At 40.0% G+C, this 72,089-nt stretch overlaps 2 protein-coding genes and 1 pseudogene across 2 annotated transcripts; 2 read left to right on the forward strand and 1 right to left on the reverse strand.

Annotated features, from left to right (window-relative positions):
• Positions 1–14,071: 14,071 nt before the first annotated feature.
• LOC114296259 (UDP-glycosyltransferase 92A1) lies at positions 14,072–15,904 on the forward strand. The gene has a single exon (XM_028240545.2). The coding sequence runs from the start codon at positions 14,148–14,150 to the stop codon at positions 15,702–15,704; it is 1,557 nt and encodes a 518-aa protein (XP_028096346.1). The 5' UTR covers positions 14,072–14,147; the 3' UTR covers positions 15,705–15,904.
• A 10,844-nt stretch (positions 15,905–26,748) lies between these two features.
• On the forward strand, positions 26,749–28,424 carry LOC114296250 (UDP-glycosyltransferase 92A1-like; annotated as a pseudogene).
• A 158-nt stretch (positions 28,425–28,582) lies between these two features.
• LOC114296241 (zinc knuckle (CCHC-type) family protein) lies at positions 28,583–35,837 on the reverse strand. Its single transcript, XM_028240531.2, has 5 exons — positions 35,309–35,837; positions 33,137–33,259; positions 32,079–32,178; positions 30,837–30,952; positions 28,583–28,998 (listed from the first exon to the last, which is right to left on the reverse strand). The coding sequence occupies exons 1-5, from the start codon at positions 35,642–35,644 to the stop codon at positions 28,774–28,776; spliced, it is 900 nt and encodes a 299-aa protein (XP_028096332.2). The 5' UTR covers positions 35,645–35,837; the 3' UTR covers positions 28,583–28,773.
• Positions 35,838–72,089: the final 36,252 nt, after the last annotated feature.

Consider the following 72,089-nt stretch of genomic DNA (forward strand, 5'->3'; position numbering starts at 1 on the left):
AACATATTGAATATTTTTATAAATTATCTACTCTAGAAATCTAAAAAAATAAATTAAATGAATCATCTGGAGGCTGTGTCGGCCAAATGAGACAAGACTTTGGTTCAGTCCACATGAACTGTAGCGAATCCACATGGTTACGAAAAAGACTTTGATCAAATTGTCAGTACATTAATGCACCTTTTTGTACTTTTTATTGAGGCCTAGTTTGGCAAGACTAAATAAGTGTATTTTTTAACTTTTTATGAAATATGGATTGAGTTTGGGTTGGGTTTGAAGTGATGTGTTAGAGAGGTGATGTGACTTAAATAAGGTGATGTGACCTAAATAGGATAGTGACTTTTTGACTTTTTATCTTTTTTCAATCATGCCAAACTTGACCTAAATGTTAAAAAAAAAAATAAACAAACAAACAAAAAACAGTTTGTTTTGTTTCGTTTTTTTCAAAATAATTTTCAGAAATTTTTCGTATTTTTTTTTATTTTTATTGATTTTTTTTAATATTTTAAGTAATTTTTTTAATTTTTAGACACATTTAACATAAATATACATAAAAATATATTTTTTGTGAAATTTTTTTTTTAAAAATTCAATAAATACCAAAAATACAAAAAAATACCAAAATTTAGTATATTTTTCGTATTTTTATGTATTTGTTAATTTTTTAAAATATTTTTTCATAATTTTTTTACTTTTTAGATACGTCTAAGTAAGGTGCATTTCAAAAAGTAAAAAGAAATCCTTAAAATTTTAAAAACATTCATTAAAAATAAAAAAACACAAAAAATAAAAAATTTAATCTAAAAAACTCAAACCAAACACATTGAAAAGTGTTCAAGAAACATATACTCACACAGTCAAGCCTTTTGTTAAGCAATGTCCACAATTGCTCACTCCATTGACGTTGGTTGGATGATAATCATTTTTCTTCTGAACAGTTTCACTCACTTATCAATATTATGTGACTTTTTTAGTTAAAAAGTCAAAAAGTTATTAAAAAGTTAAAAAGTCAACAACTTATACAAAAAAGTCAAAGATTTTCCTTTCTCTCTACTTTTTGCACATCTTTTCGTAAAAAGTTAAAAAGTCATCCCAAACATACTAATTTTTTTTAGATTTGTGGGGGCCGAGAAGAGGGAGTCGTAGAGATTCCGGATAGCCGAATCTCGGAGAGTTGAGATTCGAAGCACTTGGCAATTGGCTCGCAAGCTCAAATCCAACCCTATTCGGCCAAATAACCGATTAGGCAAGGGGCCGAGTGAAGGTCGATCTATTGTAAAATGATCCGAATATGAGTTGGAAATGGATTGAATCTCGAGGCCCATGAAAGAAAATATATAAATAGAAGAACATCAGCTAGAAAGAGGTATGTGAGAATTATTGTGCTTAACTTAGAATATAAGCATTCTTGAGTGTGGATTCTGACTCGTCCATCGGAGTGCTAATTTCGGCACCCCCGACCGGAGTGTTTATTCCTTTTCAGGTGACCAGAAGAGGATCACTAGCGTTCTCCAGGATCAGAAGAGTATTTCCAAACCACTTCTCCACAATTGGCGCCGTCTATGGGAATACTCAAGCACATCCATGGCGAGCGTGACGGAAGATCTTCCGACAGTCACTGTTGACCCTATACCGCAAGATGAAACCACTCCAACAAACATGCTTGGAATAGAGACTATCGGCGTAAGACGTGCCTTGAATTTCGCCTCACCCTCGACTTCGGAGCACGAAGCAATGCAAGCGATCCTGCAACAAGCAAAGCAAAACGAACAAAGATTGGCGAACATGATCGCAAAGAACGGACATCTCTGTCAGGATTTGGCCTTGGCGGTGGCGAAGTCCAAACAATCTGCATACCAAGGCCCGGGACGACCCGTGAGGGCAGCTGCTCGACGTTCTCGAGCCTGACAACAAGATACTGATAAAAACTCTGACTCCTTATCCTCGGAGCCCAAGAAGAATGGACGATCTGAAATTTTCAGTTCTTCTGAAGAGAGTCCCCGTATAAGGCATAAGCGAAGAAGGAACAGCTCGGATGACGATCAACACGATCCTTTTGTACGACGGATTGCAAAGACAGTGCTACCCAAGAAATTCAAAGCACCGTCATTCACCTTGTACGACAGTAAATTGGCACAAGATGTCCGGCTACAATGGTACGCCCGAAAAGGCAACACAAGCAAAGCAATAGCCTTGACACAGGATTCACATGCGCCCCGCGTGATCCACATGATATATAGCCTCCCAATGTCATTAGCGGTGCACGCGATTCAGTCGAGGTCTAACCCTCAAGAGCAACTCACTCCGGCTAAACAGCCCCATGTTGTCACTTTTGATGATTCGGATTTGGCCGAAGTAACACTGCCCCACGTTGATCCCTTGGTAATTGAGTTACGCGTAAACCAATTCACAGTTTAACGCGTACTCATTGATCCGGGGAGCACATCGGAGATTATGTACTACAAGACATTCATCAAACTCGGTTTCTCCGAATCGGATCTCCCTCCGACCCCTTATCCACTATTCAGCTTCAATGCCAATCCAGAGTACCTGTTGGGGAAAATCAGACTTCCCGTTGGAGCAGGCTCCCGAATAGTGGATGTGGAATTCTTGGTCGTCAAGCTGCCATCGCCGTATAATCTCATCATGGGGCAATCCTGGTTGCATACTATGCGAGCCGTACCCAACGCCTATCATTAGCTGCTTTGTTTCCCTACAGAATGCGGTATTAAGCAAATCCGTGGCTCCCAAAAATCGGCACAAACATGTTATCTCCTCGTTGAGAAAACGCCAAAGGAACTACAGGTGAATTCCATTGAGTTGTCGGATCGAGAAAGCCTCGACGATGTCGGGCGGCTCCCAAATGAAAAGACAACGGAAGACTTGGAACGAGTTCAAATCGATGGAAACTCAAACAAGTTCTTCATGGTCGGCGCCTCCTTGAATCAGGCTGACAGACAGCAACTAGTATCTTTCCTGCTCAGCAACCTCGATGTCTTTGTATGGACTCCGTACGAGATGCCGGGTATAGATCCGTTAGTTTCACAGCACCATTTGAATGTCGATCCTAAGTGCAAGCCGATCATCTAGGAAAGCCGGCGGTCAGCCGCAGAGCGCACTGCCGTTACTGTTGAGGAGGTTGACAGGCTGCTTGACGCCGGAGCAGTTAGGGAGGTGACCTACCCACATGGCTCTCTAATACAGTGGTGGTGAAAAAAAAAAATAGGACTTGGCGAGTGTGCGTCAACTTCATAGACCTAAACAAAGCCTGCTCAAAGGATTGTTTTCCTCTTCCTAGAATAGACCAGCTTGTAGATGCTACGGCGCGCCATCAGCGTATGAGCTTCCTTGATGCCTATAGAGGTTATCATCAAATCACTATGCATCCGGAGGATTAAGAGAAAACTGCATTTCTTACCCCCAAGAGGAACCTATTGCTATAAGGTAATGCCTTTTGGGTTGAAGAATGCAGGGGCAACCTACCAGAGACTGGTCACCACCACGTTCAAAGAGAAACTCGGCAAAACTATGGAAGTGTACATTGACGATATGGTGGTTAAATCCAAAGAAGAACAGAATCATATAGCCGCTCTGGAAGAGACATTTCGGCATTCTAAGCAAATATGGAATAAAGTTGAATGCTTCAAAATGTGCGTTTGGTATCGGCGGGCAAATTCTTGGGCTACATTGTCAACCACAGAGGAATCGAAGTCAACCCAAGACAAATCACAGCAATCCTGGAGCTCGGCTCCCCTCGTTCAGTAAAGGAGGTTCAAAAGTTGATGGGGATGGCTGCCGCACTCAACAGGTTTATCAGCCAGTCCACAGATTGCTGCCGATAATTCTTTCATACGCTACAGCAGGGCAAGGCCTTTGAATGGTCCGCTGAGTGCGAAGCCGCTTTCAACGGTCTGAAGACCTACCTCCGCTCAGTACCACTCCTGACAACACCCTCTGCTGGTGACCCGCTCATTTTGTACCTGGCAGTTTCTGACTGAGCCGTCAGCGCCGTATTGATAAAGGAAGAGATAAGGGAGCAGTGTCCAGTGTATTATGTGAGCAAGGCGATAGTTGACACCGAAACACGCTACCTTCCACTGGAAAAACTCATCCTAGCCTTAGTTATGGCGGCAAGGAAGCTCATGCATTACTTCCAGGGGCATAACATTGGGGTGCTAACAGATTATCCCCTCCGATCAGTACTACGCAGTGTGGAAACATCTGGACGTGTTTCAAAGTGGGCTTTGGAACTTGGCCAGTACGATATTTAATTTCTACCCAGAAACTCAATCAAGGGACAGGTGTTTGCTGACTTTATCGCCGAATTCATAGGGGGCCTTGCCGACTTCAAATCTGATGTCGCCGACTTCAAGTCAGATGAAGTTCGACCGAAGCCGAACTGGAGGATTTATGTTGGGGACATCTGGCAGTTGTATTATGATGGATCGTCCAATCAGCGAGGCAGTGGAGCTGGAGTTGTAATCATGACCCTCGACGGTACAATAATTGAGCAGGCCGTCAAGCTCGACTTCGAAGCATCGAATAACGAAGCCGAATACGAAGCCCTTTTAGCCGGTTTACGGAATGCGCATATGCTGGGTGCTCGGCGTCTGCTTGTGTTTTGCGACTCAAAGCTGGTGATCAATCAGCTAAAGGGGGAGTACGCGGCAAGAAACGATCGTATGACGGCCTACATGAAAACGGACAATTCCCTGTTGGCAAAATTTGACCATCATAAGTTGAACCAGATAACGCATGATCAGAACACCCATGCAGATGCCTTGGCTTGCCTAGCCTTCGCAATCAACTCAAAGACTAAACGGACCATTAAAGTAGGATTCATCCCAGAACCAAGCATTGGCCCTCCGGAGGAAGTCCAAATCAACGTTATAGAATCTGCACCAAGTTGGATGGATCCCATTGTTGCATTCCTATCTTCTAAACAACTCCCAGAAGACAAGAAAGGAGCACATAAGCTGCGAAACAAAGCCATGCAATACTACTTGCACCCAAAAAGAAGGCTTTATAAAAAGTCACTCTCTGGCTCATATTTGGAATGTGTGCACACGGATAAAGTCGGGGAGCTTTTGGCTGAGATACACGGAGGCAGTTACGGAGCCCATTTTGGCGGACGCTCTTTGGCCCATCGAGGTATAACGCAGGGGTATTATTGGCCGACAATGAGAGCGGACGCCGAATGTTATGCAAAAAAGTGTGAACAATGCTAGAAATTTTCCCCGTTAAACCATCTGCCTGCTGAAGAGTTGAACTCAATCACCAGCCCTTGGCCATTCGCCCAGTGGGGGCTTGATATCGTAGGACTATTGTCGAGGGTCCCAGGGAACAAACGATACCTGATCGTCGCGACAGATTACTTCACGAAATAGGTCGAAGCAGAGGCATTAACACACATCCGAGATGCTGACGTTAAGTGCTTTGTGTGGAGGAACATCATAACACGATTCGGCATTCCCAGAGCTCTTATCTCAGACAACGGCACCCAGTTCGATTGTGGCATATACCGAGAGCTGTGCAGCAAATATGGTATTCGCCCTTACTTTTCTACGCCGGCTTATCCGCAAAGTAATGGCCAAGCCGAAGCCTCTAATAAATCCATCTTGGATGGCATCAAGAAGAGGCTGGAGAAAGCCAAAGGCAGATAGGTCAAGGAATTGCCGAGTGTACTGTGGGCTCATCGAACTAAACCGAGAAGATTGACTGGAGAAACGCCGCTTGCCCTATGCTTTAGAACCCAGGCAATCTTACCCCTGGAGATTGGCCACTCGACACTCAAGTCGCAAGTCTTCGATACGGGCTGAAACGACATGATGCTGGCTTTGGATCTGATCCTAATCGAAGAATGAAGAGACCGAGCCTTTGTATCAATGGCGTAATACCAGCAGCAGCTGGCAAAGTCGTATAATCAATGGGTTCAACTGCGTCGCTACACACCAGGAGAATTGGTCCTGAAGAAGGTGCTTCCAGCTGACAGGAAACCAGCCGATGGAAAATTGGCTCTTAACTGGGACGGCCCATACCAGATTGATTCGATCGCCGGAGTAGGGGCATATCGGCTCAAAAACATGTCAGGAAGGAGTCTGTAACGGCCCTGGAATTCCACGCATTTACGCAAATTTTATCATTAACCCGACTTGTGGGACATGATGCTTGCTCCGACTTGTTCGTTATGTACATCTCTTTTTCTGTAATACAAAGATTCCCATTCACCTACTACAGAATCTAATTCAAAGATGTTCAAATCAAGCCTCTAGATTCGGAACACCCTTCGTGGATATCACGATTGGCCAAATTAAAGTCTCCGGATTTGGAGCCGCATCGGCGAATGACGTCTTTGGGCAAATCAAGCCTCCGGATTCGAAACGCTCTTCGTGGATATCACGATTGGCCAAATTAAAGTCTCCGGATTCGGAGCCCCGTCGGCGAATGACGTCTTTGGGCCGATCAAGCCTCCAGATTCGGAGTGCCCTTCGTGGACATCACAATTGGCCAAATTAAAGTCTCCGGATTCGGAGCCCCATCGGCGAATGACGTCCTTGGGCTAATCAAGCCTCCGGATTCGGAGCGCCCTTCGTGGATATCACGATTGGCCAAATTAAAGTCTCCGGATTCGGAGCCCCATCGGCGAATGACATCCTTGGGCCGATCAAGCCTCCGGATTCGGAGCGCCCTTCGTGGATATCACGATTGGCCAAATTAAAGTTTCCGGATTCGGAGCGCCCTTTGTGGATATCACGATTGGCCAATTTAAAGTCTCCGGATTCGGAGCCCCATCGGCGAATGACGTCTTTGGGTATCACGATTAACGTTTTTGGGCCGGTGAACCCTTCCTTTTGTGCGTAACAGTCAATTAAATTAGGCCGAACAATGTCCATACAATCGTCTGAAATACGTTTATTCAAACATTTATATAATAAAACACATGCAATCACGTGTGTGCCAAACACAACTTATAACAAAACATTGAAAATAAGATGCTTTTTCATTCGACCAACCAATAATTACATAATCTTAGACGCAATTCGTGTTCGAACATTTATAACGAGTATTTTTATTCTTGGACGCCCTCATCATCGCTCTTTTCAACTTCAAAGGCGGAAAAGGGCAAATGATCACGATGATCCAGGCCACATAAGTTGAAATCGACACCCTTCGCTAGGAAAGCCTCCGCGGCCTGAAGAGCCGCGATCCAACCATGCTTAAAACCGCGATTCTCGCATCGACAGACTTCCTCAGCAAGTGTCTCTTTCGTTTTGTCGATCCCAACCTTCCAGCCATCGTGGAAACCCTGCTCGTAACCCTTGGCCCTCGCATTTGCTACGGCAAACATGCCTACCGTATCCCGATCGGCGATGGCATGACTCAATAGCCGTTGGGTCACCCTCTCGTCCATAATCGGGTTAGACTGACCCGCCGTATGCGGATCGGCGACTTTAACCTTCCTAAGCTCTCTAAGCTCACCCTCGGCCTTTTTTCGCACGAACCTGCGAATTGCGGACCCGTTCGCCCATTTTCTCCATCTCTCACCGAGCGGCACGCAAACGCATGCCGACTTCATAGGTGTTGTACAACCCCTTCACTACCCTATGAATACCTTCTCGAAACACTTCGAAATCTCGTCGTCCAACCATCGATTGTTGGACTTCCGGTGGAAAGATCTGTCGGGTGAACTCAACCGTTACACCCGGATCATTGACGATGGAATCCGCCTCAGTCATCGGTTTATTCCCCACGAACACCGCAAAACTCAATGGTCGTGGCGTCGCGTCTGCCTCATTCCTCAGTCGTGGTCGTGGGGAGCTTCTCCATTAATGCTTCTCTCTTCAAGGTGACCCGCTTCGACGGCTTGAAGGTTGACATTTTTCGCCTGCCTTGGACGTCCTTCTTCTCGTACGCGTAGGCTCGCTGCTGCGATTCATCGCAGTACCTAGCTCAGCCAACGTTCGTCCCTCTCCTCTACTGTTAAAAAACAGTCTGTTCAACATTCACCCTCGCCCCAAGCTGGTAGTTCAAATCGAGTCTGAATAAGAATGAGTGGACCCACTGGCGCGAACTCACCTCATTTATTCATAGGCATGTAGCAACCCCGAGGCAATTTCATTAACGCTTTTGGTAGTCTCTAAACGACGGATGCATATTGGCCGCATGCCGATTGATATGTGCCACAACCACTTCATGTACTGATTTTTGGCTTGTTAAAACGGCCTAATTATCTAAACGGCAATTAGGGGTGAATGCCTTGAAGTCCATGCACTGGCTGGCGCAAGGGCAGATTTATTAATCTAACCGGCCGAGCATCTTGGCCACATGTCGATTGATATGTGCCACAGCCACTTCATGTACTGATTTTTGGCTTGTTAAAACGGCCTAATTATCTAAACGACAATTAGGGGCGAATGCCTTGAAGTCCATGCACTGGCTGGGGCAAGGGCAGATTTATTAATCTAACCGACCGAGCATCTTGGCCACATGCCGATTGATATGTGCCACAACCACTTCATGTACTGATTTTTGGCTTGTTAAAACGGCCTAATTATCTAAACGACAATTAGGGGCGAATGCCTTGAAGTCCATTCACTGACTGGGGCAAGGGCAGATTTATTAATCTAATCGACCGAGCATCTTGGCCACATGCCGATTGATATGTGCCACAGCCACCATATACTGATTTTTGGCTTTTTAAACGGCCTAATCATCTAGTCGGCAAGTATACAAAACGTTTTATCGAAAACGGCAACCAAACAATTCCGTTCATTAGTAACAGCAAAGTTTAAAATGAATAAATTGGGCACAAGTTGTAACCATTTTACATATGAAAATTACTAGACAAAAAGCTGTACAAAGCTGAAAATTACATGCAAATCCTAATACAAAAACAAGAGCCGCCCAAATTAGCCCTCGGAGTCAGACTCCAGCGGCTCAACATCGGCTTGCTCGTATGGAATCGGCGTAGCCAATGTCACATCAGCAGCAGCAAGGGCTTTGAGCCAGCCGTGTTTAAATCCCCGATTTTCAAATTTGGGGAGTTCGTCAACATATTCATCAAAAGCAGACTTCTTCCCAGCATCGAATGCGCTGGCAGCCTTCAAGTCGGCTGCTTCCGTCGCCACCTTCATCTCTTCCAACCCAGCCTCTAATTTAGAGATTGCCTCCTGGGCCAACTTAAGCGCGTCGTCGCTTGCATTTGCCCTCTTCTCGGCGACTGATCTCAATTCTTCAGCACTGCAGGCTCTCTCCATCTCGGCCTCGGCACGGGCACCCTTCGTCTGCACCCTACTCCTTTGGCCCTCAACCTCGGCTTGTAAACGGCCAATTAGCTCGACGGCATCGTGATAGCGACGGCCCATGTCGGCTATCCTCCCGACAGCCTGCAAAACAGGAAGTCAAGAACAAAGTAATATTTGCATAAAGAGAAAGAGACAGTCCAGATATATACCAAAAGAGCCGATTGTGCGGCCAACCCAATTGCAACCAGATCAGGCTCTGCCCGAAAAGCCGCTTTGTCGGCAGGCAATGAAACGGATGTCGCCAAGCTGAGTGCAACTGCTGGATCTTTGATTACCGAAGCATCAAAGGAGATTGGCGTATTTTTTATCTTGGGCTGAATAACAAAAGGTACAATCACAGCCGACTCCTCCACACGAGGTCGTTTGTTGGCATGGTCTTCTTTTGAGCCGGCCTCGGTATCGGCAGGGCGTTTCTCCACCTTTTGCTCAGCTTCTACACTTGCTTGCACAAAAGGTTCTGCCTTGGAACTTCCGTTCTTTGCTGTCTCCTCAATAACAGGCAAGGAGGTCTAGGACTGAGATTCGGCAGCCCGAATCTCCTCCGCCCTTCGCCGCGCGGCCATCCTTTCCGTGTTTGCCTTCTTGGCAAGTTTTGTGAGGCTCAACCCAGCCATATCTTCTGGGAACACACCGGGAAGGTCTTTCAGACCGTGAAAAGTATCGTCGAGCGGACAGTCCTCTCGACCCGAAGTGGACGGAGGATCAGCCGAATTGAGACCGGCTTCTTCAAATGCTAACTTCAAAGCCTCGTCAACCTCAGTTTCGGATTGGCCTGACTCGGCGGCCTCAGCTACTTACGGTCGCTCCAAATCTGATCCCTCGCAACCGACTTGTCTCAAATTTCTGAAATCAGTCAAGATAAGGGCGATAAGAGACTCTTCACCCTCCGAAATTGGGATGTTTTCCGCCGTCGAAAAAGTCGTATAAGTCGACTCGTAGCGGAGCAGAACGTGGGCCGCTTTCCCCTACTTCTGAAAACTCGGTCGGTCGAAATACTTGAGCGCAATCCTGATTTTCGAAAGGACGGCCTCGTCGGTCGAGATCAAGACTTTCTTCAAATCGTTTCCTACAAAAGCAAAATTATGAGGTTCCAAAAATAAAGTTTTATAAATATAACAAGTAAATAATTAAAAGAAGATACTCGGCCACCTGGTTCGCTCCTCCGTCTAGGAATACGATCAACGCGGTCCTCGCCTTCGCTGAATTCCCAGTTTCCTTGGACGACGACCATAACATCATCGACTCGCTTCCAGAGCTGGAAAGCATAGTCACTAGTTGATGGTCGGTGTCTTTGGCCCTAAGGAAATAACGCCCGTGCCGACTAGAAGACTTGGCCAAGGCGTAGCAATGCCGAATAGCGAGAATGCCAAGGTTAAGCCTAAGGCGGCGATTTAGTGTGACAATTCCCATCACGATCCTATAGAAGTTGACGTTGGGTTGGGAAGGGATTAACCCCCAACGGCAAAACACGGCCCTCAGGAGTGGGTGAAGGGGAAAGCGGACCCCACCATCTGCGATTGATAGAAGAAGGAAGACGATCGTGGTTTCATCAACCCTCTCTATATCGAGGGTGCCGTTTACCACCAATGACAGACGGACATCATCAAGAATGGAAAAATGGCGTTGGAAGCCAGAAATTTGATCCGGTGACAGGAGATCTTTTAAATGTTTCGCCATTCCCCCAGCCAATAAGATTATGCTAAGCCAAAAAACAAAGCAGAGAATGAGAGAACTTACAAGAGGCGAAGGAGATAGAGAAAAGTAGGAGGTTGCAGAGGTAGTTTGGAAGGCAATCCAGCGACGGGCGTCTAAAAGCATGTATGCATTTGAAAAGACGTCGAAATTTTAAATCACAATAAATAGAAATGTACGAAAAGGCAGGAAGTTGAAGTGACAATCGGAACGCGTGTACAGACATTTGCGTTGGGATACGGTCAGCTGCCGAATTTCGGCTTTGACTCTTCAAGTTCGAAGCCAAACATTCCAGCTAACTGTCGTTAGTGGAGTGCTTGGGGGACAATTGTGGGGGCCGAGAAGAAAGAGTCGTGGAGATTCCGGATAGCCGAATCTCGGAGAGTCAAGATTCGAAGCACTCGGCAATTGGCTCGCAAGCTCAAATCCAACCCTATTCGGCCAAATGACCGATTAGGCAAGAGGCCGAGTGAAGGTCGATCTATTGTAAAATGCGCCGAATATGAGTTGGAAATGGATCGAATCACGAGGCCCATGGAAGAAAAGATATAAATAGAAGAACATCAGTCAGAAAGAGGTATGTGAGAATTATTGTGCTTAACTTAGAATACAAGCATTCTTGAGTGTGGATTCTGACTCGTCCGTCGGAGTACTAATTCCGGCACCCCCGATCGGAGTGTTTATTCCTTTTCAGGTAACCAGAAGAGGATCACTAGCGTTCTCTAAGATCAGAAGAGCATTTCCAAACCACTTCTCCACAAGATTATATTTTAGCCAAAAAGCCAAAAAGTTATTATAAAAGCCTGTTCCCAAACGCCTCATTTGGAACAGGTTATTTTAATAACTTTTTAACTTTTTAGTTAAAATATAAGGCAAAAAAAATTAGTATGTTTGGGATGACTTTTTGACTTTTTACGAAAAGATATACAAAAAGTAGAGAGAAAATAAAATCTTTGATTTTTTAGTATATGTTATAAACTTTTTAACTTTTTAATAACTTTTTAATTAAAATGTTAACTTGACAAACGAGACCTAATTAATAGATATTTTAACCCATTCCACTTATCACATTATGGCTTGAATCACGATGTATTTATCTAATTTTTTATTCACATAGATCTAATTCCATATTTAAAGGGGTGACTAATTGGAATTTCAAATGATTTATCTCAAGAAATACTCTAAAAATAAAATGCATGGAAGAGATTTAAAATTGTGATGTAAATTACATTTAAAAATATTAGAATTTATAGATATATTATTTTTTAAATAACTTTTATAAGTTTGTAATATAATATTTGATTGAGAAAACTGGTAAGACTAGTGAAACCTTTTTTTTCCCTCCAAGGGGGCTTTATTAGTTCCAAGCCCAACCACACGTCATGTGAATCGCGTGCATCTGAACCTTTCACGTTGAACCATTTATAGTAATAATAACAAGACAGGGTTGTTGCCCCCACCCAAAAAGTGACCCAAAAAAAAAAACAAAGAAAAAAAAACAGAAGGTTGTTGCAAACATTAATGTCAGTTTAAATTCCCACCAAACGAAATTAAGCAAATTGTAAATACATAGTACAACCACAAAATATAATTGTATTATATATGAGAGTATTTTTAGTATGATTTTGACACATAGTAAGGACTTGTATTAATCATACATTAGACTTATACTATACATAATAGAAACTTATACCATCATGAAAATATAATTATTTTCTCATTGCTTCACTGAATTATAATTTTTCCGAAGAAATTGTACAAATGGAATGGGGTTGCATTTCATTCATGATTTGGACTGAATGGTGTTTTTAGGTTCGTAAGATTTGTCACACATCTCTTTTTAATAATTTGAATAATTTATTTTGTAGTACTCTTCATGTATATTGCCCATGAAAAGATTAAGTTGATCCAATAATCATAATATTTTTATTTTATTATATTTATCTAAAAATAAATGAATGATCTATTTTAAAAAATATGTATTCATTTTTTTTCAAAGCCATGCATTAAAATGAACAAGTTACAATTATTAGATTGACTTAATTTTTTTTTTGGATGATATATATACTAATAATTTTATAAAATGAACGATTCAGATCACTAAAACGAGACCTATAAACCTTATGAACCCAAATAGCATCGTCCAGTTCAGATAAAAACAGGAGGCAAGTAGAATCCAAATAAGATGTGATTTAGATTTTAATTTCTACATATCAAGTTCTCACTTGGAATGAATTTGGATCACAAAATGTTTTAGAAACTTTTTTTTGTACATGTATTTATATAATTGTTTTGATACAAATACCATATATTCAGAATTTGTACCTTAAATCATCCCAAAACTAGATATGTGATGTAAATTTAAAATTAATGTGATGTTGATCCTTTCCATTATATTATCTAACGATTATCAAATTAATGTTTTTTTTTTTATAAAAAAATTTGAAATAATGATAAATGTAATGGAGAGATGGTGTATTTATATAGGAGGATCCCTTCCGGTCTGCTATTTGGGTCTGTAGAGCTCATCACAGGTCTTTTTTTGATAATTCGAATAATTCATTTTATCAGGTACCTTGTGTGTTTTATCCACACAAAAAATTAAGTCGGTATGATAATTATAACTTATTCAATTTATCGCGTTTTTAACCAAAAAATTATATGGTTTATTTTTAAAAACATAAATTTTTTTTGGTTAAAAATGCGATAAATTAAAGTTATAGTTATTGAATCGACCTACTTTTTTTATGGATGAAATACACAAAGTGCTTGACAAAATGAACAATTCAAATCATTAAAACGAGACCCGTGAAATGTCGCACATGTTCAAACAGTGCCCTCCAGTCCAAAATCTGGACCGGAGAGGATCCTCCATTTATATACAGTAGTTTTTAAAATATTTAAAACAATAATGTTAGAAATCCACATTTTGTATCGATAAATACATCCATAATGATATGGTAAGGGAATCATTGAGTATTTAATCAATCAAAAATTAACACTTATCAAATTGCATCATTATAAATTAAATTATAAAAGATTTATGAGGGTCTCAAATATTTCCCTATTTAAAAGTACTCAGCAAAGTAAAGAATGCCATTGAGCTAAACTTGATTGTGCGTGGCCTTCCTTGTCTCATAACACACATCCATGGCTGACGCACAACAACAAGAACACATAGTGATGTTGCCTTTCATGGCACATGGTCATCTCATACCTTTCTTAGCACTAGCAACTCAAATCCATCAAACTACTGGTTTCACCATCACTATTGCCACCACTCCTCTCAACATTCACTACCTCCGCCGCTCCTCCACCACCGCCAACCACCGCCAAATCCGCCTTGTTGCACTTCCCTTCAACAGCTCTGACCATGGCTTACCGCCCAACACCGAGAACACTGAGGCCGTGCCTTTGAGCCAACTCATAACTCTGCTTTATGCTTCAACTACCCTCGAAGCACCTTGCCATCAACTACTAGCGGATATCACTGCCAAAGATGGCCGCCCTCCAATCTGCATAATCTCTGACGTTGTCCATGGATGGGCTACACGTGTCGCTCAGAAGGTCCAAACCGTCAATGTCAGTTTCACCACTTGTGGTGCTTATGGTACTGCAACATACATATCGTTATGGAAAAACCTCCCTCACCGTCGGTCTCCAGAAACCGATGAATATTTTTCTGTACCGGGTTTTCCTAATTCATGCCGCTTTCATCGTTCTCGGATTCATCAGTTTTTGAGAGCAGCCGATGGTAACGATTCGTGGTCTCGGTATTTTCGCCCTCAGATTGTGCTTTCCTTAGAATCTTCATTCGGGTGGCTGTGTAACACGGCGGAGGAAATCGAACCTCTTGGCTTAGAGGCTCTCAGAAAAGTTACCAAACTTCCTGTTTGGACTATTGGGCCTCTTCTCCCTCCAACCATGCTTAAGCTCAACCATTCTTCTTCTTCATCATCTTCTTCTTCTTCTTCCAATCTAAAGTCATTAATATTAGGTCAACACAGTGGGAAAGAATGTGAAATATCTCCAAAAAAATGCCTTGAATGGCTAGACTTGCATCCACAAGGCTCTGTCCTCTACATTTCATTTGGGTCACAGAACACAATCAGTGCTTCCCAAATGATGGAATTAGCCAAAGGCTTGGAAGATAGTGGCAAACCTTTCATTTGGGTTGTAAGGCCTCCAATCGGTTTCGACCTGAAAGGTGAATTTAAAGCAGAATGGTTACCAGATGGTTTTGAGGAAAGAATGGTGGAGAGGAAACAAGGTATGTTAGTGAGGAGTTGGGCACCTCAACTGGAGATTTTGTGCCATAAATCGACCGGGGCGTTTCTCAGTCACTGTGGATGGAATTCGGTTATGGAGAGCTTGAGCCAAGGTGTGCCGATCATAGGGTGGCCATTGGCGGCCGAGCAGGCATATAATGCAAAGATGATGGTGGAGGAGATGGGTGTTTGTGTTGAGATAACTAGAAGGGGAATAGAGACTAGTGTTGGGAGAGAGGAAGTGAAGAGTGTTATTGATTTGGTGATGGAAGAGAATGGGAAAAAGGGACAAGAGATGAAGAAAAATGCAGTTAAGATTGGAGAGTTAATAAAAGCAGCACTGAGAGAGGATGAGAAAGGGCATAAGGGGTCTTCTCTTCAAGCAATAGATGATTTTATTTCTGCCATTGTCTCAGCTGCTGAAAGTAGAAGGCAGTGACTTGGTCTTAGGATGCATGCAATAAATCTAGAACTATGTTACCAAGACTCGGGTACGGGTATCGGATACAGGTGCATATCTAATTTAAGCATCTGACCTTTGGAATATATATTCAAAATAAATGAGTACGGAGACTCGGATATCTATATATTACATTACATATTATATAATAGAACAATTTTATATAATCTTATTTTTTATCTCATGTTCTCTCTTCAAAACATAAGTGAGTGAATCATATATATTTATGAATGTAAATCGCATTGCCTTGTGTTTAGGGGTGAGAAAATGAAGTGATAAATGAAATTATGTATAGTATTACTCTATATAACATTCTTAGATAAGATGTTACAAATTATATATAAATATATTTGAAATTGAATAAGATTTAAGAAGAGAAAAAAATGAATTTTTATCTTTCATCTATGTTAGAAGTAATAAGTGTTTCTTTTTAAGCAAATATGAATTTCTCATTCTTCAGGCATTATAAAAGGTTAAGAATCCAAACATCTAAATTGAGCGCAGATATCAGACACATATTTCATATTTTTATTTTTGTCATATCTGATAGACACAAATATTTAGGAAAAAAAGAAAAACTCATGTAACATAAATCTAGAGACGTATAAATCAATCATAGAAAAAAAAAATATATATATATATATATATATATGTAAAGCAATCTTTTTAATAACAGCCCTTACCATTTTTTTTTTTTTTTTTTGAACCAACATCCCTTACCATTTGATATATGATTATTTCTTGTCTTTATCACTAGACTTATTAGGGTGTATAGTTGATGATATTTTAGATAACAGCAATATTAGGTATCATGAAAATTTTTTCATAAAAATAATTATGAAAGGTTTGTGACTCTTGGATTACACCTAGAATAAAACACCACATTTTAATCAATGTAATCCAAAGATCATAAATCTTTTATGATCATTTTCATAAATTTTTTTTCATAATTCCTAACTTTTCTCAATAGATAAATAATAACCAAGGACTTGCAACTATAAATTCCTTTGTAATCTTTGAGAATGACATTTGTAATATTTTTCAAATCAATGGGAAAATCAATATTATTGATAAAGCTGAAAGGTTTTTTATAATTGGGACTGGATTGTCTCCGGTTGGGCAATCCAACTGGACCATCCAATCCGGTTCATTTAGGCCAATTTTTGGTCCGTATCGATGATTTGAATTGTTTAATAAGTAGAACTCGTCGACTATTTTATTTTTGCAAAAAAAAATATTTTGATCGGATATCAATAGTCACTTGATCATTTCACATTTCTGTTAACAATTTTTTTTTTAAATCATATTTACTGTGGATAGAAATGTGAAATGATCAAATATCTATCGATATCCGCTCAACGTGATTTTTTGTAGAGATGAAGTACTCGACAAATTTTACACATTAAACGGTTTGGATTATCAATTTAGGCTCCGTGATGGGCCCAATAACATGGTCCAACCCGATTAGGACAACCCTCGTCCTCGAGCATGTCCAAGTGGAAAAGGAAAAACAAGATAGTTATCGAGCTCAGCGTTTCCGAGTTGGTTCCCTCTTGGGACTGCCAAGTTATCATCCATCACATTCACAAAGCCGGGGGTAGAAGCAATATTTCTTTCCATTGGACCACTAGGGAAGCTAATCGGGTAGCTCAATGGATAACTGTTAAGAACCTGAAGGGCCTCCTCCCTCTGGACTGGGCTGTCAACCCCCCTGTTGAGCTCTCTGCTCTTTTATTTGTGGATGCTGTGGCGTTTCCTAATTCCAAAAAAAAAATAATAATAAAATAATAAAATAAAATAAAAGTTTCACAATCATGACATTGTCATTGTACTCAACACTTGAAAACACACCAATTGTCCCATTTATGCGCTAGTGAAAGGAAAATTATCGCAAGCTCATGCGGTGTTTCAATTTGATTATTATTGGATGAATCAGTGAGACCCATCACTTTTTACTTTTTTTTAAGGTGACAATAGAACACTTATTTCTTAATAAATGGTGTGAACATTACTCCAAAGTCAATCAATAACTTCTCCTATTGAAATGTGCCTTTTCAACCATAATTTATAAACACAAACATTTTCGTTTGAATAGTTGTCATTGTCAATTCTGCTGAGAATTATGGTAATGATAATTGTTAACATATAATATACATCACACTATAGTGTATTTGTAGCTGTAAAGGGCTCTCACCTACTACCACACACTTTCACTTTCAGCTTTAGCAGTAGCTTTGATATTATCTTAATGTATTGTCTTATGCTTTCGGTGCTCCATTGTCTCCTTCTCCTCTCTATAAAGAGAGAGAGCTCATTCTCTTGTAAACACAGAAATACAATAACATACATTGAATATACCAATCCTTCATTTCAGTCTCTCTCTGTTCTCTCCCTCTTTACCAATCTTTCATGGTATTAGAGCACAGAAATACAATTCTGGCATTCTTCAATTTTGGTGCTTAGTCCCGTACACAGTGGAACTACACCAAACAGCTCGGAATCTCCTTACGATTCCAACGGCACCAAGCTCATCACCAGAAACGCTCTCACGCGCTCTCACGCGCTGCTCTTTTGCTCGGCACGTCTCTGCTTCCGTTGCCACGCTCACACGCGTTTTCCACCCTGCCCTTTCGTGCGCCGCGCCTGCTACCGTGCACCCGCGTGCGCCATTCGTCTACCGTGAGCCGCGCGTGCGCCGTTCCGCTATTGTGCACCTGCATACGCCATTCTGCTACTATACGCCGCACGCCCTCTCTGCTACCGTGCGCCGCACGCCCTCTCTGCTAACGTGCGCCGCTGACATTATTTTCCATCCTGCTGACATCATCTCTACACAACCCACCTTTCCTAGCTATTTTCGACCTTCCGGACTCACTGGTACACTCTGTTTTACCTAATTTTGCTCCTACAGGTCTATCCCTATCAATTTAGCCCTACTCAACTATTATTATGGATCGTCATGATGCCTCCCATCTCATTTCCGTTATTTTGAATGGTTCCAACTATGTTCTATGGGCCCAAGCCATGTCTTCCTTCCTCAAAGGAAAGAAGCTCTGGCGAATTATCACCGGGGACATGACCCAACCGGTAAAAGACACTGCTGAAACCACTGTTTCTCCTGCTACTCCTACATATGAAGGTCGCCTTGAGGAATGGGACAGTAAGAATTACCAAATCATTACCTGGTTTCGAAATACTTCTGTTACCTCTATCAGTCTTCAGTTTGGTCGCTTTCAACTTGACTCTGTCACTACTCCTGCAAAAGACATCTGGGATTTTTTGAAAGAACGATACCAGACTACTGGTCTTGCTCATCAATATCAACTTCAGAGCCAACTTCATCGAATGCGCCAAGAATCTAGTCAGTCCATCAATGACTTCCTTTCTTAAATGTACTCCGTTTGGGACCAGCTTGCTCTTTCCGAACCGGCTTGGCCTCACCGAGAAGATGCTGTTTTATTTACTGTTTATCGTAATCAGCAAAGGTTGGTGCACTTTCTCATGGCTCTCACTTCATCTTTTGAGCCCGTACGTGCCTCTCTTCTTCATCGCCATCCCTTGCCCCACTCTGGAACAAGCTATTTCTGAGTTGCTATCAGAAGAGACTCATCTTGGTACTCTCCAAACTCATCATGTGGACTCTGTTCTTGCCACTCCCCCGTACCGGCCATCATTCACCCAGCGGACCACTGCCTGCCTCTACTGTCAGAATCGGGGCCTTCCTTCAACACATCTCTTGGTCAATTGCCCGGTCAGAGCCTGCCGATACTGCAACAAACTTAGTCCTGGTCATCTGCAACCGGATTGTTTTCGTAATTCATCCCGCTCATCCTCCAACAGCCACTCTTCTCGCGGTGGTTCTCCTCGGGGGAGCTTTCATCGTTCCAGGAATCAGTCTCATTCTAGGAATCAGTCTCCTCACACTGCCACTGCTGCTGCTGCTGCTGCCGCTGAGGGTTTTTCTGAGTCTCTTGCTCCGTCTACCCCTCTCTTTTCTCCAACGGATGTCGAGGCCATGTTCAAACACCTTCTCTCCCCTTCTGGTACACCTCCTCATACTGCTTTGTCTGTAATTCCAGGTAACTCTTCTTGGTATTTTGACTCTGCCTGTTGTAATCATATGACCTCCAGTTCAACTATATTTTCTTCCATCTCTTCATCTCCTCATATTCCCTCAATTCAAACTGCTGATGGTTCTCTCATGACTGTCCATCATATTGGTACTGTTTTCACATCTTCTTTAACTTTACCTCAAGTTTATCATATCCCTACTCTCACTTTAAACCTTATCTCTATTGGTCAATTATGTGAACTTGGTCTAACTGTCACCTTTTTTGCTACTCATTGTTTGGTGCAAGACCTTCAGACGGGGTAGACTATTGGGATCAGCCGTAAGCACGGACGTCTCTATGAGCTCATTCACCTTTATGTTCCTGACTCTCCTCAGATCGCTGCTCCTGCATCTGCTTCCTCATTATCTCCTTTTCATCTTTGGCATTGTCGCTTAGGGCATATTTCTATTAATCGCTTAAAGTCTTTGGTTTCTAGTGGACAATTAGGTCATGTAATTCCAGATACTTTCGATTGTATACCCTGTCAACTTGCCAAACAACCTGCTTTATCATTCAATAAAAGTACTTCTGTTTCCTGTGCACCTTTTGATCTTATACATTCGGATATTTGGGGCCCTTCCCCTACTACTACTATGGGGGGATCTCGTTATTTTGTTGTTTTTATTGATGATTTTTCACGGTTTACTTGGATTTTTCTCATGAAAACTTGGTCTGAACTCAAAACCCTTTATTATCGATTTGCCTAAATGATCCACACCTAATTTTCCAAAACCATCAAACTTTTTCACTCTGGCAATGCTATGGAATATCGAGATTCAGATTTCCTTTCTTTTCTTCAGAGTCATGGTACACTGCCTCATCGTTCCTGTGCTGGCACGTCCTAGCAAAATGGTCGTGCTGAACGGAAACATCGGCATATTCTTGACACTACTCGCGCTCTCCTTCTCTCTTCTTCCTGCCCTGAAAGCTTTTGAGGGGAAGCTGCCCTCACTGCTGTCTACACTATCAATTGTGCTCCTTCCCCTGTCATCCATAATCACACTCCCTTTGAACGTCTGCATGACACTCCCCCTCCCTATACTAATCTTCGGGTTTTTGGCTCTGCCTGCTTTGTTCTCCTTCAATCTCATGAACGCACCAAGCTTGAACCTCGTTCTCGTCTTTGTTGCTTTCTTGGGTATGGAATTGAGCATAAAGGTTTTCGCTGTTGGGACCCTCTCTCTAAACGTCTTCGTATCTCCCGCCATGTCGTTTTTTGGGAGCACCAAATGTTTTCCTCCCTATCCTCCTTTCACTTACCTGCACTTTCCACTAATGTACTGTTTACTAATCCTTCCATAGATCTCTTCTCTGATGATTTTGATATATGTTCCTCCTTTATTGAGACGCCTTTGCTCACTCCTGCTCCCGACCAGACTGCTCTCCCTGAAGGTCCACCTCTGCCTGCACCACCTTTTTCTCTACCTGTTCTTCCTCCCACCGATCCTCCTACGGGTCGACCACACCGGGTAACTCAACCTCCTATCCACCTTCGTGATTATATTGTTGGGTCTGCTGCCTTTTCTACTTATGAACCTACCTCTTATCGTGAGGCTTGTACTAATCCTCTTTGGCAGCAAGCTATGACTAATGAACTTCAAGCTTTGGACAAAACTCATACTTGGGATTTTCTTGATCTTCCTCCTGGCAAAACTGCGATTGGCTGCAAATGGGTTTACAAAATCAAGACTCATTCTGATGGCTTTATTGAACGCTACAAAGCTCGTCTTGTTGCCAAGGGTTTCAACCAGGAATATGGGATTGATTATGAGGAAACCTTCTCCCCTGTTGCTCGGCTTACCTCTGTTCGCAGTTTACTGGCTGTTGCTGCTGCTCGCCACTGGGAGCTCTTTCAAATGGATGTCAAAAATGTCTTCCTCAATGGTAATCTTCTTGAGGAGGTCTACATGCAACCTCCACCTGGGTCTACTTTTCCCCCTCAAAAGGTTTGCAAACTACAGCGTGCCCTCTATGGCCTCAAGCAAGCACCCCGCGCTTGGTTTGCTAAGTTCAGTCCTACCATTCATGACTTCGGGTTCACCTCTAGCTCCTATGACTCTGCTCTTTTTATACGGACTACTCCTCATGGTACCACTCTTCTCCTTCTGTATGTGGATGATATGATTATCACTGGTAATGATGCAGCTGGTATTCTCCACCTCAAACGTTTTCTCCACCGTCAGTTTGAGATGGAGGACCTTGGTACTCTTAACTACTTTTTAGGCCTTGAAGTCTCTCATGATTCTACTGGCTCTTATTTATCTCAGGCCAAATATGCATCCGATCTTCTGGCTCGTGCTGGTCTTACTGATTGCAAAACTACATCTACTCCAGTTGATCCTCAGATTCGTCTCACTCCTCTCGATGGGGCTCTCCTCACTGATGCTACTCTTTATCGCTAGCTCGTCGGTAGTCTTGTCTATCTCACAGTGACTCGTCCTGACATTGCCTATGCTGTTCACATTGTTAGTCAGTACATGTCAGCTCCTCGCACTCCCCACTATACTGCTCTACTCCACATCCTTCGATACCTCAAAGGCACCCTGTTCCATGGCCTTCACTACTCTGCTTCCTCCTCTTTTGAACTGCGTGCCTTTTCTGATGCTGATTGGGCTGGGGATCCTACGGATCAACGCTCCACCACGGGATTCTGTTTCTTCTTAGGGGATTCTCTTCTTACTTGGCGTAGCAAGAAACAATCTCTCACTGCCCGTTCTAGCACCAAAGTTGAATACCGAGCTCTTGCTGATACTACTCAGGAACTTCTCTGGCTTCGCTGGCTCCTCACTGATATGGGTGTTTCCTCTTCTGGCGCTACCTCTCTTTATTGTGACAATCAGAGTGCCATTCAGATTGCTCACAATGATGTTTTTCATGATCGCACCAAGCATATTGAGATTGATTGTCATTTCATTCGACAGCATGTTACATGTGGTACTGTTCATCTTCTCCCTATTGCTTCTGCCGATCAACCTGCTGATATTTTCACCAAGGCTCATCCTCCTGGGCGCTTCCGTGATCTTGTTTCTAAACTCAACTTGGTCGATGCCTACCCTCCTTGAGTTTGTGGGGGGCTGTTAACATATAATATACATCACACTATAGTGCATTTGTAGCTGTAAAGGGCTCTCACCCACTACCACACACTTTCACTTTCAGCTTTAGCAGTAGCTTTGATATTATTTTAATGTATTGTCTTATGCTTTCGACATTCCATTGTCTCCTTCTCCTCTCTATAAAGAGAGAGAGCTCATTCTCTTGTAAACACAGAAATACAATAACATACATTGAATATACCAAACCTTCATTTCAGTCTCTCTCTGTTCTCTCCCTCTTTACCAATCATTCAATAATAATAATGAAAAACAAAATAGAGTTTGATGGAGTTTAAAATACCCCAATAAGAGAACAATCAAGTTATTATAGGATTAAGGTCGGTATTAATTGATGGATGGGATTGTGTTATGCAGGAATGAATGGTACTACCTTAGTTTTTAGGGTCAACCAATAGTTGATTGCCATGTAACCCAAGTTGCTAAAAAGGCAGATGCGACTCTCACTTCCTTTCCCCTTCTTCCCACGACCCTCTTCTCGCCTCAGCGCCCTTTCCCAAACTATTTGAACCATCTTTTTTAAGAGCTTTAGGCTCATATTTCAAATTGAAGCTATGCAATATTATACATACACAAAACAGAGGCTACCAGAGCTTTAGGTCTATTTATATGTTTTATATTATATATGTACAAGTATTCATAACATCATAATTCAAGAAAGGGTTGGTTGTCATGAACAGAATCTCTACGGAAACTAACACTCCAATTGTTTCAGGAGGAAATATTTTTGTATATTTGGTTACATTCTTAAAATTAATGTACTAATAATTATATTAGTGGCTATGGGGTGGCGGGACGGAAATGGATTTATAATGGCAGTGGTGGTGTGATGATGGCAGTGACAGTAATGGAGGTGTGGAGGTGGTAGTGCAATGGTGATGCAAGTGCGATGGTGATGGTAGTGACGGTGTTGGTGATAGTGTGATGGGTCATATGATATTCTAGAAATATATAATAATTTTATCATGGGTTCCGTTTGATTTAATTTTTTAATCATGATTTGAGTTTTGAATAATATTTTGAGTAGAGTTTTTGAAATGAGTTTTGAAAAGAAAAAATTTATTTGATTATAAATTTTGAAAAGAGTTTTGAATTGTATTTTAAAATTATTTTGGGCTTATTTTTTTTGAAATATTTAAAAAATTTCTTATTTTTGTCTTTTTAGGATAAATATTTTTTTATCGTAAATATTTATTTATTTATTTTAATGTACGCTGTATTTATTACATTTGTGTGCTATTTTTTTAAAAATTTTAATTTTTTTATTTTAAATACTATTTATAAAATATTTATTTTTAAAATTTTTCATTTTTAAAAAAAACTTGATCGCTCATATATATCTAAATCATAACAAATTATTTGGTCAATACTTAAAAAAATAACAAAATATTTTTTTGAAAAAATAAAAAATATATATTTTTTCAAAAATAAAAAATAAAAATTTTAAAGACAAAATAAAAAATATTTTTTTGAATTTTTTTTTTTTAAAATAAAGTTTTGAAAAGAGTTTGATTATATGTTTTGAAGAGTTATGGAATTGAGTTTTGAAAACTTTATTTGGTTATGAGTTTTGAAATTTTTTTATTCAAATCATGATTGTAATTTTAACCAAATGCTATTTTTCATGAATACTATGTTTTTAGAATCTTGACTTCTAATAATTAATTACTATAGAGTCAATGAATTTTTTTAAAGTAAAATACACAATGAGCAAAAATTATTTCATCACAGGGTAATACTACAAATCAATTTAAATCATTAATATGTGTAAATTTCGTATAGACAACACAAATAAGTAGTTCAAGTTAAATTATAGTATTATCACATCACTATTACCGCAGACTAAATAATTGCTCCAAATAAAAATATTTAAAAAATACTAAAGACCCACATTTGACACCTAAACAATTACATTTGTATTTATGAAAAAGACTTCAATCAAATTATTAGTACATTAGTGAACATTTTTCTTTGTCGGTGTTTTTTTAAAGTGCGCCAATAATGCCCTTATCAATCCATTTTTATTTTTTTTAGTCAGCCTATTTTAGAAAAAGAGTGTTATTAAAAATAATGTCCAAGATCAAATTTCTTGTTTACGTTAATAGTGATCTCAAATTGATTGAACAGTAAAAAATTTAGAATAAAATTGTTTATGTTAATAGTAATCTCAAATTGAATGAACAGTAAAAAATTTAGAATAAAATTTAATACTTTGAGTTCAAATCACTTCAAGAACCACTAAAAATTTATTTAATTATTAATTTCAGGATATCAAAATTAATCAAAATGCTTGCAACCTGATTAATAAATAAATCATGTTGATAGTAACTTCACTCATTTAATAAGTATTTTAATAAACAATAACTAAGGATGCAACTCGAATGAGTTCGGTCAGATTGAGAAATTATTCAAGCCCAATATAAATTATACCGAGACCTGCCCAAATCCGCTTAAGCTTGAATTGTAACATGAGATTGTCTGCCCAAACTCGACCCGAGTTAAACCCTCCGAATTGTAAATGATTTTTTTTTTTTTTTGATAGTGAAATTATTAAAATTAGACTTCATTTACAATTTTTTTTTTTAGAAAATCATTAATAACATCAAAACAAATAATTTATATAATGTAAGAGAGATGCTGTTATAATCTTTGCTATTGATGAGTGAGAATAAAAAAGATAAAATTTTATATTCCTTGTATATATAATATATATTTAATATGATTTAATAATCTAAATTACATTAATATTATATAATGATTAATAATTTATATGTATATTTAATATTTTTATATATCTTTATATGTATAATTTGAATTTCAAGTTGTTTGATGTCTTTACCCAAATCCATCCAAATTCAATTCAAGCTTCTCAATTTTTGCCCCAACCCGTACCAAATTTAAAAATATCTTGTCCAAATCCTAAAAAAATTCAGACTAAACTCAAATTACTCAAGTTGAACCCACCCAAATTGCACCTAGCAATAACTCCACAGCTCAAACTTGAAAATCATACCCAATTGACAATCCCATACTCATAGTCATAGTTGTTTCTGCTCAAACTTGAAAATCATACCCAATTGTCAAACTTGAAAATCATACCCAATTGACAATCCCATACTCGTAGTCATAGTCATTTCTGCTCAAACTTGAAAACATACCCAATTGTCAAACTTGAAAATCATACTCAATTGACAATCCCATACTCATAGTCATTGTCGTTTCAGAAAGCTGATAAAAACTAGTGAAACCTTTTCTTCCACGTAGCTTTTTCTGGTTCCAAGACCAACCTCCACCTTCCATGTCTGAGCCTTTTTGCATGCGACAATTGATACTAGCAAACCAAAAAGGATTGTTCCACCAACTCCAAAAATCAAATCAAATGTTGTAGACGTAAATGTAAGTTTATACTTGCAGTAAAATACGTGCACAAAATATACATACAACTCAAAAGTTTGTAATATTGTTCTTAACTCAACTCATTGACCTAATCTTAGTTGTGACCGAATGATAAAAATTTGAGAATAGAATTTAAGATCTTGAATTCAAATCATTCCAAGAGACCACCAGAGGTTTGCCTTCAAAGTCGTGTAATTAATCGAAGTATAAGCAAATTGACCCGAATACCCGATTTAAAAAATAATAATAAAATAAAATAAAATAACTCAACTCCATGGCCTACTCAACCCAACCACTACTTATTGATTCAAACCTCACATCCTTTTCTTTTCCCTCTCCCTACAACAAAGCCATCCTTGTCTTAAAACACATCCATGGCTGGCTCACAACAAGAACACAGTGATGTTGCCCTTCATGGCACATGGCCATCTCATACCTTCTTTGCACTAGCAACACAAATCCATCAAACAACTGGCTTCACCATCACCATTGCCACCACTCCCATTAACATCGACTACCTCCGCTTCACCATCGTCACCAACCACCAATCTCATGATCAAATCTGCCTAGTTGCTCTTCCCTTCAACAGTTCTGACCACGACTTACCACCCATCACCGAGAACACCGAGGCCGTGCCTTTGAACCAACTCACAACTCTATTTCAAGCTTCAACTGTGCTCGAAGCTCCATCCTACCAACTCCTAGCAGATATCACTGCCGAAGAAGGTCAGCCTCCAATTTGCATAACTCTCATGTTTTAAATAGTTGGGCTACTTGTGTCGCTCAAAGCATCCAAACTGTCAATGTTAGCTTTACCACTAGTAGTGCTCATAGCAGCGTGGCCTACATATCATTGTGGCAAAACCTCTCTCATCGTCGGTCCCCAGAAACCGATGAATATTTCAGTACTGGGTTTTCCTGATTCATGTCGTGTTTGTCGTTCTCAACTTAAATCAGTTTTTGAGAGCAGCCAATGGAAACGATTCACGGTCTCACTTCTTTCAACAACAAATTAGTCTTTATTTAAGCTCTTCCTTCGGGTGGTTGTGCAAACACAGTGGAAGAAATTGAACCTTTTGGTTTAGAGATTCTTAGAAAATATACCAAACTTCCTGTTTGGACTATTGGGCCTCTTCTCCTTCCAACCATGCTTAAGCTAAACCATTCTTCTTCATCTTCTTCCAATCTAAAGACATTAATATTAAGTCGACACAGAGTGGAACATCTCCACAGAAATGCCTAGAATGGCAGGACTTGCATCCACAAGACTCTGCCCTCTACATTTCATTTGGCTCACAGAATACAATCAGTGCTTCACATACGACGGTATTAGCCGAAGGCTAGGAAGATAGTGGTAAACCTTTCATTTGGGGTCATAAGGCCTCCTATTAGTTTCAACCTGAAAGGTGAATTCAGAGCAGAATGGTTACCAAATGGTTTTGAAGAAAGAATGGTGGAGAGGAAAAAAGGTATGTTGGTGCAAAGTTGGGCACCTCAACTGGAGATTTTATCACAAATTGACAGGGGCATTTCTCAGCCACGGCAGATGGAATTCAGTTATAGAGAGCTTAAGCCAGGGTGTGCCGATCATAGGGAGGCCATTAGCAGCTGAGCAGGCAATTAATTCAAAGATGCTTGTGGAGGAGATGGGTGTTTGCATTGAGCTAACTAAGACAGGAGTAGAGAATAGTATTGTGAGAGAGGAAGTGAAGAGGGTCATTGATTTGGTGGACAAGAATGGGAAGAAAGGGCAGGAAATGAAGAAAAAGGCAGTTGAGATTGGAGAGCTAATAAAAGCAGCAGTAAGAAAGGAGGAGGGCAGAAGGGGTCTTCTCTTCAAGCAATGGATGATTTTGTTTCTGCCCTTTTCTCAGCTGCTGAGACTCGAAGGCAATCACTTTGTCTTGGGGGGGCATGGATTAAGTTTAGGAACACAGAATCAATCACAAAAAAAAAGTAGACAATCTATTTAATAACAGACCTCACCATTTGATATATGACCATTTTGTGGTTGATTCTATATCAATGGGCTTATTAGAGTGTACGGTTGATATTTTAGACGAATAATAATGCCAAGGATTTAGAACTATAAATTCCTTTGTCATCTTTGAGAGTTTTTGTAATTTTTCAAATTAATCTTTGATGATGTAATCTTACTATTCAATTGGGACATTGTCATTGTACTCAAAAACACTTGAAAACACATTAATTATCTCATTCATGCACTATTGAAATATGCCTTCTGAACTATAATTTATAAACACGAACTGAAAAAATAGTATCTTCTCAGCAAAACAACTCACATGGAGAGACACCAAAAATATTTGTTTTGAAATGTTTCAATTCTGCTGAGAATTATGGTAATGATAATAATGAACAGCAAATTATAGAACATAATAGAGTTTAAATACCCGAATGAGAGAACAATCAAACTGTTTGTGAAGAGCGGGCACGTGCAGCAGCTCTTTCCATTGCCTTCAACCTGTTAGCTTCCATACGAGCTTTTTGTTCTTCCGAGACCTGTAGGTCTCTAGATATGCTAGACATGTTATCCGGGGCTTGATTAACTTGATTTGGTAAGTCTTTCACAGGGATATGATGAGAAGTTGTATCAGTAGCAGCAGAGTCACCATGTAATGCTGGAGATGGCCCCTGCACAGGAACTATATCATGAACAACCCATATGGAGAAACTGACATCTCATATGTGGCAGTGGTCTGATTTAGTGGAGGTGGTGGTAGTTTGGTGGCATTGGGAAAACTGTAGTCTGGAAAACATTTTCTACTTTTCACTTTTCAAAGTGGAAAATATTTTATGCTAAATAAAGTTGCTTTCCATTGACCATGAACATTTTCCGTTAGACTTACGTTTTTTGTCATAACAAACAGTCAAAAAATGCAGAAAACCTATTCTAGAAAATATTTTCCGCCCCAAAACAGAGCATAAAATTGATCAGTAGAAAAATAAGAAATAACTTACACAACTGTAGCTGTATATATACATATTAATCACTTTCTCTCATCAGATTGTTCATTTTTCCCACATATAGTTTGTTAAAGGTGACTGACAACAGTACAAAAGTAAAGAAATTGGACATGTCAATATGAAACAGATCACCACAAAAGCTCCATTCATCAAACAAAAAAAAGGCCCTAAAAAGCACAGATATGGCTAAGAACCTGAGACACAATGAATTCAAAAAAATAAAGATACGGACACGGGGAGAATATAATGTACAAAGTAATTAGAGACATCAATGTACATGTAGGTATATTTATATTTTTTTCATCCCCCACCCCCCTTGCTTCTATATATGTTACTTCCCAAACCAACTTTCTAAAATTATTATTTAAAAAAAAAAAAAACACAGAAGTGCCATGAGACATGTCCAAACAAAGGACACGTGTCCGTAAAGTGTCCCCAACCCATGTGTCCACAAAAAATTAAAAAATTGACACGCTACATGGCATGTCCAACATGTGGACATGCATGTCTGTGTTCGATATGTGTCAAACACACTGGCATCCATTTTTAAGTGCCTGTGCTTCCTAGAAAAAACCACTTCCCAGTGTTGCTCCCATCAATACAAGGCTCCAGGAGGTCTAGAATGGGTGGTAAAACATTCATTTCACTTTCTATTTGTGTGAAGTCACTGCCTTCAGACTTGAAATTACATTCCCATTCTCTTCAAGCAGGGTTTTTATAACTATACCAAGCAATGGCCCCATACTATGATAGAAACACACCTAATAACGTATTCCAGAGGATACACCATCAAGTATGCTTTCAAGTGCCAGCAATTAAAGAAAGCACCTCATGAACCTTCTTTTTTTTTTCATTTTTTCGTGTCTTTTTTGGCTGTTCTTTCAAATTAAAGTGTAGCTGCATCAACAATGTGAGCCCTGTTGTAAAAGTTCTAGTAACTAGGCCCCATAAATCCTTTATATAGTTTCTGCACAACGTAGCTACCAATAAATTTATCAACCTTGCAACATTTGCTACCACTATTTGTTGGTTTCTGCGAACAGAAGAATAAAATATTATGCATTTGCAATCCAAGTTTCAAACACATGTACATCTTCAACAGCAAATACAGCAGGGTCAGCCAATTTTCAAAAATTCACTGAACCAAATGGTTAGACCAAGAAAAAAAAAAAAGATTATCTGATTAAATCAAGCAATTCCAGAGCAATAAATTATCTGATTAAATTTCTCCACCTTGCAGATATATTTTTATTTCCTTTGTGTATGGTCATTTACTTTCAACAAGAGTAAAAAGCTAGCAAGAGTGTATGCAATCATATTTATAATTAAGTCTAAATGAGTACCCTATGAAAGTGCTTGTATCATGCCAACAAGACAACTGATTTCCCTTCCAAAAAGAATGTGATAGTTTACTTCAAAATAAGAGACACCCAACACAACAAGTTGATACTAATATATATTGCTGCTTAAATTTATGAACCAAAATATGATGGAAATACACTTACTTCAGTTGTCTGCTTATAAATCTCTTGAAGCATGTCTTCCTGTAAATCATCAGTGTCATGGTTTTTCAAAGATGTGTCTTCCTGGACAAGAGATGGCTCCTCTATGTTCATAGCTTCTACAGCAGCAGAAAGACCTCTATTAGAACCCCACAAACATCCCTAAGAATGTTGAAGCAAGCAACATGTGTACAATGATGTTCCTGTTAGCTAAGCCAGATCAAGAACATCACAGTAATTTTTTTACAGATTGAAAACAATAATTGATGTACATATATCCCATCTCATTGTTGTGTGGAAAGATTTTAAGTAAAAACAAAAACCTACAAAGTTTGCCTCGTGCATTAAATATGTCAGATGCACAGGAGAGGGGGGAAGGGTACATAGAAGAGTTTAAGGTTTTAATATATATGTTAAAATATTAATAAATATTGGAGATTGGTGTCAACTGCCTTTTTTTTTTTTTTTGTTGCTGTAAATATTAATAAATATTATGCAAATATGAAGTGCTAGAATAAATTTAAATTAATTGTTTCCTATAAGCAGATGGCTGCTACAGATTTTCTCTGCTTGCTATCTTTTCTTTTGTTCATTCGGGATTTCATATGTTCAAGACATTCCATCCCAGTTGGCAACGTGTTTCTTTCTCGATGGGAGCATGCTTTTAACTAAATTCTGGCTTTGAGTTGAGGGATTGCAGTTCTATTACAAATTTGTCTCCTCCAATGGGAGGTTCCTGCAACTAGGGCTTACATTGCAATGACAAACCTGCTCATACACACCAACCCCACCACCCCCAAAAAAATTTACTTGAAATTCTACAAGTTTCCAAGCTAGTTTTGTTGCAAGTTCTAAAATATTGTCAATACTACATAGGTACTCTTTATACATTCTACAGTCTACACTAAGAGGATAAAGTGACAGTCATTAACAAATAAGCTATATTATATTGTATCAAACCCCTAGCAACCAACAAGTTACAAGATGAAAAAAATGGTACATGTCAAATTTTGATGATTGACAATGGATGGGAAACAGATGTAAGTTTTATATAGACATCAATAGACATTCAGACAGAAAACCATTAAATACAATATGGTATCATTTTCCATTATAATTTCCTACATAGTACATTCATCGCTGCTTCTCTACTTAAAGCAATAACAATATCAAAATGCACGCAAATATGACATTTACATAGCTGTTTAATGAAAAACATTGCAATATGACCAGCATATAAGGTACCTTGGTCATTATTTGAGATGTTTTGTTCAACTGAGTGTTCATGTAGCATTGTTGGGTCCCCTCCATTGGCAACTCTATCCCGTAATCCTCCAAGGCATGTCTGCTTGAAGAAGTAAATAATGTAAAGAAAGAATCGGTGCCAGGTAATTCTAAAAAATATGAAGCTTTCAACCAAAAATCTATATGACCTTAAATCTACTAGTGTTAAACTATGAATACAGGAGATATTCCTAGAAATAATTGAGAAATAAATTCTCTTTAAATACCAAATTATTAAGGTTATAGGTAATGGAAGGAATAATATTTAGATTAAAGCACAGTGCTTTTCCTTTTCCATTTAAACTTGAATTCAAGGGAAGAGCATTATAATCTCACACTGATGATGTTCAAGAGTTCATTAATGATAATTGTCATAGCTTATCATTGCTGTTTCTGAAACTAAAACTATAAATTGATTTAATTTGTGAAGAAATGCCTGAGTTTAAAGCACAGTTCTTTTTTTCTGTAGGTCCATTGCAATAGTCCTCCCCTTGCCCATAAACCCACAGCCCTCAAAATTTTTTACAGAAGTATTAAAGTAGTAGTTGTTGTTACTGTTTCTGGAACTTATCTTTACTTTTCATGAAACTAATCATCACTGTTCTGAAACTAATAGTATGAATAAATTTGAAAAGAAATGCCTGAGGTTGGAGTAGAGTTTTTTTTTTTTTTTCCCCCGCAGGGGGTCATCACGATGGGCAACACAAAGGGAGTAACTGTTGCCCTGGACACAGCTGTTCCTGACTTAGTTGATAGCAACAGCCAATTCCAAGTCTCTGGTAGAACTACCAAGAGATTTTACCAGCAAAGCTAGTTGGGACATTCAAGATAAGCACTTCACCACTTGATGAATACTATGTCACCAAACACGTTGATATTATAAAATTATTACTTCTTTAAGATTTTCAAAATAGTTCTCCCTTCTTGTTTTGTTTGTCATGTAATATTCACTCTTGATATATATCCCAGGTGATAAACATAATTGCATGGGTTCAATTACATAAGAAAGAATGTTTTACCTTGACACGTCTTGTGGCACCAACTTGTTCCACCTTGTGTATAAACTGATCAAATGAATAGTAAGGAAGCACATGTGAATGCCATTCGGCATAAAGACCCATTAGGTTACACAAATCACCAACCTGCATAAATTGACCATTATGTTACAAAAGATACAAGAAAAATTAAATGAACTTGGGCAGCTGCAACCGCAGAACAAAAACAAAAAAAATAGAACCCAAACAAGCTTATAGAAAATAACATTAATTCAAAAGGAAACCACTAACACTAACAAATATATCAATGAATCCTTTTGATTGACCAGTATCGATTTAGTGTGAATGCAGAAACTAGGAGAATGAAACAGCACTACCTGTCATGTATACATAATTAGATTTTCTCACCCCCCCCCCCCCCCAAAAAAAAAAAAAAAAAAAAAACTCCAGATGAGAAACATGGCACAATTTTACTAGCTTATATAATCAATGCATTTTAATTAAAACTATTTTAAAGAGTCACACAACTTGATGAGAAAATCTGGTCTACAAACTTGTACTCACGGAGTATACCAAGCAAGTAGATGACTACAATAAAAAAAAAAAGACCCTAGAAATAATAGTGATAAAACAACTCCCCCGAGAAGAAACTTTTGTAAATGATTTGCAAATTCATCGGAATCTTGGAAATACTTTAACTGTGAGTATTGTGTTTCTCTTTTTTATTAATCTGTTTGAAGCCTTTTTTGCCATAACAATTCTCAAAGATTGAGTAGTATGTTGCTTCCAGTATGGTTTTATTCAAAGATCATACTCATTTCGTTGTGGAGTCTCTTATAGGTTACCCTATAAAAATTAATTCTATTTCTATTCTTCAAATTTCACAAATATCCCTTCACAACAGATTGATTCCAGAATCCTAACAATTACATCTCCAATCCACAACATCCCTTATACCTTTTGTGATATATAGGGCAAATTATACATGTAGCCCATGTAATTTGACTCTTGTTGTGCTAACTTAGTCTAACTGATAACATCAAACAAAAATCAAAGGCAAAATTGTTCATTCAAAAAGAAATTGATCATTTCACAAAACATTTATCAATTTAGTAGAATTTCAAAAAACATTTATCAATTGGATTAAATTAACAGTAAGAAAATTCAAAAGTAAAATTTACACAAGCAAAACCATAAGAACCAAATTAAATAAGAGACGAATTATAGGAAAGTGTAATTTTCCCATAATGATATTGTGAAAGAAAGGAATGGTACTGTGAGAGAGAAAATCTACAAGGTTAAAGCATCTCCAATCCTTCATCAATTTTTCAACAAATTCAAATTTGATGAAAAAGATTAAAAGTGTTCTCCAACCATTTCATCAACATTTTTTTCACTAAGGCTCCATTTGTTTTGCGTAAACTGTTTTTATCAAAAATATTTCACTCATTTTCCGTTGTTTGGTTGAACAAAACGCAAGTAAAACATTTTTTAAGAAAATATGTTTCCGTAAGTCAATTTTTACAAAGTTGATTCTCACTCAAAACCTTTTCAAATAAATATTTTACCTGACTAAAAAGTCATAAATAACACTTTATTGAATCAAAATTTCTCTGAGGCAATAAAATATTTTTGTTTCAAGTGTCAACCAAACGCCGAAAAATAAAAACAAAAACAAAAATATTTTTTTTTATGTAAAATCAATTTACAATAAAAATATTTTTTTTGTGTAAAATATTTTACTTCGAGACAAAAAGAGCCTAAATCAATGATGAACCAAATATTTAGCCAAATTTCTAAAGTTCATATTTCCATTCAAATTTGATGAAATTTTAAAAAGAATAACGATTGAAGATGGTTTTCTTTTGTCAAAAATGGTTAAAACAAGTTTTTAGGACAAATTTAAAATATTTCAAAAAGATTTGATTTAAAAAATAAATAAAATAAAATAAAAGAGATGTGAGAATTGAAGTGTTCTATATCAAATGAAGCTTTTAAAATCAACAAATAAGACAAAAAAATTCAGGAACGAAACCAAATCAAAAGGAGAGTTCCATATCAGATCAAGCTTTTAACAAAATTCACACAAATTTGATGAAAACAAGAGAGTAAGAAATTGCTATTACAAATCAACAAACAAGAGAAAACAATTCAGAAACTAAACCAAATCAAAAAGACCGTGATGTGAATGAATACCTCATGTCCACGGCCACGATACTTGAAAGAGCGAGGAAAGTGGCGAAGAACGTAACCAATTCCATCGTTGGAGAGAAGAAGCTCAGGAGTGAGCTTAGGTCTCGCTCTGGGAACCTTCTTGGGCTTCTCAGATGACTTCTGTAATGGCTTCGAACCCCCAAAACCACCACCATTGAAGGTAGACGAATTGTGTTTAGAGTAATTGGGAGATGAATTTGGATTAGGGTTAGGGTTTTGGTTGGGATTTGAAGGGCAATCTCGGGACCAGTGGCCAGGGCGGCCGCACTTGTAACACCCAGTCGGCGCCGCACCGCCGCCACCGCCGCCGTGGTCCATTTCTTTGCCTTCGGAGATATTCGATCCGATGACGATCTCTTTGTGTACTGTTTCAGTTTGATTTTAGGTTTAGAATGAAGAAATTATTGGCGGGAATTACAGGAGGGAAACCGGATGGGCTAATAAATAAATAAATTTTAGAAAAATACTTTACAAAATTAAAAATTACAATTTTTTATTCGAGAAAATTTGTGATAAATCTAATCTAAGGGGGTACAATATAAGGTATTAGATCTAATAGATATTTTTTTTAGTGAAAGATTCATAAGAAGTCTTTTTTTGGTTTTATAAGACGTTTTGTTTCTAATTTTACCTCTTAATTTTATCTGTTGACTTTTTTTACTATCGATTTAATTTTTTTTATCTATTTAAATTTATATCTATCTATTTAAAATTTTTTTTATTTGTTTAAATTTTTTGACTATCTGTTTAAATTTTTACATATCTGTTGAAATAACACTCTTATTTAAGTAATTTTTTTAAGGATAAATTATAAACACACTCCTTGAGATTTGCTTAATATACAGATTGCTACCTATGATTTGAAAATTACAAATACCCCCTTATTAGAATTTTTTATTTAACAAAATTAACTAAAAAAAATGAAATTCATAATTGATCTCCTATACAATAATAAAATTACATAAATTATTAATTGAAACATATTTTCAATATCATTAAAAACTGTTAATTGACTGGATGATTTATTAATAAAATGAGCGATTTGTTATGAAATTAAAAATCTCAGAAGGTGGAATATAATTTTCAAAACCACATGGGACGATTTGTATTTTAATCAAATCTCAGAGGTGTATTTGTAATTTACCCTTTTTTTAAACTATCTGTGTGAACATTCCTATTTGTTGAATGCCACAAGTATATCTGTTGAATTCCACAAGTATATCTGTTGAATTCTACAAGCATATTCTTTTGCTATCTGTTTATTTTTTTTCTATATATTTACCTGTTGAAATCCAAATACGTTCAAATTCAACTTTGGATTTCAACACAAGTCTGGATTTCAAATTCAACACAGATCTGGATTATAAACTCATCATCATCAACAACAACAACAACAAAAAAAAAAAAAAATTTAAATATATAAAAATCATATTAGATTCAATGTAATTTGATCAGTTGAATTTCTATATTGTAATACAAAGAAAGTAGACAATGTTAAGGAAATTATAAGCAAAAAAAAATATGATATGTTGATTTTTATTCCATAACTGTCATCGCCAACAACCAGCTACAACCCCCACCACTGTCTAGATCGACTTTGATCTGACCACATAGTTGAGTTGCAATCTTGATTCAATTGTTCTTGCCAAGATCTAAACTCGAATCACACTCCAAGTTGAACATTTGAACTTGACCGACTTCAACAGATCTCCAGTTGCATCTTCGCTTCCATCGTTTAACTTCACCAAATCTCCGCTAGTAGCGTTTGCCGAGCTCATCAAATAGAAGAAAAAAAGAGAGATATGGAGGGAGGAGACAAAGAACAATCTCGAGAAACCATCAGCGATAGAGATGGTAGAGAGATCATGCCGGAATAACCAGATCTGACTCCAAAATCCCTACAAATCTGTGATTAGCTGCCATACAATATAACTTCAATGTAGAGAGAGAAAATGAGTAGATTGAGCCGAAAAGAGAAGAGAGAGAAGGTTGGAGAGTTGGAAAGAGAAACAAAGAGATCTAGAAAGATAGAGAGAAAGTGGTGGCGTTTGGCGGTGAGATCTCCTGAGAGATCGTGTTCGCGTTTGGCTTCAACAATCGACGACTGTGGTGGTGGCGATCGCCATTGCCGATATGCGAGCTCGGCAATGGGAGAATCGATAAAGCGATGAAGTTTTAGATGGAAGAGGTTGCGTCGACACAGGTGGAAGGATGGTAGAGTCTAGGGTCACAAAGGCAGCAGACGACGATGAAGAGGAGTTTGGAGAGGGAATAAGAGAGTCTGGAGAGAGAGAGAGAGAGGAGAATGAATTTGGTTTAGTTTTGGAATTATGATTTGACTGTGAAGTTGTGATTTAAGTGTGAAATTATGAGTTGAGTTTTGAAATTAAAAAATTTATTTGGTTATGAGTTTTGAAAAGAGTTTTTGAATTTTAAATTTTGAAAAGAGTTTTGAGTTGTATTTTGAGTTTTGTGTTTTTAAATTTTGAGTTGTATTTTGAATTTTTTGGATTTATTTATTTAAAATATTAAAAAAACATTTACGACAATTTTATTTTTTTATTTTACATATATAATATTTAATTTTTTTTTAATTTTCTAATTTTAAATATTTTATTTTATTTTGTAAATTTTTTAATTTTTGAATTTTAATATTTTAAACTCAAAACTCAACTCCATACTTAAATTGTAACCAAACAAAAAACTCAAAACTCAATTCAAAAATTATTTTTAAAACTCATAACTAAACACATAACTCGAAACTCCACACTAAAGATGTACACGGTTCGGATTGGTTCGGTTCTAAGAAAATCCAAAAACCAAACCGATTCTAACGATTCTGTAATTTTAAGAATCAGATCAAATCATTGCACTTGTAAAACTAGACTAGAACTAAACCGAAATAACGGTTTGGTTGCGGTTTGATTCACGATTTCAAAAATTTCTATTTCCAAGAATAAATTTGTAACGCCTCGAAAATTAGGCAGGGTATATCTATTTATGCTACATAACCCACCTGATGGACAAACACATATGTATAGCTAACTATTCCATACATCCATTTCCATTAAATCCCAAATGCCAAATACATGCTATTCACTTCTCAATGCCCTTGTTCCAATCCCAAGCATACATTTTACAACAAGTATGAAATGGAAGCCAACCAGATAATAAGTGCCCCACAAGCTTACAAATTTATCCAAGAACATTCTTGGTTACACAAAATGGAGTTTCAACTCAATGCAAATACAGCCATGGGCTTACATTCAACAAATAACAATAAAACAAAAATGAAGCCTCAACTCCGAGTCCTCCCAAGTCAATGCCTTGGCGGAGGCATAGTACCTGTACTTGAAATGGTTTTCCTTATAGGGTGAGTCACAGCCCAGTAGAGATATACTACACAACATATGAACCATGACAAGACTAAAGAGGAGTATGCTCATGCCATGCTCACGATAAAACAATTTATTTCTCCTTTTCTAAAGCATGTAATGCTGAAATGCAACAACAGATATAAAACCATTTCCATTTTAACCCATATCTGTTACATGAATACAGGCTCTGTGAATCTCTAAGTGAGTGTCTGCAAGTAGGCCCTAATGCACTACCACTGTCATTTTTACCAGTAAACTGGAAGGCTCGACACCTAACCGCGCGGTTCTACACCCCCTACCCAAATTCACCAAGTATTTATCTTTTCGCAAACAAATACATTTCCAAACATTTCTCAAAAACAGATACATTTCCAATGAAATGAATGTAATGCAATGTCCAATGCAACAAATAAAGAATATGGTTCAATTTACCTAAGTCTCATGCATTTCTACAACAATCACGGCTATCCTCCACCAATAGCCCAAAATAGATATTTCTAAACGGATATTTAAACAATTAAATTTCAAAAAAAAAAATTCCAATAAATATAATCTATTCCACTATCACGACCCTATTCCGCCCCTAATAGAACGGTGCCATGATGGCCAGTAATCCGAGATTACCAAAGGCCAACTTACAAAGTCACACACAATCAGAGTATACATATGGGGCTCACACGTGCGGAAGCAATAAATTTAAATCTAAATAGTCCACAAGAGCTGTACATAGATCAAATGAAATATCATACATAACGTGGTTTTACAACTTGAGTACAAATAAAATAAATACATATGACATCTTGATCAAAAGGCTTCTCGAGCCGACATATACAAAATGAACTACAATGACCAAGCCAAGAAGCATAATCTTCAAGATGCTACAAAATACGAATCCAAACAACTTGCAAATAATCATCTAGGCGTCACCGCCTTCTTGCTCATCACCTACATATATATATGGAGAGGGTGAGCTTAGATACTCAGTGAATGATATGAGAAATAAAGGTTTAAAATGAATGATATCCGAGATCTTTATCAAAACAATACATATCATAGCTTGTACAAATCAAGAGATGAACTGAGTTCATCTATCAAGTCTTTCAAATCTTCAAGAGATGCTTACTAGCATCTACATAATACAAGGGATGACATTCTGGACAAACCAACGCGGTAAACCGTCGGCGGCAAGACAAAGGAGATATCTTAAACAAACGCGCTAGTTGCATTATAGTCCCCTAGCACTAAGGACTTTCCAAGACAAACGCGCTAATTGCATTATAGTCCCCTAGCACTAAGGACTTTCCAAGAATGTCATCAAAACAAGATAATACTTGATACAAAAACTAGGGATAATCATTCATGCTTGATCAAATACTTTTCCAAAACAAAGCAAAGCTTTATCGAAACTTTATAACATAGTTTTATTAAAAATACCACTCATATAGCTCTTTGGGTGTGGGGATTAAGGCAAGAGTCCAAGACCTACAAATACATGGCAAAGTCCACTGAATGCACTTCAAGAAGTCAAGAAGAGATGCTCAAGGATGGGTATGAAATGCATTCTTAGAGCAAGCTTTTCATGAGTGTAAATGATCTCGGCATTTCTTTCAAAACTAAGTCAAGACAAAGCAAAACATGCTGGGCACCAACCAGGTCTTGGCCGAGGTCCCACACCTCTTGGGCGAGGTGTGGTCCCGATGACCATATGCAGGGAAATGAAGTCGGGAAAATCTGGGTTTTCCTTCGAGGAACATGAAGAACATGAACATGAATGCTAAAATCTTAACTTGTTATTACAAAATCTAAGATTTCATGAGATGAGTTCGAAAACGTGGACCTGGGTACCCATACTTGGAGGTTTCATGAAAACAAACACGAAAATATGGATCTTGGTACAAACTTTCGGATCAAAATATGGTTTTATTTCAAGAATACAAGAACATTATTTTCTCTTTCTAAAACAAGCTTTACATCAATGCATGGCTCATGAATGATGCTAGATCATGCAATGTGATTAGATGAACATGGAGAACAACAAGAGCACATCAAGATTCTAACCTCAAAACGTGGATCTAACGGCTCAATGTGTGAAGATCAAGCTTGGAAATCTATTCTCACTCTAAGAACTCTTCTTCCTGTCTTCCTAGAGCTTCTCTCTCTTCCTAGAACAAGATATAACAAAATGATGTAGGTTTCTCTACTGCCAGCAGACTTAACCCTCTGCTAGGACAAGTGGCAACGACTGGTTGGCTCTCCTCAAAAGGTGACTGACTAACAAGACAAAAGCATGACAAAGTGTATACAACAAGTAAGGTGACATGGGCACTCCGGCAGGTAATGATCTCGGGTTAAGACAAAGGCTTCGGCAAGTAAGATCTCAATGATCTCGGTTAGGAAGGATAACACTTGGCCTAGCTGTGCCACACCTCGGTCTAGGTCATACCAGTCCAGGAACAAGATCACTAGGTGCAAGGATCAAGGATCTAGAACGTCTAGATGAGAACATCTCGGCCTGGATGATACATATCTCGGCCTGGATGATGACATCTTGGCCAATATGCCAGGGCGAAGGTGGAGGTCAACCAAAGTGGATTCGAAAATGGTCCTAGGTGTAAGAGGTTCAAAGGTGTGACCTAGGCTTAAGATGACCTCGGCTTAACACACACTAAGCAAGGAACAAAGCATGCAAGCAACACTTAGATAAAACAAATCAAGGTCTGCAGATGCAAGTTTAAGCAAGACAAAGATCATGCAATTGCATGCAAGCATGACTAAGAAAAGGTGAGGGTTGTTGCATCCTACTCCCCTTAAAGAAGTTTGGTCCCCAAACTTAAGTTACCTTGCCTCGAAAACAACTCCGGATAACGGATTTTCACTTCTTCTTCCATTTTCCATGTAGCATCCTTGCCATAATGCTCTTTCCATTCAACCTTCACCATCGGTATCGACTTGTTCCTCAACTGTTTCACTTGTCTATCAAGAATCCGTGTCGACTTTTCCTCATAACCCAAATCTTCGTTAATCACAATCCCGAAATGATCAATCACATGCAATGGATCTCAAATATACTTCATCAACATCGAAATGTGAAACACATTGTGGACTTGACTTAATTCTGGCGGCAAAGCAAGTCTGTAAGCAATTGGGTTAACTTTTTCAAGGATTTCAAATGGTCTAATATAACGAGGTGCTAATTTACCTTTCTTCCTAAATCTTGAAACTCCCTTTATCGGCGAAATCTTCAGGAATACATGATCCCCAACTTCAAATTCTAACTCTCTTCTCCTCTGGTCGGCGTAACTATTCTGTCGACTCTAAGCAGTCCTAATTCTTTGTCGGATAAGTTTAATCTTCTCAGTTGTCACTTGAATCAGTTCGGAACCGATTAAAGCTTTGTCTCCTACTTCGGTCCAACATATCGGCGATCTGCACTTCCTTCCATACAGAGCTGCATACAGCGCCATGCCAATGCTAGCTTGATAACTGTTGTTGTAAGCAAATTCTACTAATGGCAAATGCACTTCCCAACTTCCCTTGAAGTCCAATACACATAGTCTAAGCATTTCTTCAAGCTTCTGAATTGTTCTCTCTGTTTGCCCATCGGTCTGGGGATGAAAAGCGGTGCTAAACCTCAACTTAGCTCCCAAAGCTCCTTGTAGACTCTACCAAAATCTAGAGACAAACTTTGGATCTTGGTCTAACACAATCAACATCGACACTCCATGAAGTCTAATAATCTCATTCATATACAACAAAGTGAGTCGATCGGCATTAAACGTAGTCTTCACAGGTAAGAAGTGTGCTGAGTTAGTTAATCTATCAACGATAACCCAAATCGAATCCATACCTTTTTGCGTTCTCGGCAAACCAACAACAAAATCCATAGAGATGTGTTCCCATTTCCACTCGGGAATTAACAAAGGTTGAAGAAGTCCTGTTGGCCTTTGATGCTCTGCTTTCACTTGTTGACAATATAGGCACTGGGATACGAACTCGGCTATTTCTCTTTTCATATTTGGCCACCAAAAAGTTTGCTTCACATCTTGATACATCTTGGTGTTCCCTGGATGTACTGCGAATCTGGAACCATGGGCCTCCTATAAAATTCTCCTTTTCAATTCTGGGACGTCGGCTACGCACAATCTTCCTTCGAACTTTAGTGCCTAGTTCTCAATGGTGTACCCTGATCTCGACTTGGTGTCAAACTCATCAATCACCTTCTTGAAGAATTCATCTTCCCTCTGTCTGGTCTTCACTTCCTAAATAATCGTCGGCTCCACTAAAATCGTTGCCAAACATGCCAAGCTCCCAACTAACTTCCTGCTCAAAGCGTCAGCCACTGAGTTTGCTTTGCCTGGATGATACTGATTCTGCATGTCGTAGTCCTTCAATAACTCAAGCCATCTTCTCTGCCTCATATTCAATTCCTTCTGAGTGAACAAGTACTTTAGGCTCTTGTGGTCTGTGAAAACTTGGCAAGAGGCTCCATACAAGTAGTGACGCCAGATTTTCAAGGCCAACACTACGGCTGCTAGTTCTAAATTGTGGGTAGGATAATTCTTCTCATGGGGCTTCAACTGGCGAGACGCATATGCTATAACCTTACCCCCTTGCATTAATACACAACCCAAACCCTTATGTGAAGCATCACTATAAATCTGAAATTCCTCATCACCTGATGGTAGTACAAGAACTGGTGCTGCAACTAACCTCGTCTTGAGTTCCTAGAAGGCTGATTCTCTATCCTCGGTCCATTCATATGTCACTCCCTTCTGAGTCAATTGTGTTAATGGTACTGCAGTCTTTGAGAAATCCTTCACAAACTTTCTATAATAACCTGCCAAACCTAGAAAACTACGAATCTCGGACACATTAGTCGGTGTCGGCCAATTCACAATGGCTTCAATTTTGCTAGAATCAACCGAAATACCTTTTTCATTAATCACATGTCCTAAAAATGAAATGCTGGAAAGCCAAAACTCACACTTGCTAAGCTTGGCATATAATTTTCTATCTCTCAAAATCTGTAAGGCAAGTCTCAGATGCTTCTCATGCTCAACTTCACTCTTGGAATAGATCAATATGTCGTCGATGAAAACAACCACAAACTCATCTATATATGGTTTAAAGACTCTATTCATCAAATCCATGAATGCTGCAGAAGCATTAGTCACCCCAAAGGGCATTACCAAAAATTCATTGTGGCCATATCTTGTCCGAAAAGCAGTCTTCTGGACGTCTTCGGCTTTAACCTTGAGTTGATGGTAGCCCGACCTGAGATCAATTTTTGAAAAGACTCATGCTCCCTGTAGTTGATCAAGCAAATTATCGATCCTCGGCAATGGGTACTTATTCTTAATGGTTACCTTGTTTAATTCTTGGTAATCAATACAAAGACGAAGTGTACCGTCCTTTTTCTTCACAAATAGAACTGGTGCTCCCCAAGGTGAAGTGCTCGGCCTAATAAAACCCTTATCCAACAATTCTTGTAGTTGTAGTTTCAATTCCTTAAGTTCGGCTGGGACCATTCTATAGGGTGTTTTGGAGATAGGTTGGGTTCCCGACATGACGTCAACAGTAAACTCTATTTCTCTATCGACTAAGCAGCCAGGCAAGTCATTTGGAAAGACGCCGAGGAATTCCTTATCAATTGGGATGTCGGCCATTACGACGTTTCCATTCGGATTACTTAGTACACTACACAGGTAACCTCAACATCCTTTTTGGATTAACATATAAGCCTTCATGGATGTGATCAAGTAAGGTGGGGATACTACTCCTTTACCCTGAAACGTAACCTCGGCTTGGTTTGGGGGTTTCAATGTGACACTTTTGGAAACACAATCAATGGATGCACGATTAACTACTAACCAATCCATTCCCAATATAGCATCAAAATGAGTCATATTCAATGGCATTAAGTCAACTAATAATTCAATATCCCCAATCACAACAACACACGCCCTATAAATGGATGCAACAGTCATAGTTCTCCCAGATAGAGTAGATACAGATAACACATAACCAAGGGGTTCTAGTTCTTTATTTAACTTCTCAGCAAATTTAGCAGATACAAATGAATGTGTAGAACCCGAATCAATCAATATGTATGCATCTTAAGAGCAAATTCGAAGGGTACCTAACACTACTGTCTCGGCGCTCTGAGTGTCTCCTGGCACCAATGCAAAAAATTTGCCCTGCCTCATCTGTCCTTTTGCGACAGTACCCTTCTATGCAGAACCCGAGGTGCTCCCATCTTTTCTGCTATCATTAGCCTTTGTCTTGGGATAGTCCTTGACACGATGGCCCATCTCACCACATTCAAAGCACGCTCCAGACTCCCAACGACAAACTCCAGAATGTGGCTTCCCGCAACTCAAACATGTCGGCCTAGTGTCACTTCCCCGATTTGAGTTACTTGAATTGCCGACATTCACTCTCTTCTTGGTATCAAACGATGTTCGGCGGTTTTCATAGTTCTACCTCTTTCTCTGACTCTCTCCTGTACTCTGATATCTGTTCAAGTTGGCTTCTGCCAGGATGGCCTTGTCTAATACTCCGGTGTAAGTCGGCATGTTGAGCATATTCACCCGATCTTGTATGGGTCCCCGAAGGCCACTCTCAAATTTCCTGGATTTTTTATATTCGTTATTGACCATGTGGGGTGCATACCTTGCTAACTCGGTGAAAGCACGATCGTATTCAGCCACGGTTTTGCTGCCCTGTGTTAGCATCTGGAACTCTGTGGTCTTGCGATCTCGAACACTAAGGGGAAAGTGCTTGTCATAAAATGACTCCAAAAATATGGCCCAAGTCAAACCCAGATTACCTTCTTAGACCATCATCCACCATCTACGAGCGTCGTCATCCAATGTGAATGCTGCCAACGACAACTTCTGAGCGTTAGTGCTTGGAAAAATCTCGAACAACTTCTTTATTTCTAGAACCCACGCTTCGACTTTCAACGGCTCTATACCCCCTTGCAATCTCGGTGGATTCATTTTCTTGAACTCTTTGATCAAAGTTATCATGCCGTCCCCATATAAAGCTGTCTGTGGAGGCACTTGTGGCACTGGAGGAGGTGGAGGTGGAACTGCATTTCGGCCGTTCGTCTGCTTGGCCTGAGTAGAGGTGGTACTAGTGTCTTGTGGCCTAAGTTGTCTCAACTCACGGACCAACCCCTCGACCAACCTTTCTAGTCTGTCCAATCTATTCTCGGAATGATCTCGGCCAACTGGAGGTCTACCCCTTCTCATGACGCTAAGAGTATGTAGAATATGACTTTAAAACAAAATGAACAAATAGACATGTATGTAAACAACAAATATTTATGCTGAGATAATGCACACCTTGTCAAGTAGCAAGCAATATGATGCAATCCTAATATCATTCTAAGGGAAATCCTAAGCTCTTTAGGACTTAAAGTGTGTGAATAACGTTCTATAAGGAACCGGTGCTCTGATACCAATCTGTCACGACCCCATTCCGTCCCTAGTAGAATGGTGCCATGATGGCCAGTAATCCGAGATTACCAAAGGCCAACTTACAAAGTCACACACAATCAGAGCATACATATGGTGCTCACACGTGCGGAAGCAATAAATTTAAATCTTAATAGTCCACAAGAGCTATGCATAGATCAAATGAAATGTCATACATAATGTGGTTTTACAACTTGAGTACAAATAAAATAAATACATATTACATCTTGATCAAAAGGCTTCTCGAGCCGACATATACAAAATAAACTACAATGACCAAGCCGAGAAGCATAATCTTCAAGATGCTACAAAATACGAATCCAAACAACTTGCAAATAATCATCTAGGTGCCACCACCTTCTTGCTCATCACCTACATATATATATGGAGAGGGTGAGCTTGGATACTCAGTGAATGATATGAGAAATAAAGGTTTAAAATGAATGATATCCGAGATCTTTATCAAAATAATACATATCATAGCTTGTACAAATCAAGAGATGAACCGAGTTCATCTATCAAGTCTTTCATATCTTCAAGGGATGCTTACTAGCATCTACATAATACAAGGGATGACATTCCGGACAAACCCACGCGGTAAACCGTCGGTGGCAAGACAAAGGAGATATCTTAAACAAACGCGCAAGTTGCATTATAGTCCCCTAGCACTAAGGACTTTCCAAGACAAACGCACTAGTTGCATTATAGTCCCCTAGCACTAAGGACTTTCCAAGAATGTCATCAAAATAAGATAATACTTGATACAAAAACTAGGGATAATCATTCATGCTTGATCAAATACTTTTCTAAAACAAAGCAAAGCTTTATCGAAACTTTATAACATACCTTTATTAAAAATACCACTCACATAACTCTTCGGGTGTGGGGATTAAGGCAAGAGTCCAAGACCTACAAATACATGGCAAAGTCCACTGAATGCACTTCAAGAAGTCAAGAAGAGATGCTCAAGGATGGGTATGAAATGCATTCTTAGAGCAAGCTTTTCATGAGTGTAAATGATCTCGGCATTTCTTTCAAAACTAAGTCAAGACAAAGCAAAACATGCCGCGGTTAAAAAACTATCTTTTCATCTCGGGAAAACATGCTGGGCACCAACCAGGTTTTGGCCGAGGTCCCACACCTCTTGGCCGAGGTGTGGTCCCGATGACCATATTCAGGGAAATGAAGTCGGGAAAATCTGGGTTTCCCTTTGAGGAACATGAAGAACATGAACATGAATGCTAAAATCTTAACTTGTTATTACAAAATCTGAGATTTCATGAGATGAGCTCGAAAACGTGGACCTGGGTACCCATACTTGGAGGTTTCATGAAAACAAACACGAAAACATGGATCTTGGTACAAACTTCCAGATCAAAACATGGTTTTATTTCAAGAACACAAGAACATCATTTTTTCTTTCTAAAACAAGCTTTACATCAATGCATGGCTCATGAATGATGCTAGATCATACAATGTGATTAGATGAACATGGAGAACAACAAGAGCACATCAAGATTCTAACCTCAAAACGCGGATCTAACGGCTCAAGGTGTGAAGATTAAGCTTGGAAATCTATTCTCACTCTAAGAACTCTCCTTCCTGTCTTCCTAGAGCTTCTCTCTCTTCCTAGAACAAGATATAACAAAATGATGTAGGTTTCTCTACTGCCAGCAGACTTAACCCTCTGCTGGGACACGTGGCAACGGCTGGTTGGCTCTCCTCAAAAGGTGACTGACTGACAAGACAAAAGCATGACAAAGTGTATACAATAAGCAAGGTGACATGGGCACTTCGGCAGGTAATGATCTCGGGTTAGGACAAAAGCTTCGCCAAGTAAGGTCTCAATGATCTCGGTTAGGAAGGATAACACTTGGCCTAGCTATGCCACACCTCGGCCTAGATATGCCTGTCACGACCCAAACTCGCTCCTATAGGTTTAGCATTGTAACTGGCCAGTAATCCTTGGATTACTGAAGGCCTCTGAACAGATTAACAAAATTAAGGGGCTAGCGGAAGCAAATACATAAAAATAATTGTCCAATGTGCTGTGCTGACTTATATGAAACAGGATATTTAAAACTTTATATATGTATTCAATAGTCATTCATACATTATACACACACACATAATAGCATCTTAAGTGCAGCCAACGAAAATAACTAATATCTGATACACAAAACGAACAGAACTTCATAATACACGACATTTCAGGAACCTCCACGTGAGGCACGATGGTTGGCTGACAACGGAACAAGGGTCCAACAAAAGCCTTCAGGTTTGATCTCTAGAATGCTCACCTATACATATATATACACACAGTGAGCTAAAGCCCAGTGAACAACATTAAGGTAAAGAGGTTAGTGAATGAATTCCGAACATATCGTAGGCGTAAAACAGATCTTAGCATAATCATTCTTGTATCTGAACATAATAATGGTATATCCCATAGAACATAACACATAACGTCTTCCGACCAGAGTAATCGGTTCTGGATACCGATTAAACACATATCACCACAATGAAGTGGCTAATGGGATCTCGTAATCACATGTATGTCATGGACCCGTATTTACTTGCCGTCTCCCATGACTTAGGACTATCTATGGATGCTATAATAGATTTCAAACATGGAACATTCGTTCACGAAAACAGATATCATTTCAGAAATCATAACTTATCATATTTCATTTGGAACATAATTCATATGAACGTATGTTTACAATAACGTTACTCACAGTGGTTCCCGTAAATGGTCAATCAATCCTCGAGTCTTGACCTACAATCACAAAATACATAACACAAACATATCTTATCATTACACATTCAAGTGGCCATCACGGCTTAGCTTACATCACATTGGTTCTTGTTCTTTCTTATCACATTGCTCAAAACACACACACTTGCATTCTTTTAACTTAGTATATTCTTTACTTTTTGTGTTTCTAACCCATACCTCATTACTATGGCTTAACTAAGTCTTAGGAATGCCTAAGGTGCAATGAGGATGCCAAAACATGAGTTGGAACACTTAGTCAAATTTCTAAAAATAGGGTCTCCGCTCGAGCGTAGCTTTCGTCGCTCGAGCAGACATGCAAACATGAGAGGGGTCGCTTGAGCACAGATTCCTTCGCTCGGGTGATCTGCAAAAACATGAAACTTCTGGGAGCTTGCATTTCATGCTCGAGCGGACTAATGGTCGCTCGAGCGGAAGTGCACGCACTTAGAGCGGTCGCTCGAGCGTGAACTCTTACGCTCGAGTGTAGATGCAGAATCTGGAATTTCCAGATTGTACCTCCAAGCTCAAAACTCGAATTCAACTCATCAAAACACATCTCTTAGGCCCCAAAACTTGAGATAACCTAGTAAACTTGTAAAATATAAAGAATAAAGGATCATTTCATAAAATCATGGCCCAAGAGTTTGCCAAAAGTTCACAATTCATCCTGAAATTCAAGAAACAAAACATGCATGTAAAATCTTTTCTTCAAACCTAATGAAACTAGCAAATTGAGCTCATAAGCTCCATGCATGTAAGAAACTCTTCCCAAAACATGATTTTAAGTGAAGGAACATGATAATTCAAACATGCATGCACCAAATAACTCCCAAAATAATTTAGATGCTCAAAATCAAACTAAAATGACAAACCTCTATATATATGTATACATGCATGTGAAATTATAATCAAATCCTCCATCTTCATGACCAACATGTGTAAATTACATGCAATGATCCTAACAACTCCATGAATTCATCTCTACAACACATAACTCTTTGAATTAATAGTCAAAAGCTTACCTAGAGTCTTGAATTACTCTTGTTCTAGCACAATCTTGGTGAATTCAACACAAAACCTTCCATTCTTCTTCAATCTCTTCCTTTCTCTCTCTAGAATTGCACTCTCTTTCTCTCTCTCTAAAATGAGTTCTCAGATTTTTTGCACTAAGGGGTAAAAGAAATGGGCTCAAAATGAGCTTAAGGCTCATATATATAGCTATGATGCTAAAACACATTAATTAGAATAATAGGCTAACCAAACACGACTTAATTAATCAAACTGAATCAATTTTTAATAAAATTTTCCATATGGTTCTAAAAATTTCGAATAACATATTGACGTAATCAATTTCGTTTTCGGATGCTGATAAGGTTTTCAATTTTCATATTAAAGCGGAATTCCAGGTAGATATTTCTACAAGTAACAGATAGAAAGCCAAAATCATGCAAAACACAAAATAAACACATGATTTATTTTAATTATCTCATTAGCATCATTAACTACGGATTAGCAGCTAATTACGGGTCGGGGTTGTTACAGTGCCACACCTCGGTCTAGGTCATACCAGTCCAGGAATAAGATCACTAGGTGCAAGGATCAAGGATCTAGGACGTCTAGAGAGAACATCTCGGCCTGGATGATACACATCTCGGCCTGGGTGATGCGCACCTCAGCCTAGATGATGACATCTCGGCCAATATGCCAGGGCGAAGGCGGAGGTCAACCAAAGTGGATTCCAAAATGGTCCTAGGTGTAAGAGGTTCAAAGGTGTGACCTATGCTTAAGATGACCTCGGCTTAACATACACTAAGCAAGGAACAAAGCATACAAGCAACACTTAGATAAAACAAATCAAGGTCTGCAGATGCAAGTTTAAGCAAGACAAAGATCATGTAATTGCATGCAAGCATGACTAAGACAAGGTGAGGGTTGTTACATCTATATCTCATCAAATATGAACAACTACACTAGTTTTCATATCATAATCACGTCTGGTAACCTCTCAAGGTCCATTTCTAACCGTGTCGGTTTTATTCCAACAGATACATTAAACAAAATAATACCGTTAATGCCCAAGAAAACATCATTTTCTTTCCAAACTCATTCTCCAAGCATAATTCAACTATGATATCCTAATTTGATCAAAATCCCCAAAAGTTAAACGTAATTCCTTTGTTTTCTTTAAAAATGCTCTTTTGGTCGCAAACTGGTAAAAATTTCAAAACCGATCGAATCGAAGTCCCTTTTTGTTCAAATTTAAAACATAGCTCTTTCATAACTTTACAAACATATTCAAAGTTTACACTTTTGCAATTTGGGCATCAACTCTTTATTTTTCTCAAAATTTCCCTTTTAAGCAAATAAATCATAAATTTTTCAAAAATTCTAATTAAATTATATACAACTCTAAGCTCCATATAACCAAGTAAAAGTGCATAAAGAAGTGTAGGAAAAATCCTTACCTCAAGCTAGAAAAGAAAACAAGCAAAAACCCCAATTTTTGACTTTGTTGGATTTCGATCTCCACCGGTCAAAACGTTGCTCTCACCAAGCTCTTCACTTTGATCTTAAGAACTATGGTCTAAAACCTAATAGATTTTGGTGGATCATGGCTTTTGTGTGATGAATGTTTAAAAGAAAAAAAATGAAAGAGAGAGTCAGCCGAGAGAGAGAGAGAGAGAGAGAGAGAGAGAGAGATGAAACAAGGAAGATGATAAGTTTTTTGACAAATAAAGAAAATGAGTAGAAATGAAAAGGGGGAGGGCAGCCCCCATGTGGGCTTGCTCTTCTATCATCATTATTATACTTTATTTTATTATATTGAAACATCTATGAATCTACATATGTGTGTATATATATATATATATATCAATTAAAAGTATATTTTAACATCATTAATGATAATGTGTGTGTTGTTTTCCGACCACACTGCTAAACAGGTACTCAGCTGGAGAATACTGGCAGAATAGATTGCGCCCGAACGACCTGCAACAGAAAGATGAGACTCCAGTGGTGGTTCGTCCACCCGGGGGTATTCCGACGATCAAGTTAGTTATCTCTCAAAGATAACAAAAGTGCTTAACTCACTATTCAGAATACAAAAAGCGTACCTTAGACCCACGAGGGTGCCTCTCTTTTATAGCGAACATTGACCTAACCCCAATAGAAGCCTAGCTTTAATGGACTCTGGCTCAATGCTAATCCTAGGACTCCCAGTTAGATTGGGATAAACTCTCTAAGAGTCTTCATTCAAATTGTAGTCCTCTCTCATTCTAGGACTCTTGTCTATAGGGATCCCGATTTTCCCTTCACTGTTTAATTATATTCCGGGCTCGGGTCCGTGGATGTTGGTTGTTGTCTTATTCTCGTTTCCATTCTTTACTCTTTGTATTTGAGTTTTGAGTTGTGTTGGGCAAGTTTGAAACAGGTTGGTTGTGTTTAGAAACCAAGAGTTGATGCCCAGATTTTGGCCTTCACGCTTGAGCGGGCCCTTTGTTTTTGTTCCTCCGCTCGAGCGGGGAGTTTGACGCTCGAGCGGGATTATTCAACCCTCAGTATTTTTCTCTATAGGTCATCGGACACTGAGCGCTCACTTTCACGCTCGAGCGGGGACCTTCGTCTGCAGAACTTCTAGAAGTGTGCATTCGGCGTTCGAGCGGCGCTTTTGACGCTTGAGCGGGAGTCTGTGTCTGACGCTCGAGCAGGGCGTTCCACGTTTGAGCGGGCTGTGTAGTATATCAGTCTGAGATGAAGCATTTTGAACCACTTTTTCAATTTTTTCTCTCTATCTAGCTTTTCAAAAACCTCATTTGAGAGCTCCTCTCTCTAGAATACACCTTCTCTCTACGAAATCATCTAGCTCTAGTGATCTTCATCCCTAGTCCCTTTGTAAAAAGTGTGGAGCTTGGCGTGGCCTTCGTTTTGATCCGAAAAATTTGGTGTTTGGAGCATCTTGAGTTTTCTTCTTTTTCTCCTTTGAGCTCCGAAATTTGAGGTAAGGATAACTACTCATATTTATGGCCTTTGACATAAACATGTGGTCATTTTGATTTAATGTTGAAGTTAGGAAATTTTGGGTGTTAGGGTTTCAAAATGTATAAAGAGGGGTTTTGTTCTTTTGACCAATACATGTGTATTTTGGGTCTTAAAATAAGGTTATTGATGTTTATTGATGATATTTGGACCTTTGGGTCAATATTGAGAAAAGGGGGAGAAAAGCCCTAATTTATTGTGATGAATTAATTTGTATAATTAATTTGAGAGAGTTATGGAAATATGAAATTGAGTTGGAAATAATGAAATTGGATAATTGTGAGATTTAATGGTGGAGTTGGATTGATTAATCACTCACCTTTGAAATTGTAGATAATTTATCTGTTTAGAAATAATTATTTTGGGCTATCGGTGGAGGATAGTCTCGATTGTTGTAGACACTGTATGATGATTAGGTGAATTAAAACTAACCAATTGAGTATGTCATTGAATATGACGGATGGCATAACACATTGAATATGTGCTTGGCTTGATCACTGTATATGATAAGTGTTTAAATACATTGTATATGTATATTGTTTGGGAGGAGATATGAGATGTACTCCTAAACCGGATTTAGGAGGAGATATGGGATGGACTCCAGTGATAACTAAGTTGGCCGGAGTGTCCAGGGTGAAAGTCCTGAAATCTTAATTGCGTTTGTATAACATAGATAAATTGAAGTATTGAAATGATGATAATATGAGTTGTAGTCTCATTTGAAATTGAATTGTTGAAGTATTGTGATATGAGTTGTAGTCTTATTATGAATTGTCTGGCTGAATAGGGAACCATATCTATGAATTAGTTTGGACAATGAAATGGAAAGAGATGTATGTTTGTTTATATGAGTTGAACATTTATCAAATGCCAATGTTTTAGTTATTGCTCATATTATGTTTAGCATATCTCTACTGGGCATTAGCTCACCCTATATGGGACATCATTTTCAGGTTCAGGTGTGATGCCGCCTCAAAGGCCTTAGCTTGGATGGTTTTAGAAGTCGAAGACTCTTTTGGTTGTTTTTAATATTTTAGTGATACATGTAAATTCAAGCCAAGGGCTTATTTGTGTAGAGAGTTAGAACTCTTCTTATGTTGTAACCAAGTGTTGACTTGGAAAGTTATAAGCCTACAGGGCATTTACTTTTGTTGTCAACATGTATTACTTTTTGTAAGAATACTCTGATGAATGGAAATATGCTTTATTCTCTTGTCTATGAATATCATAAAATGTTGGGTTTATATGTATTATTTTGAGGGTGTTACAACTTGGTATCAGAGCGTACTGGGTTTGAATACCTTGGGTACGTGGGGAGTGGTTATTACCACAATAGGTTTGTCTTGCTTGTTAGAGACTTATGTATGATGTTATGTTCTTATGTGATAACATATTTACGTGACTATTTGGGTATGGAATTTAGTTTCTAGGATGTTGATTGGATCCCTGGGTTTTTGGGAGTTCCGTTGGAAAGGCATTTGATCACTGCTGTTTCTATCTAGAACTCTAGCAACGCCTCGGGAATGTCATTATCCGAAAATGAAATTCGTAAGTGCTTATGTGATTATGTGCTTATGTGGAATGAATTACAGTTGTCCGATGTATTAGGACGTGAGTGGTATAGCTTTGGCACATTTGTGAATGTGCTAATGTCTTCGTTACCTTTATTAGGATGTCAAGACGAGGATGTGGTGGTAGGCGAGGTAGGCCTAGGAGGTAGGAGATGCCTATACCGGATGAAATTCCGGCGCAGCAGGAGGGTGTTGGTCAGGCCAATGTGGTCAAGCTAGTAGGTTAGCAAGCCATGGGCGCTTTAGCTCGCGAGATGGCAAGAGCATTGAGGGAATCTATGGACATCCTTAGGGCTGAGAATCAAGCCCAGGCCCATGTTGCTGAGGCAGGGCCGTCCTTTCTGAAGAGGGAGTTCTTCCGGTCTAATCCGGACGAGTTTGTGGGTGATCCTAAAGAGCCACTTAAGGCTAATGAGTGGCTTGAGCAGATGATGAAGACGTTTGAGATGTTAGGCATCGAAGACAGAGCCTTGAGGGTGACCTTGGCATCCTTCCAGCTGAAGGGAGACACGGGTCAGTGGTGGAAGTTTGTTTGAGGTCGTATTGGTGGGACTTGGGAGGCCTTTGTAGATGCTTTCCAGAAGAAGTTTTTGCCTCCCGCTGTTAGGGAGAAGTTGAGGGATCAGTTCTATCAGCTCAAGCAGCTGAATACACCTGTGGCCGAGTTTGAGGCCGCATTTACCAGCTTATAGAGGTTCACACCTGAGCTAGTGGCGTCTGAGGAACGCCGTTGTCTTGAGTTTGAGAAGAAGTTAAGGATCGGGCTCAAGATGAGAGTTGCGGGGTCCATGACTCGGGTGTATGGGCACCTTGTGGACGCTGCGGCTCATATTGAGATTATTATGCATAAGGAGGAGGAGAGGATAAGGGGCTCCAAGAGGAGTTAGGATGGCCAGGGGGATGGTAGAAGGCAGAGGGGTTCTAACCCTCAGCAGTCCCAGGGTGCGTTTGCGAGATCTACCTTTCCAGTGCCGAGTTCAGGCTCTGGGAGAGGCGGTCAGAGAGACTTTACTTGTTACAAATGTGGTTAGCTAGGCCACAAGTCTCTAGCTTGCCCGTAGAGGGGAGGAGGGCAGAGAGCAGCTTTTTCTTCGGCTCGTCCTCAGGGCCAGAGTCAGGGCAGATGCCAGCCGCTCTCTTGTTACCAGTGTGGTCAGACAGGGCACCTGAAGAGGTTTTGCTCGCAGTTGGGTGGCATATCTGGTGCATCTGGGTCGAGGCAGAGTTTTTAGCCAGTTCAGTCAGTTCAGGCCTCAAGGGCCAATCAGGGAGCCTCTTCGGCTCAGTCTGTGCAGCAGTCTTTTGCTCCGAGAGGTGAGTAGGTAGATCAGGGGTCTACAGGGCGTGCGTATGTTGTTACCGCACAGGATCTTGTACCGGCTCCATCTGTTGTGAGAGGTACCTTTCTGTTTTGCAACTCGGTTGCTAATGTGTTGATTGATACGGGTGCATCCCATTCCTTTATATCTGCTACATTTGCATCTGTCATGGGGTTGGAGTTGGCACAGTTAGCTTCTCCTATTTGTGTAGTATCACCTGTTGGGGGTGAGTTGATTTTAAAACAGGGGTGTAGAGGTTGTGATATAGAGGTCGCCGACCGCCGGCTTTCATTTTCTTTTGTAATAATGGCTATGTCGGGTTTTGATGTGATTTTAGGTATGGACTGGTTATCATCATACCGGTCTGTTATTGATTGTTACCGCCAGAGGGTTACTGTATGTACCTTGAGCGGGGATTGTTTTCACTTTTTGGAAGATCGGGTGGGTAGTGTTTTGCCACCAGTGTATGATTCACGAGGGCAGGGTGAGCTTAGTTATCTCTTCGCTAGCTGTATGAGTAGTGAGTGTGATGAGACCCAGGCTGAGTTGCCAAGAGTGGTTTGTGAGTACTCGGACGTCTTTCCCGAGGATCTTGTTAGTTTGCCACCTCATCGAGAGATTGAATTCTCTATCGACTTAGTGCCTGGCACGACACCGATTTTTATGGCACCGTATCGTTTTGCCCCAGCCGAATTGAGTGAGTTGAAGATTCAACTCCAGGATTTGCTAGATAAGGGCTTTATCTGCCCTAGTGCTTCGCCGTGGGGAGCACCGGTCTATTTGCTAAAAAGAAAGATGGGGCTTTGAGACTTTGTATTGATTACCGGAAATTAAATCGGGCTACGATTAAGAACAAGTACCCTATGCCTCATATCGATGATCTGTTTGACCAGTTAAAAGTGTCCCGTTGTTTCTCTAAGATAGACTTGAGATCGGGTTACCATTAATTGAGGGTTAGGGAGGAAGATATCCCGAAGACGGCATTCCGTACGCGGTATGGCCATTATGAGTTTCTGGTGATGCCTTTTCGGCTCACCAATGCACCGGCAGTGTTTATGGACTTGATGAACCGGATATTTCGGGAGTTCTTAGATTGCTTTGTGGTCGTCTTTGTGGATGACATTCTGATTTATTTACCTTCGGAGGAGGAGCACGAGGAACACTTGAGAGTGGTGCTTGAGTTGTTTAGAGCCAATAAGCTGTATGCTAAGTTCGGAAAGTGTGAGTTCTGGCTAAGAGAGGTTAAATTCTTAGGCCATGTAGTCTCCGGGAAGGGGTGTTTGTTGATACATCCAAGGTAGAGGCAATGCAGGATTGGGCACAGCCTAAGAGTGTTTTTGAGATCCACAGTTTTCTGGGATTGGCCGTTTATTACCGTAGGTTTGTGAAAGACTTCTCCAGACTAGCTTCGCCGTTGACTAGGTTGACGCGGAAAGGGGTCAAATTTGTATAGAGTGAGACTTGCGACAAGTCGTTCCAAGAGCTCAAAGTTAGACTTACCACTGCTCCAGTTTTGATTATTTTGGAGAGGGGTTTGGGTTATGCTGTATATTGTGATGCTTCACGAGAGGGTTTGGATTGTGTGCTAATGCAAGAGGGAAAAGTAGTAGCCTATGGCTCACGTTAATTGAAAATACATAAGAAGAATTATCCTACACATGACCTAGAGTTAGCAGCGGTGATTTTTTCCTTGAAGATTTGGAGGCATTACCTGTATGGTGAGAGATTCGAGGTGTTCTCGGATCATAAGAGTCTGAAGTATCTGTTTACATAGAAGGGCTTAAATCTGAGGCAGAGGAGGTGGATGGAGTTCATTGAGGATTATGACTTTGAGTTGCACTATCAGCCGGGAAAGGCCAATGTTGTGGCCGATGCTCTTAGTAGGAAATCCATTAGCGATGTAGCTTGTATAGCCATCCGGGAATGGGAGCTGTTGGGTGCACTTGGCGAGTTTGATTTGCTTCTAAGTGAATCTGTTGAGTCTGTAGCCTTGTTTTCTGTAGTTGCGTAGCCCACACTTATGAATCGAGTGTTAGAGGCACAGAGGAGTGACCTTGAGGTAGAATCCCTCCGAGAGAAGATCTCCAGTGGAAAGGTTGAGAAGGGTTTGACTATGTATCCTGACCGGAGTGTGAGGTACCGAGACCGTCTGATTGTGTCGGAGTCTTTTCGAGAGGAATTACTCCGAGAGTTTCACCATTCACGCCTTGTAGTGCATCTGGGAGGCATTAAGATGTATCGTGATTTGGGTCACCAGTTTTAGTGGCGGGGGATGAAGAAAGATATGGCAGTGTATGTGTTTAAGTGCCTTACTTGTCAGCAAGTGAAGGCCGAACATCAGAGGCCAGCGGGTTTGTTGTAACCCTTGCCTATAGTCGAGTGGAAGTGAGAGCATGTCACGATGGACTTCATCGTAGGTCTTCTGAGGACTCAGTAGGGTAGTGATGCTATTTAGGTGGTCGTAGATCGGTTGACTAAGTCGGTGCACTTTATTCCTATGCGCGTGAGAGATTCGGTAGATCATCTTGTCGACTTGTATATTCGGGACATAGTGAGGTTGCATAGAGTCCCAGTGTCGATTGTCTCAGATAGAGACCCACATTTTACTGCTAGGTTGTGGCAGAGTCTGCAGAGTGCCTTGGGCACTAGGTTGACTTTTAGCACGGCTTATCATCCTCAGACTGACGGGCAGTCCGAGCGTACTATTCAGATCCTTGAGGATATGCTTCGAGGCTGTGTCCTTGACTTTAGTGGGTCATGGGAGAGGCACTTGCCCTTAGTGGAGTTTACCTACAACAATAGTTTCCAATCGAGCATTGGTATGGCACCGGTTGAGGCCTTGTATGGCCGACCTTGTAGGTCTCCAGTTTGTTGGGCCAAGGTGGGTGATGCACCTTTGTTGGGCCCGGAGTTGGTGCAGGAAATGACGGAGAAAGTTGAGCTTATCCGTAAGAGGCTTGTTACAGCCCAGAGTCGCCAAAAGAGTTATGCCGACCGTCGGAGGAGGCCTTTGGCATTTGAGGTGGGTGATCACGTCTTTCTAAAAATATCATCTAGACGGGGTTTGATGAGGTTTGGAAAGAGTGGGAAGTTGTCCCCTCGGTTTATTGGTCCCTTTGAGATCCTTGAACGGATTGGGGAGGTTGCATACCGTTTAGCTTTACCACCGCAGTTGTTCGCGGTACATGACGTGTTTCATGTTAGTATGCTTCGGAAGTATGAGCCGGATCCGTCACATGTATTGGATTGGACCGACTTAGAGGTAGATGAGGATGCCTCGTATGAGAAGAGACCGGTACGGGTCTTGGATAGGCGAGATCAAGTCTTGCGAGGCAAGACGATACCCTTGGTGAAGGTTTTGTGGAAACATCACGGAGTGGAGGAAGCCACTTTGGAACGTGAGTTGGAGGTCCGCGAGAAATACCCAGACTTGTTTGTTAATGTTTAACCATGTATTGGGAATTTTGTTTTGTTAATGAATTCTGGAAACATTATATATGTTTTAGATTGTGGAAATGTTGTAGCCATTGAATATGGTTCGGAAATGGAAGTTTACTTTAACATTGCATATGTTAATTATGTTTTAGAAATGCAAATATATTGTTGATATTGAATATGTTATTGAATTGTGGAATACTTGTGTTGAAATTGTTGAATTTCAAAGAAAAGCATGTTGATAATGCATATTGAGTTATATTGTAATTTGCCTCTTGAAAAGAGATGAGATGACTGGTAATGGGTCAGGATGTTGAGTATTGACTTGTAATATTGTTAAAAATTGAGAAATCATGTTTTTGAAACTTATTTATCTAATTTCGGGGATGAAATTCTTTAAGGGGGGAGGTTATAGCGATCCCGGTTTTCCCTTCACTGTTTAATTGTATTCCGGGCTCGGGTCGGTGGATGTTGGTTGTTGTCTTATTCTCGTTTCCATCCTTTACTCTTTGTATTTGAGTTTTGGGTTGTGTTGGGCAAGTTTGAAACAGGTTGGTTGTGTTTAGAAACCAAGAGTTGATGCCCAGATTTTGGCCTTCACGCTCGAGCGGGGCTTTTGACGCTCGAGCGGGCCCTTTGTTTTTGTTCCTCCGCTCGAGTGGGATTATTCAACCCTCAGTACTTTTCTTTGCAGGTCATTGGACGCTCGAGCGTCCACTTTCACGCTCGAGTGGGGACCTTCGTCTGCAGAACTTCTAGAAGTGTGCATCCGGCGCTCTAGCGGTGCTTTTGACGCTCGAGCGGGAGTCTGTGTCTAACGCTCGAGCGGGGCGTTCCACGCTCGAGCGGGCTGTGTAGTATATCAGTCCGAGATGAAGCATTTTCAACCACTTTTTCGACTTTGTCTCTCTCTCTAGCTTTTCAAAAACCTCATTTGAGAGCTCCTCTCTTTAGAATACACTTTCTCTCTACGAAATCATCTAGCTCTAGTGATCTTCATCCCTAGTCCCTTTGTAACAAGTGTGGAGCTTGGCGTGGCCTTCGTTTTGATCCGAAAAATTTAGTGTTTGGAACATCTTGAGTTTTCTTCATCTTCTCCTTTGAGCTCCGAAATTTGAGGTAGGGATAACTACTCATATTTATGGTCTTTGACATAAACATGTGGTCATTTTGATTTAATGTTAAAGTTGGGAAGTTTTGGGTGTTAGGGTTTCAAAATGTATAAAGAGGGGTTTTGTTCTTTTGACCAATACATGTGTATTTTGGGTCTTAAAATAAGGTTATTGATGTTTATTGATGATATTTGGACCTTTGGGTCAATGTTGAGAAAAGGGGGAGAAAAACCCTAATTTATTGTGATGAATTAATTTGTATAATTAATTTGGGAGAGTTATGGAAATATGAAATTGAGTTGGAAATAATGAAATTGGATAATTGTGAGATTTAATGGTGGAGTTGGATTGATTAATTACTCACCTTTGAAATTGTAAATAATTTATCTGTATGATAATTTATTATCTGTTTAGAAATAATTGTTTTGGGTTATCGATGGAGGATAGTCTTGATTGTTGTAGACATTGCATGATGATTAGGTGAATTAAAACTAATCAATTGAGTATGTCATTGAATATGACGGATGAAATAACACATTGAATATGTGCTTGGCTTGATCATTGTATATGATAAATGTTTAAACATATTGTATATGTATATTGTTTGGGAGGAGATAGGGGATGTACTCCACGGTTTGGGAGGAGATAGGGGATGTACTCCTAAATCAGATTTGGGAGGAGATAGGGGATGGACTCCAGTGATAACTAAGTTGGCCGGAGTGTCCAGGGTGAAAGTCCCGAAATCTTAATTGCGTTTGTATAATGTAGATAAATTGAAGTATTGAAATGATGATAATACGAGTTGTAGTCTCATTTGAAATTGAATTGTTGAAGTATTGTGATATGAGTTGTAGTCTTATTATGAATTGTCTGGCTGAATAGGGAACCATATCTATGAATTGGTTTGGACAATGAAATGGAAAGAGATATATGTTTGTTTATATGAGTTGAACATTTATCAAATGCCAATGTTTTAGTTATTGTTCATATTATGTTTAGCATATCTCTACTGGGCGTTAGCTCACCCTATATGGGACATCATTTTCAGGTTCAAGTGTGATGCCGCCTCCAAGGCCTTAGCTTGGATGGTTTTGGGAGTCGAAGACTCTTTTGGTTGTTTTTAATATTTTGGTGATACATGTAAATTCAAGCCAAGGGCTTATTTGTGTAGAGAGTTAGAACTCTTCTTGTGTTGTAACCAAGTGTTGACTTGGAAAGTTGTAAGCCTACAGGGCATTTACTTTTGTTGTCAACATGTATTACTTTTTGTAAGAATACTCTGATGAATGGAAATATGCTTTATTCTCTTGTCTATGAATATCATAAAATGTTGGATTTATATGTATTATTTTGAGGGCGTTACATTGTCCTTTATCCGCTTATCTCGGATTCCGATATCTCCGCAGATAACCTCGGCCTAGCTGAGATTACCTCGGCGTCATGTCCAGGACACGTGGCACCTCGGCTGGCACTTCAGTGCCACCTTGGCCACGTGTTGTCATTCAAAAATTATGTCCCCACAACTAGTCCCTAGGTTCTATTACCTCGGCATCCTGAGGTGATGAAACCTATATCGTTTCTTCCATTTTAGCACGTCGGCTAAGCTCGCTTTGTCCTTCATTACCAAGGTCATCATTCGTCGGCTCAATACGACCAAGACTTAGTATGTTTTCATCAATGCTTCAGAACCAATAACCAAGTTTGTTCAAGTTTCTCAGCCGAGATCGTTCCTCTAGTCGAGGTCCTGCTCCATTAAATCAAGAACTCCAAGAGTTTCAACACGCGTATGAGCTGTCACGCACAGTATTTCAACCGTTTTTGCCACGCATCTTTCCCTTACTGAGCCGTGCCTGACACACGCCATTAAGTCGTATCGTATTTACGTGCGCCGTTTGACAAGCACGCCGTCCTAGACACACTAATTGCCATTTTGCCGCCATTCTGCGTGTTTGATCAAAATCATCTTTCTCTCTCTCTCTCTCCGTCTTTTCACTTTTTCACCACCGTTTTCGTGCAAGTTCTCTCTCTCTCTCTCTCTCTCTCTCTCTCTATTCCCAAATCCTCCATTGTTTCAAGCTCTCAAGCTCTACAACTACTCCATTCACCTTCTCCGGCGAAACTCTCTCCGCTCTGCTCTACCTATTTCCACCGTCAGACTCCTGCGAATCTCATATCAACGTCATTCTCTGTGGTAAATCACTGTTTTCCCCATTTTCAGTTTTAAACTCCGTTGTTTTTGTCTATTGCCATGGTGAATGTCTTCATGTTCTCCAATCTTTATCTATGCTTCAAACTTTATCATTCGCATGTTTTGAGCATGTCTTTTCTTGCAATTTTTTGTGCTTGTCTTGTTCTTGATTCTTGACCTTTATGTACAAATTGCACACACACTCGCTCAACTTTGCCACTGTTCTTGGTCTTGCACACCTGCACAAACTTGTTCAGTGTTCTTCGATTTCTTGTTTGTCTTATTGAGTCTGAATCATATTCTTGTCTCTATTTTCTATGTCTTTTTCCAGATTCTTGCCTTCAATCGTTGCTTCCGTAGCCTTAGGTTTGGGACTTGTTCTAGAACTTACAAACTTTAGGAAAAATTGAAACAAATTCCCTTTAGATCCCCAAAAACCCTTGCCTCGGCATTCGTTTAGTTTGTGCTGAGGACCTTTAAACCCTAACAAACCAAACCACTTCCTTTTGCAATCCAACACTTTCTCCTTAAGCCGACGTCATAGGTATGTGGAGGTGGAAGGTAGACACCCCAATTAAGCTAGAATATTTCAAGCAGGAGTTTACCATCCCTGCCGATGTTCACTTTAGGTTGGTTAGGGAGGAGGACTCCATCATGCCCAAGGACGACTCTATGCCTTTTCCAGTCATAGCCTTCGTAGAGTGTGGACTTAGGCTCCCTCTTGATATTCTCTTCCGAGAAGTCCTTGACTATTATAAACTCAACCCAATGCAATTAGCCATTAACTCTTACAGAGTCATCAACGGTATTATCGCTTTAGCTAGCCGAGAAAATGCTAGGGTAACTCTAGCCGACATCCAGTACTGCTACACCATGTATGGCCTTAAGTTAGAAAGAGGCTACATTTACTACCTTAAACCAAGGTCGACGGAATACAAACTCATCGCCGACCTCCCTGATTCCAACAAGGGCACCGGGGACGATTATTTCATCGTCTCGGGCAACTGGGAGTTCCTTCCAGATGACGACTGTCACGACCCCAACCCGCCCCTAGTAGGATGGTGCCATGATGGCCAGTAATCCGAGGTTACCGAAGGCCAACTTTCAAAATTCACACACAATCAGAGTACAAATATATGGGGCTCACAAGTGCGGAAGCAATAATCTAAAATACAAGTGGTCCATGAGAGCAGTGCATAAGTCAAATGAAATGGCATACATCTTTACATGGCTTTACAACTTGAATACAAATAGAAATGAAGTACACAAATACATATTACATCTTGGTAAAAGGCTTCTCAAGCCGACATGAACAAAGTACATGAAACACAAGTCAAGAAACACAATCTTCAAAATTGCCGACATCCTCACTGCCGACATAACATGCATACAAAACACACATCTCGGCGTAGCCGACTTCTTGCTTGTTACCTACATACATACATAGGGAGGGTGAGCTTGGATACTCAGTGAATGGTACAAGTAATAAAGGGGTTAAATGAATGATACTCGAGATCTTTGGAAAACATACATATATATCTTTGTCAAAACCATACATAACATAGCTTAGCTTGGCTTGAAATAAAACATCATTCGAAACTTGGTCTTTCAAAACTTGCTTGCTTACTTAACATACGTCAACTTAAAACATGGGGTGATGACATCCCGGGCAAAACAAAAACATAACCTCGGCATCGAGCACACCCGTTCATAGTCCGTCGGCGGCCGATATCGTAACAAGGGTGCTACTTAGGCTTAACGTCCCCTAGCACGAAAGGACGGTGCTACCTAGGCTTAAAGTCCCCTAGCACGGAAGGACTATGCTACATAGGCTTAAAGTCCCCTAGCACGGAAGGACTTGTGCCACAAATGCTTAAAGTCCCCTGGCACGTACGGACTATGTTACCTAGGCTTAACGTCCCCTAACACGAAAGGACGGTGTGACTTAGGCTTAACGTCCCCTAACACGAAAGGACGGTGTTACTTAGGCTTAACGTCCCCTAACACGAAAGGACGGTTCCAAGAATGTCATCCAAAACAAAGCTTATACTTGATACATAAAATAGGGATATCATTCATACTTAACAAATACTTTTATCAAAACAAGGCAAAGCTTTATCAAAACCTTATAACATAGCTTTATTAAAAATACCACTCACATAGTTCTTGGGACGTCAGGATCGAGGCAAAGGTCTACTGAACATACTTCTCAAAACAAGTCTTACATACATGCAAATGATCTCGGAAAACATGCTGGTAGTCAAAACACTATTTTACATGTCAGGAAGACATGCTGGGTACCAACCAGGTCTTTGCCGAGGTCCCACACCTACTGGCTTCGGTGTGGCTACCTAGGCTTCGGTGTGCAGATGCATGCCGAGGTGCGCACAAGACAACTAAAGGCGTAAGTGATCATGCAAGGTAGGCCAAGGTGAGATACGATGCTTGGCCTAAGTGTGAGGTCTAGGTAGGAGTGATCTCGGTGACTACACCTCGGGAAGTGAGGTCTGGAGATCTGGGTTTCCACCCGTGAAGAACAGGAAGAACATGAACATGAAGATCATGAAAAACATAAATGCCAAAATCATAACTTCTTTATTACAAAATCTGGGTTTTCATGCTATGAGTTCGAAAACATGGACTTGGGTACCCATACTTGAAAATCATGTGAAAACAAACACAAAAACATGGATCTTGGCATGAGCCATCGGATCAAAACATGACTTTTCTTGAAGAACACATGAATGCTATTTTCTCTTTCTAAAACCGAACTTCAAAGCAATGCATGGCTTACAAATCATATTCAATCATGCAATGCAATAACATAAACATAAAGAACGACAAGAGCAGATTAAGAATCTAACCTTAGAACACGGATCTTACGGTTCGATCTCAAGGAATCAAGCTTAGAAATCCACTCTCCCTCAAGAACTCTTCTCCCTCTTCTAGAGCTTCTCTCTCCTCCTCCAAACAAAGATATAGAAATGATAGGTTTTCTCTCTCTATCGGCTGACTTAACACTCAGCTCGGACACGTGGCAATGACTGGTTGGCTCTCTTCAAAAAGGTGATAGATTGACAAGACAAGACTATGACAAAGTGTATCTAACAAGGTACCCGGTAAGGCACTCTGGCAAGTGATGACATCGGCTAACAACATGACTTCGGCAACTAAGGTGGCAATGACCTCGGCTAGGAAGGACAACACTTGACTAAGCTGTGCCACACCTTGGCCTAGATGTGCCACACCTCGGTCTAGGTCATACCACTCCAGGACAAGGTCACTTGGGTGCAAAGGTAACATCTCGGCCTAAATAATACACATCTCGGCCTAGATAATGACATCTCGGCCAATATGTCAGGTCGAAGGTGGAAATCAAACAAAGGGGTTCCAAGACAACTCAAGGTGATCTCGGCTTGGAATGATCTAGGCTTGACATAACCTAGGCTTGGCATAGCAGGGAAAGGACAAGGCATGCAAGCAACACTTAGACATAACACATAAACACAAAGCAAGACAATATTCATGAATGCAAACTTAACAAGACAAAGCTATGTAAATGAACATGAACATGACTATAACATGAGTATGGGTTGTTACAACAACTTAACATGGCAAAACATATAAATGCATGCAAGCATGATTAGGACATGAATGTGGGTTGTTACAACGACCTTCACCTCTACCCTTTAAGCCGTACACTGTTCAGAGAGGGAGATGGTAAGAGCCAAGTGTTTACTTTTACTTGCTTCTCGAGTCTTTAATACTTTGTTCCTTCTAAATGTTCTGATGTCTGTATGTTTTATTTTGTAGTTCTTCCTCAACCTCCAAAGGACTTCCTCAAAAACTTCTATCCCAGTAAGGATTTTAAGAAGCTACTCAACTTGCCTATCAATCAACGCAAGGCTCCTTTGCTCTTAAACTACATCCCGACTTACAAATCCGTCTTGCCCGACGTCCCGAAGAAGAGCAAGTCTCCTCTTTCCACTACAACTCCTCTTACAACTTCATCACCTCGGCCAGATCAGGGATCAACCTTTGATCCAGCAGAATAACCATCAACCTCGACTCCACAACTAATCCCACATTCTCAACACAAACGCTGACGTCGAACTGTAGTCGTCGTCGAGAGGGGTCGTAAGAAGGCTGTAACAGACGATCTTCTAGCCGACATCCCCAACTCCGTCACTGCACAACCCTCACCATCCCAGTCTCAGCAAAGCCAAAGCCAAAAAGATTGAAGAAAACCCAACCTAAGGCAACGGTAACTCAGATCGACTCTGAGGATACCTTGCCGATCTCCAAAATTGCTAAGGCGGAAAAAAGTGCCTCTGTCGCTGAAAAGAGGCCTGCTGAGGCTGCTCCCTCTAAATCAACCCGGTCAAAGAAGCCGAGGTCAGAGTTTGCGACAACCTCGGGGTCTATGAAATCAAATGCCCCACGGGCCCCTCCAATCACCATTGAGGACAAGCCAGTCAGAGTCGGCGATAGCGCGACTGACATTGAAGTCGGTACCTTGCTCCTTCCAAAGGACCTCGAACGCAACGCCGAGGTCAACGAATATGAAAACTTCGCTCTAATGTTGCAGCACTCCATTCAAGTAAGCACCTAACACTTAGTACTTTTCATTCTCTGTTTTTCCATACTTAAAGAATTTCATTAACTTTTGTTTTGTCCATTTCTTCTAGGCGATCTATCACGCCCACTCCTTCGCGATACAGGCTTTCAACATTAAGAAGGAGTTGGTCAATAAGACCAAAGAGGCTACTGGCTTGCTGAAGAGGGTTAATAAGGCCGAGGCCAAGATGAAGACACTGATGAATCAGGCCAAGGCAGCAAACAAGCCCAAGACGAGGCTGAGGAGAAGGCGGGAGCTGCTGAGGCCATTGCTAAGGTCCTTGAGGCTGAGAAAAAAGAGGCTGAAGCAAAGACCGCCAAAACCCAAGCCAAGCTCATTGCTGCCATGGCCACAAAGGACACCGAGATCAAAGCGGGGGATAAGAAGGCGTATGCTGAGGGGGCAATTGACGTCAAAGAAGACTACAAGAAACAAGTGAAGCAGGCATGCAACAAGGGTTTCACCCTTGGTTGGATGGCTGCTCTGAAGGAGTTGGCTGTCCCCGAGGACTCTTCTCTCAAGAATGCTAGCAACCTCATCCTGCCATTTCCTCCCTCTCCAAGCCAGTCCGAGGATGAGGCTGAGTCTGAGGAGGAAGCTGAGGCCGAAAAGTCCGAGAAGGCCGTGGATGCTGGGACCAAGTCCCCAACTCTAAATGAGCAAGTCTTGGACTTGACTCAGGATGAGAGAGACGAGGTCTCAAAAGATGCTACCCTTGAGAAGACAACATTTGACGCGCCTATCGTCGAGAAAAGCATCGACCAGATTCTCCAAGAGATCGATGCCGAGCTCGCGATTGAGAAGGCTACCGAGCAAAGTTCTCAGATGTCTTCCGAGCCCCAAACCGATCCAACTAATAATGCCAAATAGTCTAATCTTGAAGCTTTTCCTCTGTACTTAGTACTTTTTTCTTTTTGAACAATGTTTAGCTGTTTATTTGGCCGATGTGCCACTTTGTCATCTGAACAATTATTCTTCAATGTCAGGCCGAAGTGCCTTCTTTCCTTATCTGAATGCATTCTCTAATTTCTTTTTTCAATGTGATTGTATGTTTGTATGCTTTACTACTTCTATACTTAGAATATTTTGCATGTCTTCAGTTTATGCCTTTCTTGTATAGTCTCCTCGGATTAACATACCTCGGACAAAACTTTCAATCTTGTTTTTCTCGGCCTTGGCTTAACACTTGAAAACATTGTAGAAATTATTTTCACAAGTGCTATATAAAACCTACCACTTTACTTTTACTTTAACAAGACTTCTATCTACAAGACTTCTATCTTCAAATATCTTCCAAGTCTTGGCAGCATGGTAATCTCGGCAAGTACGTAGATACTTCTTTCATCATAATCTTGGTTTAACTTCAACTTGTAAATTTTTCTTAAAATTTCAACAAGTGTTAAACCAACCTTAGCTTGTAGATTCCAACTCCCAAGCATCATTCTCCAGCCCTCTGCCCTCTAATGTGAACTTAAGTTCCACTTGGGTTCTCATTAAGCATGTGGCGTTGACCTCGTCGCCAAGGTTAGATTCAAACAAAGACTGGCCGAGGTTACCAACCTTGGTCTCTTTGTTAATCTAATTGACATGTACTTAGTTTCAACCTGTGTCTGACTCTGCCGATATGGCAAGTCTAGGTTAATTCAACTTAGTTCAACTCTATTATATGCGAGTATAATTCAACTCTGCTATATAATAAGTTTAAGTTAGTTGTCATATGTCAATCAGAAACATCGCCAACTTAGTTCAACTTTATTATATGTAAGTATAATTCAACTCTGCCATATAATAAGTCTAAGTTATTCATCATGTTTCAATTAGAAACATCGCCAACTTAGTTCAACTCTATTATATGCAAGTATAATTCAACTCTGTCATATAATAAGTTTAAGTTATTCGTCATGTTTCAATTAGAAACATCGGCAACTTAGTTCAACTCTATTATATGCAAGTATAATTCAACTCTGCCATATAATAAGTCTAAGTTATTCGTCATGTTTTAATCAGAAACATTGCCAACTTAGTTCAACTCTATTATATGCAAGTATAATTCAACTCTGCCATATAATAAGTCTAAGTTATTCATCATGTTTCAATCAAAAACATCGCCAAGGGACTGTTCAACCGTGTTACACAAGTTTGAAGTCAAAAATCGTGCAAAAATTTTATTATTACTTCGGCTAATAACAAAAAACAAAAAATCTAATGATAGAAAAACTTCAGGTTACAAGTATTCCAAGGTCTTGGCAACTCTTTGCCTTCACTGTTTTTAAGCCGATATGCACCATTGCCCAGGGCCGAGATGATTCTATAAGGTCCCTCCCAATTTGGGCCAAGCTTGCCTTCTCTGGGATCCTTCTTGTTGCCGACAACCTTTCTTCGGACGAGGCCCCCAACTTGGAACTCTCGTGGGTTAACCTTTTTATTATAAGCCCTGGCAAGCTGCTGCTGGTATGCCCCCATCTGAATTGCTGCTTTCTCCTTTCTTTCTTCTAGCAGATCCAGATCTCGGGCCAAGAATGCCTCATTGGGCCCATTTTCTACTCCCTAGGTTCTGATCCCTAGGATGCCGACCTCCAGTGGAATAACTGTTCCTGTGCCATAAGCCATGACAAATAGGGACTCCCTAGTTGATTTTCTCGGCGTAGTCTGATATGCCCAGAGTACACTAGGCAACTCATCCACCCACTTACCCTTTGCTGCTTCTAGCCTCTTCTTGATCCCATCCAAGATAACTTTGTTGGATGCTTCTGCTTGTCCATTGCTTTGAGGAAAACTTGGAGTGGAATAGTAATTCTTGATCTTGTACTTTGCATAGAAGCTCTTGATTAGCTTATTGTCAAATTACATTCCATTATCTGTTATTATTGCTCTTGGGATCCCAAACCTGGTGATGATGTTCTTCCATATGAAGCTCTTCACATCAGCATCTCGAATCTTTGCGAGGGATTCAGCTTCCACCCACTTGGTGAAGTAATCTGTTGCCACTAGCAGGTACTTCCTTTGTCTAGTTGCCTGAGGCAGCTGTCCAACGAGATCCATGCCCCATTGGGCAAATGGCCAAGGGCTGGACACTGGGTTTAGATCTGCTGCTGGTTGGTGTATCAAAGGTGCAAACCTCTGACACTTCTCACATTTTCTGACATAGGTTTCAGCATCTTTCTACATATAAGGCCACCAGTACCCCTGAGTAATGGCCCTATGAGCAAGTGACCTGCCCCCAATGTGGCTTCCACATACTCCTTCATGTATCTCATACAAGAAGTCTTCAACTTGTGAAGGATGCACACACCTCAAAAGGGGTCCAGTAAAAGACCTTCTGTGGAGATACTCTTCTGCTGTCAGACTGAATCTTGCCGACTTCAGTCTGATCTTGTGTGCTTCTTTATGATCATCTGGGAGTTTTTCCTTTTTAAGGAATACTATTACTGTATCCATCCAGCTTGGTCTTATATCTACACACATGGGTTCATGCTCTGTGTTCAGTGGTTCTACACTTGGACCTGACAAGTATTCAATCATTGTGCTTCTTTATGATCATCTGGCAGTTTTTCCTTTTTAAGGAATATTATTACTACATCCATCCAGCTTGGTCCCATATCCACACACATTGCTTCATGCTCTGTGTTCAGTGGTTCTACACTTGGACCTAACAAGTATTCAATCATTATTGTCCTTGCCTCTCCTGGTTTCATTGCACTAGCCAGGTTGGCCAAGGCATCAGCATGGCTGTTGCCATCTTGGCTGACTTGTTGTAGTCAGCAATTTTGGAACAATGCCATCAGTCTGCCCGCCTCCTTTACATAGGCCACCATCCTTTCATCTCGGCAGTGTATTCGTCTGTTGCCTGGTTGACGATAAGTTGGGAGTCACAGAAGACCATCACCTCATCGGCTTCCATTGTTGCCGCCAACTTTAATCCTGCTATCAGTGCTTCATACTCTGCTTCGTTGTTTGAGGCCTTAAACCCCAAGTGAATGGATTGTTCCAGTATCTGTCCATCCGACGATACTAGCACTACTCTTGCCCCTCGCTCCTTGTCGGTTTGAACTTCCGTCAACAAACAGGCGGAAGGAGTCGCCGACGTAAATACTACAGGACCTGAGTTTCTCCACTTTCCTCTGTTTGGCTATCCCCAACTGGTTTTCTCCTTGTTCACTTGGACATCGTATACCTCGGCTCAATGAAGCCCGATGTATGATGGCTCCTGGTGTGAACTCGGCCACGAAGTCGCCAAAACTTGGCCTTTGATTGTTGTTCTGGGTCTGAATTCCAAGTCATATTGGCCCAACACCACTGCCCATCTGGTTATTCTGCCTATCAGATCTCCCTACTGCAACAGGGACTTCAAGGGATGCTCAGTTAACACCACAATTTTGTGGGCTTGAAAGTAATGATTCAGTTTCTTGGACGCCATTACTAAAGACAGTGTTAGCTTCTCCAAGAGTAGGTATCTGGTCTCTGCATCAGCTAGGGTTTACTCACGTAGTAAATTGCCATTTGCTCTCCATTTTCTTCTCTGATTACTACTGCACTCACTGCATGCTCTGAAACTGCCAAGTATAAGAACAACTCCTCTCCAGGTACTGGATTTGAGAGAATTGGAGCTGTGGTCAATTACTTCTTCAAGTCGGCTAAGGCAACTTCGCACTCTTCTGTCCATAAGAAGTCTGTGGCTTTCTTCACTAAGATGAAGAAAGGTTTACATTTGTCAGAGCTTCTGCTTATGAATCTATTTAGGGCTGCAGCCCTTCCAGTCAACATCTGCACTTGTTTTGTCGATGTTGGGCTCTTTAATTCTAAGATGGCCTTGATCTGATCCGGGCTAGCCTCAATGCCTCTTCTGGT

Source organism: Camellia sinensis, chromosome 11, assembly GCF_055761805.1.
Source record: "Camellia sinensis isolate YWXY chromosome 11, ASM5576180v1, whole genome shotgun sequence".
NCBI classification, from domain to species: Eukaryota; Viridiplantae; Streptophyta; class Magnoliopsida; order Ericales; family Theaceae; genus Camellia; species Camellia sinensis.

Coding starts and splice junctions, on each gene's coding strand:
- LOC114296241 (XM_028240531.2), bottom strand. CDS start 35,644: ATGGACCACGGCGGCGGTGGCGGCGGTGCGGCGCCGACTGGGTGTTAC. Junction 33,260..35,308: donor ATCGTGGCCGTGGACATGAG/GTATTCATTCAC, acceptor CAATTTATGCAG/GTTGGTGATTTGTGTAACCT. Junction 30,953..32,078: donor CATCTCAAATAATGACCAAG/GTACCTTATATG, acceptor CTGCTGCTGTAG/AAGCTATGAACATAGAGGAG.
- LOC114296259 (XM_028240545.2), top strand. CDS start 14,148: ATGGCTGACGCACAACAACAAGAACACATAGTGATGTTGCCTTTCATG.